The 72,089-nt window shown below is 31.2% G+C and overlaps 3 protein-coding genes and 1 pseudogene across 8 annotated transcripts; 3 read left to right on the forward strand and 1 right to left on the reverse strand.

The window, feature by feature from the left end:
- The first annotated feature begins 5,101 nt into the window (after positions 1-5,101).
- On the forward strand, positions 5,102-9,708 carry LOC115725107 (putative chloride channel-like protein CLC-g). Its single transcript, XM_030654535.2, has 7 exons — positions 5,102-5,560; positions 5,681-5,881; positions 5,982-6,159; positions 7,091-7,353; positions 7,490-7,759; positions 7,858-8,986; positions 9,073-9,708. The coding sequence occupies exons 1-7, from the start codon at positions 5,382-5,384 to the stop codon at positions 9,205-9,207; spliced, it is 2,355 nt and encodes a 784-aa protein (XP_030510395.1). The 5' UTR covers positions 5,102-5,381; the 3' UTR covers positions 9,208-9,708.
- Positions 9,709-11,696: 1,988 nt separating this feature from the next.
- On the reverse strand, positions 11,697-16,626 carry LOC115725190 (calmodulin-binding receptor-like cytoplasmic kinase 3). Its single transcript, XM_030654625.2, has 8 exons — positions 16,353-16,626; positions 15,309-16,199; positions 14,967-15,215; positions 14,509-14,762; positions 13,566-13,731; positions 13,384-13,473; positions 12,559-12,857; positions 11,697-12,043 (listed from the first exon to the last, which is right to left on the reverse strand). The coding sequence occupies exons 2-8, from the start codon at positions 15,577-15,579 to the stop codon at positions 11,834-11,836; spliced, it is 1,539 nt and encodes a 512-aa protein (XP_030510485.1). The 5' UTR covers positions 15,580-16,199; positions 16,353-16,626; the 3' UTR covers positions 11,697-11,833.
- Positions 16,627-20,039: 3,413 nt separating this feature from the next.
- Positions 20,040-21,092, forward strand: LOC115724668 (jasmonate-induced oxygenase 2-like; annotated as a pseudogene).
- A 43,835-nt stretch (positions 21,093-64,927) lies between these two features.
- On the forward strand, positions 64,928-70,573 carry LOC115725555 (mRNA export factor GLE1). Of its 6 annotated transcripts, none has more exons than XM_030655116.2 (15): positions 64,928-65,186; positions 65,452-65,619; positions 65,709-65,867; positions 66,061-66,181; positions 66,431-66,579; positions 66,706-66,883; positions 67,065-67,257; positions 67,449-67,603; positions 67,845-67,915; positions 68,092-68,173; positions 68,883-68,957; positions 69,331-69,414; positions 69,559-69,690; positions 69,826-69,948; positions 70,031-70,573. In XM_030655116.2, coding segments are annotated over exons 1-15 (2,055 nt in total). In that variant the 5' UTR covers positions 64,928-65,184; the 3' UTR covers positions 70,394-70,573. The 6 variants fall into 6 exon arrangements, with proteins under 6 accessions (XP_030510976.1, XP_060973073.1, XP_030510975.1 ...); XM_061117090.1 differs by having other exon boundaries at positions 67,479-67,603; XM_030655115.2 differs by having other exon boundaries at positions 64,929-65,186; positions 67,059-67,257.
- Positions 70,574-72,089: the final 1,516 nt, after the last annotated feature.

A 72,089-nucleotide genomic window follows, 5' to 3' on the forward strand; every position in this document is an offset into this window, starting at 1 on the left:
ACTATTAGTTTGAAGTTTAATTTTTACAGTGATAAAGATAGTGGGAAAACAATATTTATTTTGGAGCATTGTTATTTTGTAATAGTAGTGCTTAGTACCTTCTAGACGTGCTGCCTTGTGATTGGTTAGCTATACTCCCTAAAAGTTATTACATTAAACTATATGTGACTAGATACTTAGTTAGACTAATAGCGATATTGATACAAGGAGGGTGCTAGGTGTAACGTGCGTGCCAAGAGGGCACGTTACAAGCTAGGTGATGCCCACAAGTTGGCCAACTGGTGGTCAAGTTGTGGCGCATTTTGTTGTGCATGCTGGTGGCATGTTGATGCTTAATTTGTACGGCAATGACATTTTTCGTAAATATCTTCAGTATTGTCTGGATTGGGACAGGACTTGGTGTTCACCATTTATTTGGGTCTACGAATACAATGATGCAATCGAATTTGAGAAACTTGGTAATTTGGTACATGGTGATGACCATATATCTACAGAGCAAAAATCATATATGTTCTTGGTAGAAGGCTAAAAGCTTAGAATGCTCTTTAAGAGGGGAGTACCTGGTGTCACCTCTCCACCACCCCTGGCACCTTGGTGCTAAGTGAGCTACTACTAGTCATTGGGACTAGTAGGGCGGGAATATGAGGACCACGAGGGTACTCATATATCTCTATGAGTTGGAATACTCATGGACATTATCAGGCTAACCCGGCAGTGCGTCTAAGAATGCTGCCAAAGGTTAGCAAGTATGTTTCCATTGGCTTGTCGATATGCCGCTTGCACGGGACGTGGCCCAAACCTCCAAGAGATGTTGTGGTGCGCCTTGGCCACGAGTCTCAACACGAGATGACACGGGTAGTCATAAGTGGGTTGGTTTGCATACGCGCAAGGGACAGATGCACCATGCTAGAAAGAGACAGAGGTCTAACGTATGCTGCTACTATTTTGGTGGCTTGTCTCGAGGGCTTGCCAACATGCGTGGAGGCATGGTGCGTTGAGGATTGGACCATGGATGTATGGGGGTCCTTGGCCGATGACGGAAACGGTTCAGACAATATCGAGTGGGGCATGACTAGAAGCGTTTGCATGTTAGCTTAGTCTGGGCATATTGCCACACTTGCTACCTTGGTTACGAGTGACTAGGTGAGCGTCAGTGTTGGGATTTGTCTTATCATAGTGGGAACCTATGGACAGTGTGAGTATCTTGGCTAGAGAGCCTTGATGCATGGATGCACTCATGGGTGCTTGCGAGCATGACTCGGCGGGAGTTGTTCGAGAGACGGAAGTGTGCACGAGGCACACAGTCGCATGAAAAATGAGCCCATTGTTACTCACATGGTTTGAAGGCCTACCTTGGCTTAGAGAAGTGAAGGTACCACACGGGTATTCTGCTGCCTGAAAAGGTGAGCCCGTGAAAGTTGGTATCAAAGCCAAGTTCATCTCAGTGGGAGGTGAACTTGGTTGGCCTATCCTAGAAGGGATGTAGGCATGTGGAAGGATTCTAGAAAGACAACTACCATGTGCAATTGTATAGAGGCGCAACAAAACGTTTGAAACTCGTTGGCATAGTACAAGGTTTGATTGGATAGTCCATGTTGTATGCCTATTACACTAGGCTGAGTTTGCCTGAGTGACATCGTAAGCCGCAAACTTGTTGGCATGGGTGTGGAAGTATTGCAGGGGCCGTCAGATTCTTGTTAGTCACGACGGTGGTCGAGAGTTGATGACCGAGATGGTTCAAATTTGGATAGACATGGAATGCTTCAGTTGCTACGTGTGTGTGTGTATGTGTGTGTCAAGAGGGATGCACATGGAGACCAAGGGGGCAGATGCCGCAATCGTCAGAGGATGATCGTACTTGGAGGCGTTTGCATGTGACTTTTATTTGATCCATATGGGAAGCGTCGAGACAATTGAGTGGGATTTGTTGGCTTGTAAAAGTGCCAGTGGGTGTAAGTCACACAAAGACATTAATAGAGATGTGGAGTTGTGGAATGAATGCATCGAAGAAGCGAACAGGGCTAAGAAGACCGAGTGCAAGCGCTAAGATGACGCTAGAGTTTGAGGGGAGGCCAGAGGGTTGTGCTTGTGAGACTTAGTAGTCATGTGAGCCTGTAGAGGTCAAAAAAGGTGCTTGAGTTTGCATGAAGGCTAGAGGTTTGCATCATTGGAACTTAGTACATTGTGGGAGCCTGGAAGGGCGTGATGCTAGTGCGAATCAGTTGGATGGTTGAGTGGACAGTGCATGCATATAGAAATCGACAGGGGTGCTATATGAGATAGTTGACTCGAGAGTCACATCCTGCCGGATGCACTTTTAGATGACACGGGGTGCATGAAGAGTTGGGCGATCAGGCATTCGCATGTGGGCATGTTGTCGAGGACGCCAACAGATGAAGTGGGGGAGAGACCCTCATGGTTCACTCAGCAGACTAGGTATTTATTACAAGCATTTAGATGAGTATCATGGGGATGGATTTTGTTCAAGATGTAAAGTCAAGAAGACTCGGGACACAGGTTGTGCCAGTTATCTAGGGTGAAAGTCAGTAAGGCTCAGGTACTAAGATAACACCATGACAATGTTGGCCTAAGGTGAAAGTCAGTAGGACTAAGGTACTAAGGCAACATTGAAATGCCATGGGGCGAAGAGTCCTTATGACCGAGGCATTAGTTCAACACCTTCATCAAAGTGACATTTGGAATCGAGGGACTGTATGCGAGTATGCGGTTAGCTTGCGAGCTATACCTTGAGACGTATTCCTCTAAGAGAGAAGTTTTTCCCAATTTGAAGTGGGGGAGCCCACTAATTCATGTGTTTGAAGAATCAGGGTACTTGTTTAGTTTTTGTGTGTGAATTCAAAGGGATACACTACAACAGATGGGTTGTTCAGTGCGAAGACTTGCATGATTGCTGTAAGCTGTAGATAGACAATATGAAGGCGCGTAGGCAGAGATCAAGATTGAGCTAGTTTGCGGCATGTATGGGCGTGCTTTGTGTTTATGGGAACACTACTGTTATATGGGACACTGTAAGCCGAATGGTTCAGAGAGCATATGCCGTTGGGAGATAGCAAATTGGGATGACTTCAAGTTTTAAGAGTTTGTGTTATCAAGTTTGTCAAAATTTAGCGAGTCATCAGAGGATGCAGGGATGGTTTTGGGAGATGGACTTGTGACACAGTGTTAAAGAGCCGACACGAGCAGGAGCCAGAGGACGAATTCGTGGTTTTGGGTGATTGGTAGATCATTGACCACATGAAAGAAGCTTAGAGGAGCACGTATGCAGTGGGTCAGAGGGGCCTTTTGCATGAAGTCGTGGGTGTGCGGTAGGGCTGGAGGGCCAATATGTTGAGTACTTCACGAAGAGATTTTGTGAAGGAATGCACTTGATGCTGCATTGGGTGCAGTTGGCTTTCGAGCCTCGTCTAGGTGGAACACATCAAATTTTACCCTACGATAGGAGTGTCTTGCTCGATTGCCATTAGGAGGATGGTGTGCCATGGAGTTGGCGTGTGAAGTTTTCGAAGGGACTTGTCCAGAGGGACTTGGCTTCAGTGGAAGCGTGTTCTGTAGGTGTCGTTGGGTACCAAGTGTGGGCGAGGGAGATCGTCACCAAGAGGGTGGTTCTACGTAGATATAGGGACAAGTGCAGACCTAGGATTCAGATGAAGCTTTGAGTAAGCTTAGGAGTTGAGATTAGGAAGATTTGCCTACGATCCGTCGATGAGGGCATTGACATGTTGAAGTGGGGGAGAATGTAACGTGCGTGCCAAGAGGGCACATTACAAGCTAGGTGATGACTACAAGTTGGCCAAGTGGTGGTCAAGTTGTGGCGCATGTTGTTGTGCATGTTGGTGGCATGCTGATGCTTAGTTTGTACGATAGTGGCATTTTCGCAAATATCTTCAATATTGTCCGGATTGGGACAGAACTTTGTATTCGCTATTTATTTGAGTCTACAAATACAATGGTGCAATCAGATTTAAGAAACTCGGTGATTTGGTATATGGTGATGACCATATGTCTACAGAGAAAAAATCATATATGTTTCTGATTGAAGGCTAAAAGCTTAGAATGCTTTTTAAGGGGGGGAGAACCTGGTGTCAGCTCTCCACCACCCACTGGCACCTTGGTGCTAAGTGAGCTACTACTAGTCAGTGGGACTAGTAGGGCGGGCATATGAGGACCACGAGGGGACTCATATGTCTCCATGAGTTGGAATACTCATGGACGTTATCGGGCCGACCCGGTAGTGCGTCTAAGAATGCTGCCAGAAGTTAGCGGGTACGTTTTCCATTAGCTTGTCGGTATGCCACTTGCACGGGACGTGGCCTAAACCTCCAAGAGACGTTGTGGTGCGCCTTGGCCACGAGTCTCAACACGAGATGACACGGGTAGTCATTCGTGGGCTGGTTTGCATACGCGCATGGGATAAATGCACTATGCTAGAAAGTGACAGAGGTCTAACGTATGCTACTAGTTTGGTGGCTTGTCTCGAGGGTCTGCCAACATGCGTGGAGGCATGGTGCCTTGAGGATTGGACCATGGATGTATGGGGGTCCTTGGTCGATGAGGGAGATCGTTCAGACAGTATCGAATGGGGCATGAGTAGAAGCGTTGGCACGTCAGCTTAGTGTGGGGATATTGCCACACTTGCCACACTTGCTACCTTGGTCACGAGTGACTAGGTGAGCGTCGGTGTTAGGATTTGTCTTATCATAGTGGGAACTTATGGTCAGTGTGAGTATCTTAGCTAGAGAGCCTCGATGTATGAATGCACTCATGGATGCTTGCGAGCATGACTCGGCGGGAGTTGTTCGAGAGACGGAAGTGTGCATGAGGCACACAGTCGCGCAAAAAATGAGCATATTGTTACTCAGATTTTGAAGGCTGACCTTGGCTTAGAAAAGCCAAGGTGCCGCACAGGTGTTCCGCTACCTGAAAAGGTGGGCCCGTGACACTAGGCACTACTGGTGACTTTTAGTATTTTTAGAAAGTTTCGCTAACCAATAATAAGACGACACGTCTAGAGGTGATAGATACCACTAGTGTCGAGTGCTTACTAAAAGTGAATGGGTAAATACTACTAATTATAGAAGTGAGGTTACAATTACAAATCCACTCATTGTTGTAAAGGTATGCCAGCAGGTGTTGTGTGGTTCGCACCTTAATATGGCAGTTAGCATTTCTCCAAAAGAGGAAGAAAAGGAAAAACATAAAGTAAGAAATGAGTGAAGAAACAGTCAACTGTTCTCTTGCTAAGATTCTCGAATCCGGAGATTGCCAACCATTTCTATATCCATTTCTCTTCCATGTATAAAGTACCATAACTAACTCAAGCTTTGCCATTGACTGAATTCAATTCAACCGGTAAAGCCGCCATGGCCAATGCACTGGAGCATGCTCCGGCGGAGAATCAACAGGAGTACGATCGTGACCGTGAATCTCTTTCCATTCCCTTACTCTCCTCCGGCCTTAGCCAGAGATCGATCCCCAATTCGAGTTCTCAGGTCGCCATAGTTGGTTCTCATGTCTGCCCTATCGAGAGCCTCGATTACGAGTATAAATTCCTCCTTACTCTTCTGCGCTTTTTTTTTTTTTCTTTCTAAAATTTGTGCTGGATTGAGATGATGAGAGGGATTGCTTATTTATGTTGTTTTGCTTTGGTTTTGTGAATCAGGATTTTCGAGAACGAGTTCTTCAAGCAAGATTGGAGGAGTCGTGGAAAAAGTCAAATATGTCAGTACATATTCATGAAGTGGCTCACTTGCTTCCTCATCGGATTAACTGTTAGCCTGATCGGATTTTGCAATAACCTCGCCGTTGAGAATCTCGCTGGCGTTAAGTTTGTCATTACCTCTAACATGATGTTACAGCATAGGTAAAAAGTAAAGCTAGTCTTGCTTTGTTTCCCTGGAAACTTAGGTGAGAAAAATAGAAAGAATCTCCATTACTGAACTTTGTTCTCTTGACTTTTGTAGGTATAGGATGGGGTTTTTTGTGTTTTTCGCTTCCAATTTGGTGCTTACTCTGTTTGCGTCTACACTGACGGCCTTAGTAGCACCGGCGGCTGCAGGTTCCGGTATACCGGAGGTGAAAGCTTATCTGAATGGGGTTGACGCCCCCGGAATATTCTCGTTACAGACTTTGGCTGTAAAGGTTAGTGTAACGGAGATCGCTTTCCTATACTTTTGGATTAACTTTAGTAGCTCATAGATAAAAGTTAAAACCGATAAGCTTCCTTTGTTGTGGTTAAATGGGTTGAAATGAGTTGAAATTGTGCTAAGATTTACTAAGTTTTGTGTATAAATTTTTAGAGAGAGAGAGAGAAGGGGAGAAGTCGCCGGCGGTTGAATCCATATGTTTTTTTTTTTTTTTTGCTTCGAAGGTTGATTCCATATGTTGAAATGTTGAATTTCCAACCTGATTTTCTTTGACCGGTTTGGACTAGCGGTTGAGTGTCTGTGTCACTGACTTCTCTCTCTAAAATGGCTGGTGGGTACCCACCTTGTCATAGTTGAAACCTTCCGTTCTCGTGAAACCCTGCTTTTGTTACCTGCGCCTGATCCAGAAACACGCTTTCAATAATTTTGTAAGGAAGCTGGTACCATTGGGCAGAAACCATTGCTCGAAAGTACAAGCTATGTCTCTTCAGAAATCTTAGTGTGAAGTTTTTAGGACAACTTAGTTGTTTTCTTCAGTAATTTCTTAATGAAAAGTTATATTTGTACTCATTGTTTGAAACGCGTAATTTCTTAATGAAAAGTTATAGTTGTACTTCTTGTTCAAAACGTAATTTCTTAATGAAAACTTATAGCTGTAATTAATAGTTATAACTTTAATGAAAAGTTATATTTGTGTTCACTGTTAAAAAAAACAATTATAGCTGTATATATTAATATTGATAAAATTTTATTTGCTAATTTGGAATTTTTATGCTGTCATTTTGGCAACTTTTTTTTTTCTAATATTTACTTAAAATGCATGAGCTAATGTGACTTAGAGCAGGTGTTTGCATAGATTCAAAATTCTTGTGTAGTCCTGAGTCTATTACTTTTAACTCTTCGGGTTCTGTTTTCTTGATGTCTAGATTGTTGGCAGCATAACAGCAGTGTCATCTTCTCTTCTTGTTGGGAAGGCAGGGCCAATGGTTCATACTGGTGCATGTATTGCTTCAATACTAGGTCAGGGCGGGTCCAAAAAATATAATTTGACATGGAAATGGCTTCGATTTTTCAAGAATGATAGGGACAGACGGGATCTTGTAACATGTGGTGCGGCTGCTGGTATTGCTGCCTCTTTCCGAGCACCTGTTGGTGGTGTGCTGTTTGCTTTTGAAGAGATGGCATCTTGGTATAACAGCCTGAATAGCTGAGCTCGTTTGTCTTTTAACCTTACTGTACCTCTATGCCTCTACTTCAAAACTTTGTATGGCCATTATTACTTTTCTTGCACGTAACTATTACTATAATATTGCATTTTTATGTAGGTGGAGAAGTGCTCTTCTGTGGAGAGCTTTCTTCGCGACAGCTGTAGTTGCAATTGTGCTCCGGGCTCTCATTGATGTTTGCTTCAGCGGGAAATGTGGGCTGTTTGGTACTGGGGGACTGATAATGTTTGATGTTTACTCAGCAAACATTTCATATCACCTTGTCGATGTGCCTCCTGTTCTTGCCCTTGGTATTGTTGGTGGCATATTGGGAAGCTTTTATAACTTTCTATTGGACAAAGTTCTTAGATTGTACAACATAATCAACGAGTAAGCCTTTTTTTTGTTCTTTTAGCTAGGAGATGTTATGATTTCACAACTTTCTGTATTGAAGTCTAAGCTCAATCTTTCATGTTTCCCCTTTCCAGGAAAGGCACTGTTTTCAGAATTCTTCTTGCTTGTGCAATTTCCGTGTTCACATCTTTCCTTCTTTTTGGCTTACCATTCTTTGCATCCTGCCAACCTTGCCCATCTGATGCAACTGAGGCCTGTCCTACAATAGGCCGGTCTGGTAACTACAAGAAGTTTCAATGTCCTCCTGGTCACTATAATGATCTGGCTAGTCTCATATTTAATACAAATGATGATGCCATCAAGAACCTTTTCAGCAAAGGCACTGATTTTGAGTTTCAATATTCATCAGTTCTCATATTTTTTGTCACCTGCTTTTTCCTTAGCATCTTTAGCTATGGGATTTGTGCTCCCTCTGGTCTTTTTGTACCTGAAATTGTGACAGGTGCATCTTTTGGACGTTTCGCTGGTATGCTACTTGGTCCACACTCGAATCTGAACCAAGGCCTTTATGCTGTGTTAGGTGCCGCTTCATTCCTCGGTGGATCAATGAGGATGACTGTTTCCCTGTGTGTGATCATTCTGGAATTGACGAATAATTTATTACTGTTACCATTAATAATGCTGGTTCTTCTTGTTTCCAAGACTGTGGCTGATGTTTTCAATGGAAACATATACGATCTTATCATGAAATCAAAGGGATTACCTTATCTGGAGACTCATGTTGAACCATATATGAGGCAGCTAACAGTAAGCGACGTCGTAACTGGTCCGCTCCAGGTTTTTCGTGGGATTGAGAAGGTTGGTAATATAGTACACATTCTCAAAAGCACAAAGCACAATGGATTTCCTGTAATCGACGAGCCTCCGGTGTCCCAAGCCCCTGTCTTGTTTGGCATAATCCTTCGTGCTCATCTTATTACATTGTTGAAGAAGAAATCTTTCATGACCACCCCAGTGCTAACTGGCAGTAATGCATTCAAGGAGTTCTCGTCAGGGGATTTTGCAAAGAGAGGCTCAGGCAATGACGAAAACTTAGACGATATAGAATTTACCGAGGAAGAGTTGGAAATGTTCATAGATTTGCATCCATTTACCAATGCTTCGCCTTTTACGGTGGTGGAGACGATGTCTCTAGCAAAGGCTCTCATACTATTCCGAGAAGTAGGCTTGAGGCACTTGCTGGTGATACCAAAGATCTCTTGCGTAAGTGACTATTTCAATTTCACTCTCTAACTTAACAGCTCTATGGGTTATGTGTTTAACATGGTGTTTGCTGTTTTTATTTGCAGAGATCTCCTGTTGTGGGAATACTAACAAGACATGATTTCATGCCCGAACATATATTGGGATTGTATCCTTCACTTGTAAGGGGCAGGTGGAGAAGATTAAGGATCCGTTTTCCCCGTCTAGCAAAAATCTTTTAGGCTCTTCTAAAGCCTGTACATATAGGTATCATATTGAAGAAGAGTAGGATCGCAACAAAGCAAAGCCAAGCCATTCTTGCATTGCATTATTCCCTAGCTATTTTTATATAATTTGGTCGATTTTGACACGTGGTTTTGGCGAATGAAGAGTTAAGTTACTCTTTAGGTGCCCATCTAGATAGTTTCTGCAAGCCTTGAGCATATTCCACTCAATCACCGAGGAACTTTCGGTGTTAACTCTTGTTTTCGCATGAAGGTTATGCCGTTATGAATGTTTGGGTTATGAACACATTTTTATCTTCAACAATAAAAGTTTGAACCATTTGTTCGGTTCTTGTGGTTTTTATTTTTTATTTTTCCATTAAAAGTCCTGTAAAAATGACTATCTGTCGGGGTCATTGACTCTGTAGTTTTATTTTAGATATAATGAATTTTGAATACCAACAATATGTAAATCTGGTTTCTTTAGCCCTCTTGGAAATATGGTTATCAATTCCCAAATTATGAAATTTTTGATATTGGAACTCAATAAATATCTCCAATTCCCAAATTATGAAATTTTTGATATTGGAACTCAATATGGATTGTTAAAACCACATACAGAAATCTTGTCTGTTTTTACTTTTATGCACGGTTTGTTTTTTTGGTTTCTTCTGGAGTTACAGAGTTGTATTCTGTAACTACAGAAAAACTATTTTCAGTACCAGTTTCATTATTCTGCATTTAATTAATCACTTAATTAAATAATTAAACTGGAAATATTAAAATACGAAATTTCATTCTCTAATTTGTTCAGACTACGAAGGTTGTGCTTGAGTATTGATTGTTGGCATTCTCTGCAATATAGTAGGTGGAGTTGGACCACACTAGATCCTTATTTACTCAATTCTTCCTTCTTGATTAAAGTACTTCTAGAATAATTGCTATGCAATTGCAACATTAACTGATTCCGACGCAAAATTATAACTTTCATTTATTTTATATGTCCTTATTACTTTGTTTATAATTTCCTTTCATTTGAATACTGCCGGTTGATTTTTCATCTCTCTTTTAGAGTTATGAGACATTATTATAGGTTGCATTTGATGAGTTATTAGTTGAGGGTCTGACCCACTCGGTTGGGCAGGCTCATAATGAATTGAAGTTCTATTCATTTTAGCTTACATGTCAGCCCTTTCAGCCATAAATTTTTGCATAGTGCGATGAACATCCTCTTGATGCTACCAATTTTCTTCTCGATCATGCTGACATTTTTCTTTGGCTGCACGTTGCTCCTGCTGGAATCTTTCCACTGTGAGACGTTACATCTCTTTGTTGTGCTTGTCCCTTGCAGTAATTCTCTGACTCATCTCTCTTATTTCTAACGCCAGTGCAGCAGTCAAATCCATGACTGGATTCAATGTATCCCCTTCACTCGAATTTGTTGCTTTCTCTGATACCTTTTTCGATCCCATCTTAGTTCGTATTCTTAGCTTCAACTTTTCGTTCAAGAGATTCCCACAAACGGTGCCAGCTGTTGATGCCAAAAATTAGCTCAACAATAAATTGTTATTAAGACTTTGAATTCTTTACACCATGTTTGATCTAGTCAAATTAAATTCCCAATTGATTTATACAATTCTCCTTTCAGTTCTCCTAATCAGGTTTAGGTCACTTGCTTCTTGAGCTCAAGTGTGAATTTAAGAGTGTATTCCGACAGAGTTTCAACTAGTCTGGTGTGATCAAGAATTTGTCTACTTTTTGAATGAGGGAATTTTCTATTCATAGGCGGGAAGAAATGCTTGCTTCCTTCTCTTTTTCCGTTCTGATTTGTCCACATGCATTAAATATCGTCTGCTACTCATCGCACTTTCTCTTTTTGCTTTTGGAGCTCTTCAAGCGCGTCATTCTCTTCCTCTCCAAGCTCTGCTTCTCATCTCTCTCTATTTAGAGCTCTACTCTTCCGCCTTTGAGCTTTCTGCTTTGCTTCCTTTCTTTAATGAAAAAGAGTATTTCTTTCTATGACCTACCATATTACAGTTTCGGTTCTCTTTCCTCATTTTAACCTCCTGAAATTACTTATTTACCCTCAAAATTATTTTTATCTCTTACATGTTTTATTATTGTTTCCATATTTTTTTTTTTTTGTTGTTTTCATATTATTTTCATAGGACACAATAAAATTGTAATAAAAAACTGTAAAATTAAAAATATATATAAAAATGTTAATAAAAAATATTTGACCTCAAAATTATTAAAATTGTGACAAAAATAGTATTTTGTGTACATTTCTTACTTTCCCGTGCTAGTAATAAGTTTGGAATTTTACCAAGGATCAAATTGTTTACATAACTTCTTAGATGTTTCATGAAATTACAATGTGTAATCTGATAACAATTTAATTCGGTAAAAGATAGATTTAGATTTTTCTATTATAATTACTCATTTTTTGTTTATAAAATGAAACATAGTATCATAATATACAAGAATGAAGGATGAAACTAGAAAAAGATCAAAACCAAAATGTAAAACTTTGTTCAAAGCCAAACTCTTTCTTTACATGGTAAAGGTTTACGAAACATTTTAATTTCAGGGGAGAGGAGAAAGGGGTAAGGTGATAAAAGTGGAATCAATCCATAAATATTAACTAAACTCTTCTTACAGATCTTACATAGTCAGCTCTTATTGCCCATAATTGCTCCCCAACTAATTTCATGTCAGGCCGATCAGTTCGAATAGGCGCCGCACACTGAATGGCCAAACCAAAAATTTTATTGAGGATATCTACATGTACAAGCTCCTCCATTAAAGGATCAACCAATTCCGCTTCACGCCTTTCGTTGTATCTATGGAAGGCCTGGACATGTAGAAAAGAATAACAGATGAAATTAGACAGATCCCTTCAAAGTAAACTACAAAAAGGAATAAGACAATAAATAAATTAAATAGAAAGGGTTTAGTTCCCAAGTGGTTGTATAATTTGAAATGAACTGTCATAGTAGAAAATAGAAGATTTGGTTCAACTTATTGTGTACTTTTGGTTAAACAAGTTTAGTGGAAGCTGACTTTTGCACTATATGAAAATTAGTCAAGAAGATTGGGAGCAAAGCTGAATCTATAACTTTGGCTGACAGCTTTCATGAAACGTACTTAGATTTTGAGCCAGCTCTAACCAGCTTATCCTAGTCAAAGTTGCATCCAGAGTGGGAATAATTAGATGGATAACTAATATGAATGCCTAACACAAAAAATTTAAACTTCTTAGTAGTTGTAGTAGTATTTAGTTAATCTTAAACTTGTTTATAAGCTCTATTGGTTCTAGAACTGCCACCTGATCAAAATCTTGCAAACTTTGACAGAAGATAGACTTACCCATCTGAGTGTTATTCGCTCTTCTACAGGTTTCTTCAATTCCACTGGTCGACGACCTGTCATAATCTCTATAAGTAAAATTCCAAATGAGTATACATCACTCTTGGCAGTGAGTTGATAGGTCTTCATGTACTCGGGGTCTAGGTAACCAACTGTTCCTTTCACTTTGGTTGAAATGTGTGTTTCGTCTGACTCCATTGGACCAAGCTTTGCAAATCCAAAATCAGCAACCTTGGCTCTCATACTTTCTGTCAAAAGAATGTTGGATGATTTCACATCTCGGTGGATGATTTGCTTCTCTGTTTAGGGGGAGAGCATAAGATTAGCCAATAATAATTTCCACGGGCAAACCAACTTGTAACTGTAAGATGTAAAACATTAACATGATATACATAGTAAAATGAGTACTACTGCAATTGGAACAAAAGAATTCCCTATGAATGGGTTGTAAAACATAAGCTAATGCCGACATTGTTAGTTTCTCTGAAGCACAAAATCTACATTTATGGTCCAAACAATATTTCGATCAGCTGATATCATTCCAACAATGCCTTCAGGCTTAAGCTAGTATGGAGTTTTAGGGAAAGAATATTCATAAATGAAGTTTCACATTCATAAACAGAGGAAGTCAAGTGCATCCAGATAGTATCCTAGGAAGGATAACATAAAAATCAACAAGTAACAAGGTCAATAGCAAAAATTTTAGATTTCTAAAACTGTCTATCCCTTCTCCGCTCTCCAGGGAAAATAGAATAAGGGAAAGGGTTATGTTTCTTGTACTGTTAAGAAACAAGAAACAAGTCTAGGAAGTGGAGAACATTTTACCTGCATATAGATGAAGATAAGTTAAGCCATGAGCAACATCAATGGCAATTTCAAGTCGTTGATTGAAATCAAGTATTCTCCCTCGTTGACCTGCCAGTAGTAACAGCAAATAATTAGCGCAACTTGTATTATCTACACTAATTTATTAAAATTTTCTTATGCTTATATAAAAGTAAACTTACCATCCAAATGTTCTCTGAGAGTACCATTTGGCACATACTCTGTTATAATAAGGCGCTCATTTCCTTGGTCAACATAACCAAGTAACTTTACTAAATTTCGGTGATCAATTTTTGCCAGAAGCTGAACTTCACTGCTGAACTCAGTGCTGAGATTTTCATATTGTTCCTGCAACAATTTTACATGAAATAGTCAATTACACAAGAATCCATGGCTTTTATTGTTTCAATTTAAACCCCAATTAGCAGAATTTATCAACGAGAAATCAATGTGAAGCAAATCTGAAGTTATCCCGTTTAATAGAATCATCTCAAATTTTTAAAGTTGATTAAAAAAGCAATTTATTTCGAGTATTTGGACAATAATCATCACTTTCAGTCAATTAATAAAATCTCTGGTATCTTTGACATGAACTCCTATTAAATGCCCTTTGGATTGCAGAACAGGTTATGAATTTTTTTATAGAGATAAGAAATACTGCCCACAATTTATTAAATAACAAAATTGTCACAAAGCAAATAAGTCCTCTGATGCCATAATCTTATTTAAATTTTAGTTGGTGGCAATCCATAAGGATCACAATTCTTATGTTCTTTGATATGTTGCTTATTTTCATATAATATTTCACAATCACCAACCAAAAACCTGTTATAATTCTTCCCTCACATAAATTCTAATAGGTTTGAATTCTAACTTGCAAGTTTTAGCATTCTTTGAAATATCGTCACTCTAATTTTATTAGGAGGAAATTTGTATACCCCCTTTCCCCCTCTAAGTATATTTTTGGTTTTTCATCTTTGTTCGAGTTAGGTACACACCTCATTGCTCATTAGCATGATAAAACTTATTTGAATTCCTTTGCAAAGTCTACTCTAATAAGCGCACCTATAAAACATGAGGAGACTATTTTATTAAGTATGTTGGTGATCATATGACTATCCTTACCTTCTTTCCTCGCTTAATAGCAACTATATGACCATTATCTAGGTGGGCTTTGTAGACCGTTCCAAACCCTCCTTCGCCTATTTGAAGAGATGGTGAGAAATTACGGGTTGCTCTGGCCACCTGACTCATGTTGAGATGTAATGATCCAAGCCTACTGACTTGTGGAGAAAATCTAGGACTAGGAGGAACACGATATGGACTGGCCGGGATTTTTTCACCAGAAGAACTTACTTCAAAAGAGGAAACGGAATCCACTGCAGGAACATAATCAATTTTTAAACAATTTAAGAAAGTGATCATACTATGAAACCGAGGCAGCAAAAGTTCAACAGAAGTGTTGATCTCATTACGAAGTGTACATTAAAAAATACAGCTACTTATATAGGACAAAAGTAACACAAAGTTATTAACTTTTCAAACAACATAATGGCGAGATACAATATATAAGACAGACTCACTTGTATAATGATGATCGTTGGTAAGTGCATTCGAGGAATTTTCTTTTCTTTTCTTGTAAAAGCAAGGACATAGAAGAACACAACAGGCTAAAACAGATCCTGCTGCTACTAACCCAATTTTGCTTTTAGTTGACCCATGCTTGGAATCATTTTTTTGTTCTCCATCTAAGTTTTTCTGTTCATGGATAGTGGATTCGTGTTTTGAATCCTTTTGCAAGAGTTTCCTAGCTTTCTTAGAAATAAAATCATCTGCAGAAGCATATCAAAATGGGAAAATATTATTGAAAAATAAGTCCTTTCATAACTCATGATAATGAAATAATGCATCATACTAGACCATACCTGTTGAAACATCCAACTGACAGTGATCATTTCTAAGGTATCGCTCTAAGTTGCAGCCATTTCCATTGTAGGATAAGAGAGCCTCACAGAATAAATCTTTTTCCACTAAATTCCCATTTATATAAAATAATTCATCCCCATAAGAATTTGAGTAGGCAACAAGATCATTACAAACTTTAGACTCTACTACGAAACCAGAGGTAAAGATAGCTGATGACTGAACTAGCAACAAGAGGCTTAAAATAGCAAAATCCATTCTTAATCTCCACATTCGCTCACTCTGCAGATTGATAAACCAAATGATAATAACTACAGCATCAGCTCAGAACTCTCCCAGTCAACGCCAAGTACAACCCAGTCAGCCAAGTAGGATAAAGATTTTGAAGCCCATTAATCTTCGTGTTTAGGACTCTAAATACCAATTTTGTATAATCACCTTGAAGTTTTGATCAAAATCTACATACCCCACTTACGAAAAACGAAAACTTCGACAGATAATGAGACCTTTACTATGTTTCCTTCACAAATTTAACAACGAAATAACCCTTTTCTCAGATAAATAAGCTGATTTTTACTGCTAGTAGTTCAGGACATCAAACTTCACCTGTCTCAAAATTGAATCGAGTCCAATGTCTCCTACTCACTTCAAAGCTCCAATAAAGTTTTCAAGATCAACTGTATAAAAATTGAACAGTACCCAGGCGGATTTCTGTAGAAAATTTCAATTGTCTCCAAAATCCTCTTACATATGCAACTACAATTTCAAGCCGTGTGTAGAAAATCCAAGCACAATCTTCCAAACCCAATTTAGAAAACTAGCAAAATAATAATAACCCAGATGGAATAGTTGCTCAGTGATTCAAGTGTCAAAATTTTCCTTCAAAAATTTCACTACAAAATCCAAAAAGAAAACAAACCCACATCTCAAAAGAAGAGCTAAAAGATCATAACCCAATACTCAAAACATGTAGATGAAAATCTAGATATAATTGAATGAGCTCAACCTCAACCCAGAAAGACAAAAATGCAGCAACATAACCAAACCTGAGTAGAGGCGGCTGAGGTTGTTGACACGAAAACCAGTTCTGACTTTTTTCTTTTTATCTTTATCTTTAGCTTGTGAGAAAAGAACACACAACAAAAGCAAAGCAAAGCAAAGCAAAGATAGAAAGGAATAAATCGAAGACCGACCAACCCGAGGAGGAAGAAGAAGAAGAAGGGAAACTATGATGGTGGTGGTGGCCTTTGTTGTATCATGTGTGATGTAACCCATGGCCGTCTCACCGCATTATATATAATATTATTATTGGCCTCAAAGTTGGAACTTTGACCGTTGGCACTTATTCATGTCATTGCTAGGATACCTCCCCTACAAGGGCTTTTTGGTAATTCAATCATTTTTCAGCACCTTTTTAATCAACTTTTTTGGCTGTTCTGTCTGCCTTGTTTATAATTATACTACTAAATATGGTATTATTGAAACTTTGTTTACTACAAATAATTAGCTTACATGATAATTGAACTAAAATATAATGAGTAGTAATTATTAGGTAATATATAAAATGGTGTAAATTTTCTCAATAGAAAGAAACCTTAAAATGTAAATGTAAAATAAACTAAAAAATAATAAAACTAATTAAGTTAGAAACAGAAACATGAAATATGAGTTTGGATAATAAGTTTACAAAAATATAGCATACTAAATACTATAAAAAATCTTAAATGTGAAAAAATACCATAAAAGAGTAGCAAATCTATAAATATCATATTTTTATAACTTTTTTACAAAATTTCATATTTGATGTAATTTTCACTAATTAAAATTGTAACTCATTCAACCAAAAAAAAAAAAACAAAGAAAGAAAGAAAAACAAAAATGAAACAAAAAAACAAACAAATTTTTAAGGATATTTACATCATACTTGTCATAAAAACCATAAACCGAAGAAGTAAAAAAGAAATTATTATGTAATTACATTATTTTTAAACTAGAAAATAATACTCCCCATTTTTTATAACAATTGAAAATTTCACATATTTAAAGAATTTGCAAAAAAAAAAAAAAAAGTAATAATATAAGATGGAATCAAAGTAGTGAAAAATACTTATACATATTTTTATCATACTATAAAACATAATTGACTCAAATTATACATAGTAATTTAAAATCTCAAATACAACCTCACTCATATTGGGACAATTTTTTTTAAAAAAAAAAGTCTCATTACTAATTTAAGTCTATTAGAGATTAGAGATGATGCTTTATTGCCATTTTTTTTTTTTTTACAAATTTATTAAGATTTTATTCGACATGTTATTACAATTTATGAAAGGTACAGAAAGAAAAAAGATAAAATAAAAGAAATAGTGTATATATATATATAAAATGTTACCTTAATAAGTTTCTCTATACATTTTAGGTCTATTCTTTTACGTTTTCATTTATTATAAAATTTTGAATTTCCTAATGAAATTTGTGTGTTTTATCCATTAAACTTAATTATAATTGAATAAACATTAGCAATTTATGTATATATAAAGAAAATAAAATATTCTTTAACCTTAAGCTATACTCATTTATTATAAATTAACATTTTCAACTTTGTGTTATCTATAATCTATAACCTCAATAAAAATGAGAATAATTTTGGGCTTTCCACTAAGTAAATTACACAATTAACCTTTTTTTTTTTACAATGAACTTTCATTAAATATAATCAGAATTTAGTACATCATAGAGAAATGGAGGAAAAACATTCATCCAAACTAATTCACCATCCACCCTGAGTACACGAACTGCTAACTCATGTGCAGCCATATTGGCCGAGCGACGAACATGAATTAGAGATGCCTCAGGAAAATTGAATAGTAAACTAGCAAAATCATCTAAAATAGAGCCAAATGCATTACAGAAGGAAGATCTTCTAGCAAAAGCTGAAATCAAAACTAAGCAATCAAATTCAAACGAACTAATAGGTAACCCAATAGTAAGAGTCCAATCCAAAGCCACCATTAAAGCTACAGCTTCTGCTTCCATGGCTGCAAAAGTCCCTATCTCAAAGTCCATTGCATCCACTTGAATGACTTCAAAACTCCCTACAAAAACAATAAATCCAATAATGAGTCTTCATAAAAATAAATATTCACCATGAGAGTATTAATTAAAAAAAAAAAAATTAAAAGAAGAAAACTTATCTATTCAAGTGTCTCAAAATGTGATGAAGAACTCCTTCATAAACAATAACCAAACATAAACAAAACAAATAACATAATACACTTGACCAACAAAAAAAAAAAGACTTTTTCAAATAAATAAATAAATAAATAATAATAATAATAAAGTCATTAAATATGTTCAATAATAATAATAATAATAATAATAATAATAATAATAATAATAATAAATTACATGAAAAAAAATTCATTATTTTGATAACCACAAAATAAATAAATAAATAAATTTGCTAATAACAACCAAATATATGCAATTATTTAAGTGAATCTTAATCTTTCCCTTCTATTAACATTTTTTATTAATCCTTTCATTTTTTTTTTATAATCTTCTATACTAATTTTTCTTTGTAACTTAAATTATATTTTTAAAATACTTCTTTTTTAAAATTAAAAATTTACTTCAATCCTAGAAATAATTTATTTATTATTTTATTTAATAAAAAGACAATAAAAAAAAACGGGTAAATACTATTTTCGACCTCGTGTTTTGCAAAAATTAGTTATTGGACCCTCTATTTTGTTAAATGACAAAATAGACCCTATATTTTCCAAAATGGTAAAAATAGAACCCTAAGCTCAATTTTTAACAATTTTATTTTTTTTACATAACTAACTTTAAGACAATTTTTAATACGAATAGATACAGAAAATATAACCAGTTTTGTCGTAACATCAGTAGATTAGATTATTATTAAGATTTATTTTGATAAAAAAAATCAATTCAATGTCTTATTTGTACAATTTTAGAAAATACAGGGTCTATTTTATTATTTAATAAAACAGAGAGTAATTAATAACTTTTATAAAACATAGGGTTCAAAATGGTATTTACTCTAAAAAAATACACATTTGCTTATACAAGTGTCTTTTATTTATTATAAAAAAACCAGACTTATAAATTTTTAAAATTATTAAAATTTATGTATAAATCTACATTTAATTATATATATAAATAGAGCAATCTTTTTTGTCCTTATTAGAAAGAACCTTTTGTTTTCTTTATATAGAGAAATTTTAATTCAATTTTTTTCATATGATGTTGTAATTATATCATTCATTTTACTAATTTTCAAAAAAATTAAAATAATTTATGATGTGAAAAGTATAGTACAAAATCGTTAGTTACACTCGTATAAAAAAATTTAAAAACTAACATGTATGCAACTAATTGGTCAAACATTATTTTTAACACTGTAAAATTTGATATATTTTCAAACAGCAGTGGGATGGAATGTATGCTATAATTGTAAGATGAGAAATGCTAGCACCCTCCTATGTGTCAATATCGCTATTGGTCCAATTAAGTATCGTGTCCCATATAATTTAATATAATATAGCTTTTAGGAAATATCGCTAGCCAATCGTTACGCGACATGTCAAGAAGGTGCTAATCACTACTGATGCTTAATAGCAATGCTCTTGTAAGATATACATCGTCATCAAAATAAATGAATTATTATTTCTCCACATCTTCAAAGTTAAAAGTTCCTACCAATAGAGACGAAAGTTGGTGTCCTTACTGTAATCGATATAAAAGATAAAAATTTGAGCTTAACTTTTATCATGATTAGGGAAGCATGTGAGGAATATAGTAGAGAAGTGGAAAAACTAGCTCAGAAGATGCTGGAACTTATTGCTCTGAGTCTAGGCTTGGCAGCAAATAGTCTGAATGTGTACTTCAAAGACCATCAAACTACATTCACGAGACTCAATCACTACCCTCCTTGTCCCTCTCCTACCTTGGCACTTGGTGTGGGTCGCCATAAGGATGGTGGGGCCTTAACTGTTCTAGCTCAAGATGAGGTTGGATGATTGGAAGTTAGGAAGAAATCAGATGGAGAATGGATTCGGGTCAAACCCACCCCCGGTGCTTTTATCATCAATGTTGGGGACATTGTACAAGTACCATGCAAACGAATATCTATATATATATATATATATATATTACTAAGTACAATAATATTTATCTTTGTTCGATTATATGATGCATATATCCTAACTTGTAACAAATCATGGATGCCTATTATTAACATTTTTCTTTATTTTTGAATTCTGATACATTATACCTTAAAATCATAATATTAATTTACAAATCATGTAACATTTGGATTTCTTGGTTTAGGTTTGAAGTAATGACAAATACGAGAGTGTGGAACACAGGGTGATGGTAAACTCAGAGAAGGAAAGATTTTCAATTGCATTTTTTTAAACCCTGCACACTACACTGTTGTCAAGCCCTTGGATGAGCTAATTGATGAGAACAATGCCCCTAAATTTAAGTCGTACAATTGGGGCAAGTTTATGACGCATAGAAAAGACAATGCTTTCACCAAACAAAATGTTGAAAATATCCAAACTCATCATTTCCGCATGCAGGAGTAAAATATACCTATATGCTATAATTTATATTTATGTACTGTGTATATTTGTGTAATATATACAGAGGTGTTGTATATATATTGAAAATAAATTGTCTTCTGAACACGGTTCAACATGTATATGGGTGGGACAAGTTTAATGATCAGTTCTTACAAAGGTGTTGTCGAAACACTATTAGTATTGTTATAAAAGCCAAAATGGGCAGTTTGATCACAAACCAAAAAGAGATGCCTACTATTTGTTGTGATTAAATATATCAAAAAAAAAACTAAACAGAAAAAAAAATGTGAAAGAAGAAAACTAATAATAGTCATAAATTTTGGACTAATGAATAAGATTTTTACATCCGAATAATAATACTTATAGAATTTTACTCCTTAAGTTATTTATTTTTAACAAATTTCTCTCAAAACAATTAAAATTTATCCATTTCATAAAATAAAAAATAAGTACAACTACAAATTCATCCCTTCACTTACATTTCTAATATATATATATATGGGTGACTATTCAATGGTTACATTTTTATTGTAACCATATGGTTACGTTTTTCTTTAACCTGTAATAGCAGGTTACTAATAGGTAGACTTTCCTTTTTTAGATTTAATTAATTATAATTAACTATTTTCTTAAAATAATTAATTAAATAGACATTCCTTTTTTAAAATTATTTAATTATAATTAACTATTTTCTTAAAATAATTAATTAAATATTTAACAAGACCTCTTTTAGTAATTAATATTTATATTTAAATCCTTACTTGAATTATTTTAATAATTAAGCCATTTAATTATAATATTTACAAAAAAAATTATTTTTTTTACAAAAATTAAACTTCTTTTGACACAAATTAAAATTCTCTTCTTATAATAAATTTTCAAATAATTAATTATTTTTAAATGATATTTAATTATTTTGTTACAATTATATGAACTAAGTATGAGGCCTCAAGCTAATCAATCGATAACAAGTGCAGCCATTTTTTTTCTTCTAAAAAATCCTTCAACTTATTTTATTTTTTACTTTTTAAATATTTAAATAAATAAATTAAATAATTATGTGTAATAATTTAAAATTAAAATTACAAGTATAATAAAATTTAAATTATGAAATTATATGTGTATAATTTTAAATTATAAAAAACTTTGCTATAAAATTTTTAATAATTTAAGTATAAAAAAATAAATTGCTAAAAGATCCTTATATAGTAATAAATTACAAAAAATTAATTAATAATTATAATTAATTTAATTTTAATATATAATTAATCTTAATTAAAGTTTTATAAGGAAATAAATGATTAGGTTACTTTCAGGTTACAAGTTATTTTTTATTTATTTTTATTTAATTTCTAAATTAATCACAACCATTAAATAGTAATCCAATGGCTTAAAAAAAATGTAACCATGATGGTTACAATAGAAATGTAACCATTGAAACATCTTCCATATATATATATATATATATAAATATATATTTGAAAAAAGATAGCACTTACATTTCTAATACTTTTTAAATGGTTTTTTCTGATATAAGATGATTTAAGATTAATCTACTACAATTCGAGAGCCCGTAAGAGAATTATTGTTATAAACTAGAATAGTAATTAATTCATTCAATTTGGTTTGCATTTCTAATAAGAACAAAACACTAACATAACTAAATTCTCTATATAATTTGTAAGAGTGAATAAGTCGAATTAATATATTATTAGACGAAAATTTCATTCAAAAATTATTTCAAGCTCAGCATTTCCCTTATATGAATGTAGTAAGTTATTTCAAATGACAAGCATCGTTGCTAAGCATATATAACAAAACATGACTACTCAAAGAAACACAAAGAAAAAATCTTAAGAAAAAGTGAACTTCAAAGTAATGAAAAGTAAATTATCGCTGCTGCTAATTAAAATGCGACTATTGAAACAAGCATACCTCATTGATGACTACTCAATAGGCTCGTTAACTTAATTAAGTACTAAGTTATTTGAAGCTCTGCCGTGAGGATGAACTTGGTGAGACTTTGGTAAAACGTAACGTATATTTGGTAATGGACTGTTAGACTTTGTTATTTTTAATGGGCTGACTCATATATTGAGCCCATTTCCATAATACTACTTTTTTATTAATGTTATATTTTCTTTGGGTATTATATATAGAAAGCATATTATCTTGTATTTTGAGATTTATTTATTAAAAGATTTCTCATATCATCTATATGAAACTTATTTATTAAAAGATTTCTCCAATCAGTTGATATCATCTATATTTGGTATATACAAATTGTTTCCCAAACTAATTAAATTCCTAAAACTCTTCCTAATCAACAAACATATTATCCTAAAATTACAAAAAGTATATATTGAGAAAATCATATATTCTGCAACAATATTGTAACAAAACTTAAATCCGTATATCACTAATTATGGCAAAAATTAAATAAATAAAAGAAAAAAGAAATTTTAATTAATTAATATCATCTCTTCAAACTCTATATAAGACTCTTTAGTAGCTAACATATTTTCATAAAACTAAAACAAAAAGAGACAGAAATTAATTAATAAGAAGAATGGCCAAATTTCAAATTGTTTCTGTTCTTCTTCTTGTGGGGATTCTCATTTCTTCCTTTGGTTGGTCTCAATATATACATATTTTTTATATTGTTCCTTTTACATTATTGAAATTATATTTATCATTATTATTAGTACTCATACTATATATTTGTTTTTGTAGGCTTCAATGGTACTCTAGGACAAGATTATCCTATGCTCCTTGCATGTTGCAAGAGCACAAAGCGCCCAGATTTATGTCCTCATTCAGACTCAAATCCCACTAAATGCGACGCTGAGTGTAAAAAGGGGCCTTGTAGAGGAGGTATATGTAAAAATGAAGGTGGTCCTGTTTGTCACTGTTTTTGTTAATTCGATCTATTATATTCATAATATCAATTGAAATTTATTATTAATAATTATTATTAATAATAAATTTATTAATCACTTGTTTTAAAAATAAATAAATGAATAAAGGATATTACTTCCTATCTTATGAGGAGTTCAATAGCACACTATTTTTATTTGAAGTGAATTATTATTATTTATTATTATTATTTCATTTTTATATATTAAATTTTTTTTTTATTTTTTACGGAAATTCATATACCAATTAATGGAGCAATTTACACAAAAATCACATAAAAATCTATATTGCAATTCACATAAAAATCACTGTAGTAACCTAAATTGTAAATTTTTTAAAAAAATATTAAAAAATAATATATATATGGTAATTATTATTATGACACATAATAATGAAACAAATTATTTAATTAATCATAATTAATTAAATTGAGACCTATTTTTTTAAGAAAAGATAAAAAAAATAGGTGCATATTTTAAATGCACTTAATCATTATTATTAATTTGTTTTTGTTATATATAACATTACATATTATCCATCTCTTTTTCATTTTTATTTTTACAATTAGTCACATCAAGACTATTTTTATAAAAAAAAAAAAACAAATAGTGTTTTGGTGTATATTAATAAATCACTTGTTGCAATTAAGGAATTATAAAATTTATGATTAAATTGCTTAATTCATATATATATTTTTTAAAGTACTCCTACACAATATTTAAATTTATGTACTATGATTTATATTATACGTAAATCGTTCAAGTAATATTAATTAACTATGCAATATAACCGCGCATTGTGCGGTCTCATAATAATAATTAGGGAATTAATCCGCGCTTTGCGCAATATTGCCCAATATTTGTAAGAAAAAAACATATATATATATATATTGGACTCATTGAATGATGTGTATTATATAAATAAATAAATAAATATATAATAGCTTAAAATTATAAACATAATTTATTTTCAAAATATGTAGAATGGTAATGGTTTTGTTACAAATATTAAAAATAGTAGAATTACTGAAGAAATAGTATGTATTTTTATAATAAAGTAGTTTTTTATTTTATTTTATTTAAATTCCATTTAGAATTTTTCTTTTCTTTTCTTTAGCAAAAAGAAACAATTATAAAATAATTTAATCGTTAGATATGAACAATTAAATGAGAAATGTGTATCAAACAATTAGAAAACTGAAATGAGGAATTTGTATAAAAATATTATGTAGATGTGAAATTTGTACCTTAAATTTTAATTACAATATTTTTTTAAAGAAAATTTGAAAAATAAAAAATACAATTTGAATTATTTTATTACACAATATTTTAAATTAATGTCAAATTCTCAAAATTAAATAATCACCGAATCTTAACACATACTTTTACATTACAAAAATAAGGCAAACATAAATGTGTCTCATCTCTCCCGCTCTCAACTATCTAATGATTCATATAAAATACTTTTTTTATACATTACATTCATCCTTTCTGCAGTTTAAAAAATAACAAAATCATTAACAATTGATAATGTCAAATAGTTTTAACAATACTATAAAAAATTATATATGTATATAAAATAGTTGAAGTAAAATAAATAATACAAACAAAGGGAGAAAAGTGAAATAAAGTTCCAGACTTACAAGTTTGATAAATACCATACAATAATTAATCAATTCATTTAGCTAGAATAAGTCGAAAGTGGTAGTAATTACTACCTTGGACTTATTTCAAATAAGCATTTGATTTAATCTCTCAATTTCTTTTCTATGTCGGACTACAAAATCTTGAGTCTTCTAACATCAGTCCAAAGATTTCTACATAAACACCTAATTTTTCTTTTTGTTCGCTACCTAGTGGGTCTAATTGTCCAAGTTTATGTATACATATATAGTAATAACTAAATAGAATAAGCAAGTAATTGATAAGCGAGACATCACAAAATGTTCAAAAGGCTCAAGATGTATCTCCATATAAGAAGAATAGTGAAACATGTATGCTTAACATTACAAATCATAAGAACTCATGCAATGTTTAATTTTCATTGCTTAAAGGGTAATGAGTCTTTGCAAATTAAACACATCTTAGTGTAATCACACAGAGCCACATCACTCAATCAAGGCCTGATATTACTTTAGTATCAAATATGAAGTGTACATCCTCAACTCCTGTTTTATATGATTGTATGACATACATAAATTAAATATCAATCAAAGTTAGAATATATTACAAGATGTAAAACTTAATAAGGATTGTTACAATTTACATAATTATTTTTTCTTAAAAAATATTTCTGTATTCAACTTTAACATTAACAGTAAAGTTAATGGTCAAATCCTCTTAGCTTTATTGTCTACCTATGTTTATCATCTATGAAAACTCTGTATAAATTTATATATATATAAATCATGAACCTCATTTATAATTAAAATTAAACTAATATATTTTCACTCACATGTCTCAAAGCTATTAATATTTGAACTTATCATCTGTGATAATAAGCAAGAATGTAGAGTTACAAACCACCAAAAAATATTGTGACTTCATTGGACTTGTCTTGACTAACACTAATAATAAAGCCACATATCTTTTGTTGAAATGGTAATTAATCAAAACAATATTGCTAAAGTTATATAATTACAATAACATAGTTTTTAATATCAATTTATATAATTAAAAAAAAATTAAAGATATACGAAGATATGGGCAAAGTAACATTCACACACACATACATAAAAAACTAAGATATGCAAAGAGTTTTCAAAAATAATATTATGAAGAAGATAATTAACATTTAGATCTCTTTTTGCTTTGGCAGGAAAAAAAAAAGGGAGAATTACTAAAATTTGGAGATAAAATTTCAGGAAAAAAGTTACAATAGTTCCTTCTATGATATTAGAGCATTTGAAATCTTCATTACCTTTTTTTAGTGTGCAAATACAAAATACAAAATAAAATAACCAAAATCCACAAACGATACTAAATTCTTGATTAATTTATATTTTTCAAGTAAAGAAAAAAATTAACAAAAATTCAAAGAAAAAAGTATGTATAATTTATCATTAAATAGGAAAATTTCAAATGATAACTCCTGTAAAAAGCCTTTTCTGTCTTTGAGAGACCATGCTAATATTGGTAGGAGGGAGAGACCTAAGAATCCAGAAAATGTTGCAGGGAATGAGAAAAATAATCGAAATAAAACATAGAAATAACATGAAGTTAATGATTCATCAATCTATTAACATGTTTTGATTTACTACAAAAAAATAAATAAATAAATAACTGTAAATAATGAGGAAATAAAGCTTTGTTGGTGACCCTGGACCTGAAGAAGATAACAGCAAGACAGAAAAAGAGGGATGGAAAAGAGACAGGAAGATAACTTTTATTGTGACAATGTGACAAAGAGATGTAGAGAGAGACTTAATATAATAAGAGGAAAAAATGAGAGAGGGTTTTGGTTTTAAATTCTAATTAATTCTATAAAATAAAACGCTTTCTATATTAATCCTAAAAAAAAAAAAAACGCTTGCATAGATAGAGAGAGAAAAAAAAAATTAATATTGTAATTAAATAAGAAATAAAATTCAAATTAATTAATTAAGTGGGGGAGAAGGAGAGACATGGGGAGAGGTACGGTTAGGCTTAGGTTTGAATAGATGCATTAAATAAAAATAATGCAAAAATTTAAGTAAAAATCTTTAAAAAATTAAAAAAACCATAAAATCTGAAAAAATAGAAATATTAGCATCTTGAATGGATAGACTGCCACATCATTTGTCCTAACAGTAACATTATATAAATATATAGATTAACATGTTTTGATTTACTACAAAAAAATAAATAAATAAATAACTGTAAATAATGAGGAAATAAAGCTTTGTTGGTGACCCTGGACCTGAAGAAGATAACAGCAAGACAGAAAAAGAGGGATGGAAAAGAGACAGGAAGATAACTTTTATTGTGACAATGTGACAAAGAGATGTAGAGAGAGACTTAATATAATAAGAGGAAAAAATGAGAGAGGGTTTTGGTTTTAAATTCTAATTAATTCTATAAAATAAAACGCTTTCTATATTAATCCTAAAAAAAAAAAAAACGCTTGCATAGATAGAGAGAGAAAAAAAAAATTAATATTGTAATTAAATAAGAAATAAAATTCAAATTAATTAATTAAGTGGGGGAGAAGGAGAGACATGGGGAGAGGTACGGTTAGGCTTAGGTTTGAATAGATGCATTAAATAAAAATAATGCAAAAATTTAAGTAAAAATCTTTAAAAAATTAAAAAAACCATAAAATCTGAAAAAATAGAAATATTAGCATCTTGAATGGATAGACTGCCACATCATTTGTCCTAACAGTAACATTATATAAATATATAGATAGATTGATAGGATTCTATAAATAAAATCAAGAATTAAGTAGGGCTGTGTTCATTGATCACTGTTTTTAGATCCAACTAGGTCCAATCAAATTATACATTGGATGTTGGATTTCTCCAACCGATCTAATTTTATACTGTAGGCTCAACCGAACCAAACTGATCCAATAAATCATTGGATTGAATCGATTCCATCCAATAGATGAATTCTTGTATTGGATCAGATCCATCCAATATTTTTTAGACCAGATTGTGTCCATCCAATATTTTCAATTCAATATTAATTGGATTGATTGAATCCATCCAATTCAATCCTTAAAAGAGTAAAACTTGATTTTTCACCTAAACGGCTAATATATTAGTTAAAAATATTACAACCCAACATAAATCCAACCTAAATATAACATAAGTCTAACATAAATTCATCCTAAATTGTAACCTAATGACTTTAAAAAAAAAAATTAAAAATGACTTAAAGAAAACATTATGACTAATATAGCATGAGTTGGATTGGACTGTTGGAGTGAAGACCACAAAATGTTGTTATATCACAAATAATTAATCTTTCCATCAGGTCCGCAGTTGCAAATATTTAACAGACTGATCAAATCAAAAGATGTTAATTAGTGTTTGATATATATGGGTCCGGTTTTAATGGAAACCGAAATATATACCCACTGATGGAACCCTCATTTTTAACCCTTAGATCTTAATCTAATGGTTGATAATTGCTGACTAGGCTAAGTTCACTTTTTGACTTTTCAAACGGTTGGAAGGGCAACTTGATGGTGACTTGCTGACATGGACTTATATTTAAAATTTATTTAATAAATTAAAAAATAAACTAATAAAGATTCATTCTTAGATTCTTTTTCATTCTCTTTCCATTATTTATCCATTCATTCCCGTTCCATATTCATTCCTTTGTGCATTAAATGCAGTTATCGAAAATATCAATAAAATTAAACAAAAAACGAATTTTTTTTAACTTTGTGGACTATTTAATAATAGTTTTTTTGAATTAATAAATAAAATATAATAGTAGTATATTTTTTATTTAAAAAAACAGATCTTTTTAAAAAATAATTTAAATAAAAAGTTAAAAAATTCTTTTTTTGTTTTTTAAAAATACATCATACTTCTTTTTATATATATATATATATATATATATATATATATATATATTATAAAACTTGGTTGTGACTCACTTATGTATTCTCAAAAAACTTCTTACTATTTTGTATCCAAGTTTGAAGACTCAACCAAAATATTGTACAAGTATTTTATGTAAATTATTTATCACATTTGTTGAAAGTTTATTCTTTGTCTTTTTTATTATCTTAATTTTTTTTTATCTTACTTTGGTAGATGGAAACAGAAAATAAATGGAGGATTCACATAGAGAATGAGATAAATGATCTAAAATATGAATTGGCATCTTTGAGTTATCTTAAAGAAGAAGTTAAAGCATTGAAATCACTTATGTTAGAGAATGAACTTCACCCTATGGTCATAAAAAAATGTAAAACAACAAATGCATCATTAAATTGTAAAACTTCATCATCCACATTAGTTCGTAAGGTTGTGTTGTTTAAAGAATTCAAAGTTACCAATCAACTAAGGTTGAAAGATAGACAAGTGTTAGAGTACATATTTTCGGACTCAAAACAAAGGTTATAATTAATTCTTTATTTTTTTTTTCAAAAAATCGAATCCTTAATTATTTGATTTTTTATTTTGATATTCTTTTTATATATAGTGATGTTATAGTAGTGTTTGGAGGCAATTATCTACAACGTTCAGACTTTCGATACCTTAGACCAGAGACTTGGGTTGAATCATCGGTAAAAATAAATACATCTTTAAATGTTATAACTCAGACAATAGTATGGAATGAACAATAATTAGTTTTTTAGTAGGTTATTACTATGATTTCTCTATTCTGGACGGAGGAAGAAAGGAGAAGGAGTGGTGGTTGCTCCACCATTTTGTATCTTCCATGCCGATTATTGGTTAGTTCTTATTTGATTTTATATTATTCTAATACCTTCGCAAGAATTATTGCACATAATGTTGATCTCAACATATTTCTAATTTTCAAATAGAAAGAATCTTTACCGTATCGTGACTTACCATTACATGAAGTTTGGAGGGAAATGGATTACTACAACATATTCATGGGAAATCTTGATTTCTGCAAAGAAGTAAGGTTTTATTGCTCTCAGTCTTTTCTTTTTACATATTCCTATTGCATATATTTTATTTGTTGTAAGTCTAAACGTTCTTGTAGATATGTATTCTGATTTTATCGTCCAGCCACTATTGCCTTGCTCCAGTTATTATATCTCTAAAGACGGTAGAAGTGTGGGACTCACTTGCTGATGAAAAAACTCCAGTTCGACAATCTAATAAGATTAAGGAAATAGTAAGTATTGAATTCATTGTATGGAAAATGAGAGATTTATAATTTTATTGCTTAATTTATGTATTGTAAATAATTTTACAGCTGCGCAATCTAGATTTGGCAATGGCGAACCAAATTAAAAAAAGACCGTCAACTTTTAGCTTTGCTAGTATTCATTAAATAAACATATAATTAAAAGGATCTTTAATATTCTTAAACAAAAAAAGGATATTTAATATTTTTCCAAAAAAGAAGCATAGTAAAAGTTTAAATATTTTTTTCTCAGAAAATAATAAATAAATTTAGGCTAATTAGGATTTCTTTCCCCCCAAAATTTGACATGTACCAAATTATGCTCCTTGAATTTTTAAAGTCGTTAAAAATACCCCCTGAACTATTGAGATTGTTGAATTTAAGGACTTTTGTCCAATTTTAATAAAAAAATTCTAACATGGATGAAAGTTTAAGGGGCATGATTTAGTACATATCAAAGTTCGAGAGCCGTAATTTGGTAGATATCAAAGTCTGGGGAGCATGGTTTAGTACATAAACAATAACTAAAATAGTAAAATTGAATGAAATTAGATAAAAGTTCTTGAATCTAACAATCTCAATAGTTCAGGGGGAATTTTTAACGACTAAAAAAATTCAGGGGGTATGATTGTTGGGTCTTATGCCCTAAATAAAACTCATTTCAATATAATCAGATTTACTTATTAATATAGATCAGAAATAACATTTAATGTTGCATGGTTCACATGATTTGTTTCATGATTATATGTAAATAATGTATAAATTCATCTGAAACCCTTTTCACATACTTGATCCTGTTGTCAACACATTGGAAAGTAAACATGACTATGTGAATAAAGATTCCTAGATTTATCAGACATAGGGTTTTACTGATATGATAATCTACAACAGAGTTTACTTGCATTTGGAGAAATGCTATGTTCTTTCCAGAGCATTTGTTAAAGTAAAGCTCAGGTTGGATGCATGGAGTATGCATCGGAAGGGACCGATATTAAACTTTGACTTAGATTTATTAAACTTACCGTAATATCTATTCAAGTCAATATCGCCTAGTTGATCCTAGATCAAATGATCTTAATCCTGTTATGATTAGTCTCAATCTCAAGAGGCTATTCGTGTTCTTTGATTTGTTAGTTAAGCCTACTTTTAGGTCAGGGTGATACGTACATTTTGGGAACACGGTAGTGCAATTGAGTGGGAGCGCTAACATAAACATGGAATCTATACCTTCTATCTGGCGAATAGTAAGTAAAGGATGATCTCCTTCGAGCTTGACCAAACGAAAATAAATGGTGGAGATCTCATTTCACATAAGCTGAAATATCATTTATACGGGGTTAAGTGTTTTAAGGATTAAATACATTGTAGGGTGTAACGATAATCTAATCCCTTTAAAGTGTAGATCATTCATATAGAGGATCATTGATCAAATTAGGATTATAACAATGGATAACTAATGATGTGTCTATATGGTGGAACATATAGAGCATTCTATATACTGAGAGTGCAATTCTAAGTTCTATGCGTGGATTCAACGAAGATTTAATAAGTTAGTGAATTTTAGTAATAAATTCTTGATGTACTTATTGGAAGCTCGGTTATATAGACCCATGGTCCCCGCACTAGTTGAGATAATATTGCTTGTAAGACTCATGTAATTGGTTTTGATTAATCAATTATAATTCTCAAATTAGACTATGTCTATTTGTGAATTTTTCACTAAGTAAGGGCGAAATTGTAAAGAAAGAGTTTTAGGGGCATATTTGTTAATTATGATACTTTGTATGGTTCAATTAATAAATATGATAAATGACAATATTATTTAATAATTATTTATAGTTATTAAATAGTTAGAATTGACATTTAAATGGTTGAATTAGAAAATTGGCGTTTTTGAGAAAATCAGATTCAGAAAAAATAAAACTACAAAATTGCAAAAAGTGAGGCCCAAATCCACTATGCATGGCCGGCCACTTTTGTAGGGAATTTAAACTGATATTTTCATTATTTTAATGCCAAATAATTCAAACCTAACCCTAGTGGAATGCTATAAATAGATAGTGAAGGCTTCAGGAAATTTACACTTAAATTTACACACTTTCCTTCTGACTTTTCATTCAGAAAAACTGAGCCTCTCTCTCTCCCTATCTTTAGCCGCCACTTCTTCTCTCTCTTGTTCATTGAAATTTCGAAATTCTTAGTGTTAGAGTTGTGCCCACACACAACAAGTGATACCTCAATCATAGTGAGGAAGATCGTGAAGAAAGACTTTCAGCAAGAAGGAATTTCAGCACTAAATAATCAGAGAAAGAGATCCAGGTTCAGATATTGATAATGCTCTGCTACAGAAAGGAATCAAGGGCTAGATATCTGAATGGAAGGAGTCATATTATTCCGCTGCACCCAATGTAAGGTTTACTAAACTTTATATGTGTTTATTTCATCGTTTTAGAAAGTTCATATTTAGGGTGTTAATCAACATACTTGTGAGTAGATCTAAGATCCTGGTAAAATAATTTCCAACAACTGGCCTTAGAGCCATGGTAATTGATTTTCTTGCAAGAAATTTGGACTTTAAAACGATTGTTTGATGTTTTGGATGGTATCATGTTGTATTGAGTGTTATTTGATGATTGATTGATATTTGTGAATTTTCGTGAAAAATAATTGAATATCTGTTTCTGGAATTATTTTTATTGGATAGTATGGAAAAAATTAAGCAAGTTACTTTTTTACAGAACTCAATTTCGATTTAATTTGAATTAGTTATGATTTTTTGAAGTTTCGGAAAAAATTCGGGATAGAGCAACAAAGTTGCGCGCGCAGAAATCATGCAGATTTCCCCTGCGCCGAGTTTGCACGCCCAAATCACCCATGCACGCACGCGGACGGGTATGCACAGCATCCCGTACGTACAGCTTGCAATTTTTTTGTTTTTCTTTGTTTTTTCATGCTTTTTCATGGAATTAACTTCCGATTTTTTGTGTAGTTCTGTATTAATACATTTACTATTCCTAATTCAATTCTAATTATCATAATTAAATTTATTAATATTTTTTAAATTTAATTCATGATATTAGTGTAATTTGAATTTAAAAATAGTAAGTATCTATCTTTTTTGCTTAATTATCTATCTTATTTTTAAATTTGATTATATCTTATCTTATTTTTAAATTTAAGGTCAGATTTTAAATTTTTAAATTAAATCTTTTTTTATTTAATTTGACCTTATTTAAATTTAAAATAAGATAACTATAATCATGTAATTTTAAATAGATGTAAGATATTTTGCTAACTTTTAAATTTTGTTATTTTATTTATTTAAATTACATTTAAAATCTGAAAAAGATATTCATTTATCTTTTTTAATTTTTTATTTAATTTTTATTTATAAAATAACATTAAATTTTTAAAAGTAGTTAGCAAATTTTAAAATGATATTTAGGTTGGTTGAAACCTAATTTTTCAAAATTGTAGGTTTAATTTTAAATATTTTTTTTTTAAATTTCGAAATTTTTTAAATTTTTTTTAAATTTTCGAAAATAATTTTTTTTAATTAATTATTTTTCGAAATTATTTATTTAAAATTAAATAAATCCTACATCCAACTATCCAGCTAACCTTATTGCGGGAGTATATGTTTTAGCTTGTTTGTAAGTTTTCAAAACCTATTATTGCTTGATTGCAAATAGCCATGGTTAACGTTTTGCCAGAGCTAATGATCTGATGGCTCCCTTTGTCAAGTAAATAATTTGTAACAGGTATATTTAAAATCTTCTTTCATCTGTGTATGACCTAGGAACATGATAGGACCCATCCAAAGTGTGTCTGTGTGAGCCTATGTGTTTAATTTCATTATAGATGCATATAGGTTGTTGTTGCTAAATAAAATGTCATAGTTCTTGATAGATTTTATTTAGGCCCATTTAGTTTTGGGGCCTATTCAATTAATAACAGTTGTTCATTTTAAGGTTAAATTCCTCTCTTTTGGGCCTTGTGTGAGAGTTGGGACCATAGAAGTGGGTACGACATACTGAACCCATCACCCCCTCACATGAACCACCCCAATTGTGAAGGCCCATTTGCCTGATTTGAATAACTGTACTAGGTTAATTAAATTATTTTAACCTAATAAAATTGATTAGCAACATAATTAATTCAATTTATTTTGAAATTAATTTAAGAAAATTATAGTTTAAAGAATTTTTTATTCTAAGCTAAACTATATGTATTTTCTTGTATTTAATTAAATATAGAATTATAACTATCTAGATTCTTTCTGAAGCTTAATTTAAATTTTTTCATTAAATATTTCTATTTAAGTTGACATTTAGTTATCTACAACTAACCAACTTAAATCTGAATATCTTTTGGATTTGAAATTTAAAAATTAAGTTGAGGAATTTTAGGCATTGGTTATTAAGATTCTTTAGATATTTTTTAAGTTAATATCTTTTCGAATATTAATTTAAAATGGAATATTTTAGATATTTTTTAAGTTAATATCTTTTCGAATATTAATTTAAATTGGAATATTTTTAAATTAAGTGGTTACAACTTAATTTTTGATATTTAATTAAATTTAAATTTGAAAATATTTCAGTTCTAGATTTTTTCTAATACAACTTAAATTAGATATTTTTTCAAATTTTTTGTGGAAAAGATACTTAGTCAAATAAGATATTTTCTAGATAGTTAATCTAGACTACTTATTATTTCTAATATTAAAATAGAAAAATATTATACATTGTGAAATTAATTATATATAATTAATTTTGGTACAATTTATTTTAAGTATATTTTTCCTAGTATTAAACTAGAGATTAATAATTAAGCCTTCTCTACACTTAATTATTTATTTCTTGAATTTAATACATTTAATTAAATTGAAAATTAAATATCTAAGTTGATTTTCATTATGATACTTAAATATTTCTTTTTCATGACATTTAATTAAATAGAAAATTATTTTAAGCTGAAATTTATTTTTTCAACTTAAATTTAAATAATTTTGAAAATATATTTTTTTTATTTTATTAATCAAATTTCGAAATTGCATTTCTTAAATGCTGGAATTTCGAATTTTATTTGAAAAATAGATTAAAGTTGTAAATTATTTATTTTAATTTTGGACCAACTTAAATCAATGATTTTTTCATTTAATGATTAATTAAAATAAATGAAGTAAAATATATTTTATTAGAAATTTAATTAATTAGTCAAAAGAAAATCTAGATAGGTGATATTTTTGCTTGAAGTATTTTTCTAGTGTATTTAATTAAATAGAAAATTAATATTTAAGTTGATTTTCATTATGATACTTAAATATTTGAAATTTTTCTTATATATATTTAATTAAATAGGAAAATTATATTTTTTTTGTTGTAAATTAATTTTATTAATTAATTTTGGGCCAACATTAAATTAGAATAATTTTTCCAAAATTAATTTTTTATTTTAACATGCATTTTCGAAAATTGTATCCTTGAATACTTTAATTTTTCGAAATGCAATATATATTTATAGAAAATTAAATTTGAGTTGTAAATTAATTTAAATTAATTTTGTAACAACTTATATTGAATATTTTTCTAAATATTTATTGGAAATTATTACTAAGATGGAAATAATTCATGTTATTTTCATATCCATCTAAGTAAAATTTATAAATATTAAATTAAAATTTATATTTAGAATTTTTCATTCTAAATTGGAAATTTTAATTAAATAAATATATATTTAAAATAAATAGATTAAATAAAGAGAATCAAAGAAAATACAACTCTCTTTAAATAATGAGCTTTATTATTAAGATATTCGATCTCCATTGTTGGTTTTACATCACGTTTGTTTTAGTGAGTAATCCTCCCTAATGGAGGAACGTTCATTAGCAATTTCGCACTGTTTAATCTCGAAAGATAAGTAGTTTGTAAGTGTTTTATATGGTATGGATCACCCTAATGGTGGCGACCATATTTGACTTGCAAATTATGAAACAATGGTGAAAGCTCATAAGATAGAATTGCCTTGACTCTCTCCTAAACGGGACAACGCTGAATTCCAATCTTGATCGAATAAAAGTTGCTAGAATGTTTAACATTTTAGATGAGCTGACAACTCTATTCAATGGATGGTAGCTTTGACTCTCGCCTAAACGGGACACTGATATCAGTTTGTTGAAAATCTTGGAAATTATTTGGGATTGTATGTTTTAGTATTTTCACTTGTCATTCCTACTTGCTATATGTTTAATAATTTCTGAATTGTGTATGAATTTATATTGAACCATATTATTTTTTGTTATTAAGTTGTAGTTTAATTTTGAATCTTCATTGTTGGTCTAACTTGGTTTGTTTATCTAATGAGATAAATCCCTAATGGATTTTCACCATTAGACATACATAATAGTGTTAGATCTCGAAAGATAAATATTGTATATGCGACATCTAGTTGTTCATCAATTGATGACACCTTAGACTAGTATTTTTACGATATGAACTAAGAAGATTATACATAAATAAGATTACTTTGACTCTCGCTAATCGAAGCATCGTTGGATTCTTATTTATAAACGAAATTATCCTAGTTCCTCTTAGCTTATTCATTTCGAATTAGCTCAATAACATATCATTGGATGAATGGTCTATAAATCATTTCATGTCATTCTATATTTTATCTTAAGAAATTAAATGACGCATATGATTATAATCCCGAAATTCTATTCCCAATTGATATAAATCCTCAATCTTAGAAATCTCCTACTTGTATGGGCAAATCTGACTTAGAGTTTAAATTAGTAGTGGTGGTCCAAGATAGAATTACTCATTACATTTGGTATAAATTTAAGTCTTTGACTTTAATTTTAGATTCCAAACAGAAATTTTCTTATATTTCTAATTCCAGGATGCATTACAGTTACACCTTCACAAGGGTTTAGTATCCATCTTCTATTAATGGATTCAAACTGTATGGAATATGAGTTAGGTATTCTGTGACCAGGATCCACTTGCACTATTCTAAGAACTCTTTGATGTAACTAAACCTAAGTCATCAAAAAGACACAACCACATTTTTATTAATCTATGGCAATTGTATCTTGTTCATAGTGGTTTTGACAAGATCCATCTTTGCAAAGAGTTAATATGCCTATATCCACTGAAAGTAGTTCATCTCATTCGCAGATGGATGTACATTCAGGGGTGGATATGAGTTTTTCGTTGTATTCTTAAAACGATCACTCTAGATTATACCTTCTGCAAAGAAATTTGAATGTTTAAAAAAATTTCATTAATTTCTAGCAATGGTTAAACACCATTAAGGTAAGTGGTTAAAGATCTTACGAACTGATAGGGGTGGAGAAATAGTTAGTAGATATGCAGCTCAAAGATCATTAAATTGATTTTTGAATTATATCCAAACTTACCTCACCAGAAATTTCGAGTTGCATGTTGATGATTAGTTACTAGTCGTTGCCTAAATCCTTCTATGGTAATACAATTTCAGAATGATGTAATGGTTGTATACTTAATGTAAATCATTACTAGATTCATGGATGACCTAATCAAAATCTTAAGAAAAGCTAGAACTGTTAACCATGGTTTGTTAGCTATTCTAAGTGATTAGGGGTGGACCATCCCATAGTCAATAGATAAGAAAGTGTTTGTTCAAACAAATACTACATTTCTAAGATAATGACTAAATCTGAAAATAAAGTAGCAAATAAAGGAGATATTTTTTCTTGATTCCAAAAGTGTTCTATCATCTTATATGACATATGATGATCCCACTGCCTCTGTTGTCTTGTCACAACCAAAGAGGTTAATACCATTTAGTTTTCTTAGACATAATTCACGATACCTTGTCGTAGTGGGAGAGTTTCTAGGAACTCACCTTCTTATGACTTGGAAGACACTAGTGATTAAAATCCATTGTGAGTTTAAACAAGTAATGGATTGTCAAGATAAGAAACTAAGAAGAAAGCCAATAGAACTATGGTTTAATCCATTCACATGGAATAACCTAAAGTTTTCTATTACAAGGACATAAAAGGAAATTTTCGTTTATAAGTCTATTCAATGGACTTAACAAAACTTCCTGTTCCTAGTATTATAGGTTTGAGTTTATCTAAACCTATGGCTTGTGGTATACCTGATAATTACTTACTCTAATGCAAGCAACTTACTTTAGTAAGATGCTGAAGCATTTTCTTTCTAATGGCAATCTATAGAAGCTTCTTGACTTCTAGGCATAGATTTTATTTATCTAAGGAAAAGTCTCAACTATTCCAGAAAAGATAAAGCCATTTCTTAAATCAACAGTGAGAGGTCTTAGATATGCTTTTGTATGCCTTAGACCAGACACCTGCTGTTGAGTGGGAGTAATGAGTAGGTATCAGATTAATCCAGGAGAAGAACATTGGAAGACAATCAAGTAAATCTTAAGATAAAGAAGAGGAACTATATGTTAGTCTATAAGGGTGTGTTTAAAACTCTTAGACTACACCACATCAGATTTCGAAATTTGCCTTTGTGCTAGAAAATCTTTCTGATAAGATGGTGATTACTCTGGGGTTGAATAATGATTTTGGAGAAGTGTAAAAACCTATCTGAAGTCTCTAGGTCTACCAGGAAGGGACTGAATGTTAAAGTTACAGGAAAGGTACTTATTCAGTCTAAGGAAAGTTCTATACATTTTTGGCACCATTCCAAATTGCCTAAACTACTAGTGTTATTTCCCTATTAACCAAAAGTAGTTGCTAAAAGTATAGAATCCAGTATCCCAAGAGAGTAGACATATAGAGAGGAATTTTACATTATCAATGATTTTGTGATTAAAGGAAGAGTAATGGTGGAGAAAAGGTTGTTTTTAATTCAACCTTTCAAATCCTATTACGAGGAGTTTACTACTACTACACTTGATTTGTATATCGAGGTGTTGAGATTATTTGAAACGCATTTTTTGTTTTATATTAGTGCAAGTGGGAGTTTGTTGGGTTTTATGCCCTAAATAAAACTCATTTCAATATAATCAGATTTACTTATTAATATAGATCAGAAATAACATTTAATGTTGCATGGTTCACATAATTTGTTTCATGATTATATGTACATAATGTATAAATTCATCTGAAACCTTTTTCACATACTTGATCCTGTTTATTGTGCTGTCAACACATTGGAAAGTAAACATGACTATGTGAATAAAGATTCCTAGATTTATCAGACATAGGGTTTTACTGATATGATAATCTACAACAAAGTTTACTTGCATTTGGAGAAATGCTATGTTCTTTCCAGAGCATTGGTTAAAGTAAAGCTCAGGTTGGATGCATGGAGTATGCATCGGAAGGGACCGATATTAAACTTTGACTTAGATTTATTAAACTTACCGTAATATCTATTCAAGTCAATATCGCCTAGTTGATCCTAGATCAAATGTTCTTAATCCTATTATGATTAGGCTCAATCTCAAGAGGCTATTCATGTTCTTTGATTTGTTAGTTAAGCCTACTTTTAGGTCAGGGTGATACGTACATTTTGGGAACACGGTAGTGCAATTGAGTGGGAGCGCTATCATAAACATGGAATCTATAGCTTCTATCTGGCGAATAGCAAGTAAAGGATGATCTCCTTCGAGCTTGACCAAACGAAAATAAATGGTGGAGATCTCATTTCACATAAGCTGAAATATCATTTATACGGGGTTAAGTGTTTTAAGGATTAAATACATAGTAGGGTGTTACGGTAATTTAATCCCTTTACAGTGTAGATCATTCATATAGAGGATCATTGATCACATTAGGATTATAACAATGGATAACTAATGATGCATCTATATGGTGGAACACATAGAGCATTCTATATACTGAGAGTGCAATTCTAAGTTCTATGCGTGGATTCAACGAAGAATTAATAGGTTAGTGAATTTTAGTAATAAATTCTTGATCTACTTATTGGAAGCTCGGTTATATAGACCCATGGTCCCCGCACTAGTTGAGATAATATTGCTTGTAAGACTCATGTAATTGGTTTTGATTAATCAATTATAATTCTCAATTTAGACTATGTCTATTTGTGAATTTTTTCACTAAGTAAGGGCGAAATTGTAAAGAACGAGTTTTAGGGGCATATTTGTTAATTATGATACTTTGTATGGTTCAATTAATAAATATGATAAATGACAATATTATTTAATAATTATTTATAGTTATTAAATAGTTAGAATTGGCATTTAAATGGTTGAATTAGAAAATTGGTGTTTTTGAGAAAATCAGATGCAGAAAAGTTAAAACTGCAAAATTACAAAAAGTGAGGCCCAAATCCACATGTATAGGACCGGCCACTTTTGTAGGCAATTTAAACTGATATTTTCATTATTTTAATGCCAAATAATTCAAACCTAACCCTAGTGGAATGCTATAAATAGATAGTGAAGGCTTCAGGAAAATTACACTTTTCTTCTGACCTGAGCTTTACTTTACCCAATGCTCTAGAAAGAACATAGCACTTCTCCAAATGCAAGTAAACTCTGTTGTAGATTATCATATCAGTAAAACCCTATGTCTGATAAATCTAGGAAACTTTATTCACATAGTCATGTTTACTTTCCAATGTGTTGACAGCACAATAAACAGGATCAAGTATGTGAAAAGGGTTTCAGATGAATTTATACATTATGTACATATAATCATGAAATAAATCATGTGAACCATGCAACATTAAATGTTATTTCTGATCTATATTAATAAGTAAATCTGATTATATTGAAATGAGTTTTATTTAGGGTATAAAACCCAACAAACTCCCACTTGCACTAATATAAAACAAAAAGTGCGTTTCAAATAATCTCAACACCTGGATATACAAATCAAGTGTAGTAGTAGTAAACTCGTCGTAATAGGATCTGAAAGGTTGAATTAAACACAACCTTTTCTCCACCATTACTCTTCCTTTAATCACAAAATCATTGATAATGTGAAATTCCTCTCTATATGTCTACTCTCTTGGGATACTGGATTCTATACCTTTGGCAACTACTTTCGGTTAATAGGGAAATAACACTAGTAGTTTAGGCAATTTGGAATGGTGCCAAAAATGTATAGAACTTTCCTTAGACTGAATAAGTACCTTTCCTGTAACTTTAACATTCAGTCCCTTCCTGGTAGACCTAGAGACTTCAGATAGGTTTTTACACTTCTCCAAAATCACTATTCCACCCCCAGAGTAATCACCATCTTATCAGAAAGATTTTCTAGCATAAAGGCAAATTTCGAAATCTGATGTGGTGTAGTCTAAGAGTTTTAAACACGCCCTTATAGACTAACATATAGTTCATCTTCTTAGGATTTACTTGATTGTCTTCCAATGTTCTTCTCCTGGATTAATTTGATACCTACTCATTACTCCCACTCAACAGCAGGTGTCTGGTCTAAGGCATACAAAAGCATATGTAAGACCTCTCACTGTTGATTTAAGAAATTCTTTTATGGCTTTATCTTTTCTAGAATAGTTGAGACTTTTCCTTAGATAAATAAAATCTATGTCTAAGAAGTTGTGAAGCTTCTATAGATTGCCGTTAGAAAGAAAAATGCTTCAGCATCCTACTAAAGTAAGTTGCTTGCATTAGAGTAAGTAATTACCAGGTATACCACAAGCCATAGGTTTAGATAAACTCAAACCTATAATACTAGGAACAAGAAGTTTTGTTAAGTCCATTGAATGGACTTATAAACGAAAATTTCCTTTTATGTCCTTGTAATAGAGAACTTTAGGTTATTCCATGTGAATGGATTAAACCATAGTTCTATTGGCTTTCTTCTTAGTTTCTTATCTTGACAATCCATTACTTGTTTAAACTCACAATGGATTTTAATCACTAGTGTCTCCCAAGTCATGAGAAGGTGAGTTCCTAGAAACTCTCCCACTACGACAAGGTACCGTGAATTATGTCTAAGAAAACTAAATGGTATTAAACCTCTTTGGTTGTGACAAGACAACAGAGGCAGTGTGATCATCATATGTCAAATAAGATGATAGAACACTTTTGGAATCGAGAAATAAATATCTCTTTTATTTGCTACTTTATTTTTCAGACTTAGTCATTATCTTAGAAAAGTAGTATTTGTTTGAACAAACACTTTCTTATCTATTGACTATGGGATGGTCCACCCCTAATCACTTAGAATAGCTAACAAACCATGGTTAATAGTTCTAGCTTTTCTCAAGATTTTGATTAGGTCATCCATGAATCTAGTAATGATTTACATTAAGCATACAACCATTGCATCATTCTGAAATTATATTACCATAGAAGGATTTAGGCAACGACTAGTAACTAATCATCAACATGCAACTCGAAATTTCTGGGGAGGTAAGTTTGGATATAATTAAAAAATCAAATTAATGATCTTTGAACTGCATATCTAATAACTATTTCTCCACCCCTATCAGTTCGCAAGATCTTTAACCACTTACCATAATGGTTTTTAACCATTGCTAGAAATTAATGAAATTTTTCAAACATTTCAAAATTTTTTGCTGAAAGGTATTATCTAGAGTTATCGTTTTAAGAATACAACGAAAAACTCATATCCACCCCTGAATGTACATCCATCTGCGAATGAGATGAACTACTTTCAGTGGATATAGGCATATTAACTCTTTGCAGAGATTGATCTTGTTAAATCCACTATGAATAAGATACAAATGCCATAGATTAATGAAAAATGTGGTTGAGTCTTTTGATGATTTAGGTATAGTTACTTCAAAGAGTTCTTAGAATAGTGCAAGTGGATCCTGGTCACAAAATACCTAACTCATATTCCATACAGTTTGAATACATTAATAGAAGATGGATATTAAACACTTGAGAAAGTGTAACTGTATTGTATTCTGGAATTAGAAATATAAGAAAATTTCTGTTTGGAATCTAAAATTAAAGTCAAAGACTTAAATTTATACCGAATATAATGAGTAATTCTATCTTGGACCACCACTACTAATTTAACTCTAAGTCTGATTTGCCCATACAAGTAGGAGATTTCTAAGATTGAGGATTTATATCAATTGGGAATAGAATTTCGGAATTATAATCATATGCGTCATTTAATTTCTTAAGAGAAAATATAGAATGACATGAAATGATTTATAGACCATTCATCCAATGATATGTTATTGAGCTAATTCGAAATGAATAAGCTAAGAGGAATTAAGATAATTTCATTTATAAATAAGAATCCAACAATGCTTCGATTAGCCAAAGTCAAAGTAATCTTATTTATATAATCTTCTTGTTTCATATTGTAAAAATGCTAGTCTAAGGTGTCATCAATTGATGAACAGCTAGATGTTGCATATACAATATTTATCTTTCGAGATCTTACACTATTATGTATGTCTAATGGTGAAAATCCATTAGGGATTTATCTCATTAGAAAAACAAACATGTTAGACCAACAATGAAGATTCGAAATTAAACTACAATTTAATAACAGAATATAACATGGTTCAATATAAATTCATACACAATTCAGAAATTATTAAACATATAGCAAGTAGGAATGACAAGTAAAAATACTAAAACATACAATCCTAAATAATTTCCAAGGTTTCCAACAAACTGATACAGTGTCCCGGTAGGCGAGAGTCAAAGTATCATTTATTGAATAGAGTTGTCAGCTCATCTAAAATAGAAACCATTCTAGCAACCTTTTATTCGATCAAAATAAGAATCCAACGTTGTCCCGGTAGGCGAGAGTCAAGGTTATTCTCATTTTATGAGCTTCCGCCATTGTTTCATGTTTTATAAGTTTATCTCTAAGTAGTCACCGTAGGGGAGAGTCTAATAGAGACAAAAACTTACAAAATACTTATCGAAAGAGATCTTACGGTGTTAAATGCGTTCAACGAATAACCATCCATTGGGGGACGAAGTCTAGCGTCTCGAGGTTATATTGAAAACATTTAACTATTGTAAGACCAACAATGGAGATCGAATATCTTAATAATAATAAAGCTCATTATTTAAAGTGAGTTGTATTTTCTTTGATTCTCTTTATTTAATCTATTTATTTTAAATATATATTTATTTAATTAAAATTTCTAATTTAGAATAAAAAATTCTAAATGTAAATTTTAATTTAATATTTATAAATTTTACTTAGATGGATATGAAAATAATATAAATTATTTCCATCTTAGTAATAATTTCCAATAAATATTTAGAAAAATATTCAATTTCAGTTGTTACAAAATTAATTTAAATTAATTTACAACTCAAATTTAATTTTCTATAAATATATATTGCATTTCGAAAAATTAAAGTATTCAAGGATACAATTTTCGAAAATGCATGTTAAAATAAAAAATTAATCCTGGAAAAATTATTCTAATTTAATGTTGGCCCAAAATTAATTAATAAAATTCATTTACAACAAAAAATATAATTTTCTTGTTTAATTAAATATATAAGAAAAATATTAATTTTCTATTTAATTAAATACACTAGAAAAATATTTCATGCAAAAATATCACCTATCTAGATTTTCCTTTGACTAATTAATTAAATTTCTAATAGAATATATTTTACTTCATTTATTTTAATTTAATCAATAAATGAAAAAATCATTGATTTAAGTTGGTCCAAAATTAAAATAAATAATTTACAACTTTAATCTATTTTTCAACTAAAATTCGAAATTCCAGCATTTAAGAAATGCAATTTTGAAATTTGATTAATAAAATAAAGAAAAAATATATTTTGAAAATTATTTAAATTTAGTTGAAAAATTAAATTTCAACTAAAAATAATTTTTCTATTTAATTAAGTGTCATGAAAAAGAAATATTTAAGTATCATGATGAAAATCAACTTAGATATTTAATTTTCAAATTAATTAAATGTATTAAATTCAAGAAATAAATAATTAAGTGTAGAGAAGGCTTAATTATTAATCTCTAGTTTATTACTAGGAAAAAATACACTTTAAAATAAATTGTACCAAAATTAATTATATAAATAATTAATTTCACAATGTATAATATTTTCCTATTTAAAATTAGAAATAATAAGTAGTCTAGAAATCACTATCTAGAAAATATCTTATTTGACTAAGTATCTTTTCCACAAAATTTGAAAAAATATCTAATTTAAGTTGTATTAGAAAAAATCTAGAACTTAAATATTTTCAAATTTAAATTTAATTAAATATCAAAAATTAAGTTGTAACCACTTAATTTGTAAATATTCCGTTTTAAGTTAATATTCGAAAAGATATTAACTTAAAAAATATCTAAAATATTCCATTTTAAGTTAATATTCGAAAAGATATTAACTTAAAAAATATCTAAAGAATCTTAATAACCAATGCCTAATATTCCTCAACTTAATTTTGAAATTTGAAATTCAAAAGATATTCAGATTTAAGTTGATTAGTTATAGATAACTAAATATCAACTTAAATAGGAATATTTAATGAAAAATTTAAATTAAGCTTCAGAAAGAATCTAGATGGTTATAATTCTATATTTAATTAAATACAAGAAAATACATATAGTTTAGCTTACAATAAAAATTCTTTAAACTATATTTTTCTTAAATTAATTTCAAAATAAATGAAATTAATTATGTTGCTAATCAATTTTATTAGGTTAAACTAGTTTAATTAACCTAGTACAGTTATTCAAATCAGGCAAATGGGCCTTCACAATTGGGGTGGTTCATGTGAGGGGGTGCTGGGTTCAGTATGTTGTACCCACTTCTATGGCTCCCAACTCTCACACAAGGCCCAAAAGAGAGGAATTTAACCTTAAAATGAACAACTGTTATTAATTGAATAGGCCCAAAAATCAAATGGGCCTAAATAAAATCTATCAAGAACTATGATATTTTATTTAGCAACAATAACCTATATGCATCTATAATGAAATTAAACACATAGGCTCACACAGACACACTTTGGATGGGTCCTATCATGTTGCTAGGTCATACACAGATGAAAGAATATTGTAAATATACCTGTTACAAATTATTTACTTGACCAAGGGAGCCATCAGATCATTAGATCTGGTAAAAAGTTAACCATGGCTATTTGCAATCAAGCAATAATAGGTTTTGAAAACTTACAAACAAGCTAAAAACACATACTCCTGCAACAAGGTTATCTGGATAGCTGGATGTAGGATTTATTTAATTTTAAATAAATAATTTTGAAAAATTAAATAATTAAATAAAAAAAATTTCAAAAATTTAAAAAATTTCAAAAATTCCGAAATTTCAAAAAAAAAAAAAAATTAAAATTAAACCTACAATTTTGAAAAATTAGGTTTCAACCAACCTAAATATCATTTCAAAATTTGCTAACTATTTTTAAAAAAATTAATGTTATTTTATAAATAAAAATTAATTAAAAAATTAAAAAAAAAAGATAAATGAATATCTTTTTTAGATTTTAAATGTAATGTAAATGAATAAAATAACAAAATTTAAAAGTTAGCAAAATATCTTACATCTATTTAAAATTATATGATTATAGTTATATTATTTTAAATATAAATAAGGTCAAATTATTTTAAAAAAAAAGATTTAATTTAAAAATTTAAAATCTGACCTTAAATTTAAAAATAAGATAAGATATAATCAAATTTAAAAATAAGATAGATAATTAAGCAAAAAAGATATATATTTACTATTTTCAAATTCAAATTACACTAATATCATAAATTAAATTTAAAAAATATTAATGAATTTAATTATGATAATTAGAATTGAATTAGGAATAGTAAATGTATAAATACAGAACTACACAAAAAATCGGAAGTTAATTCCATGAAAAAGCATGAAAAAACGAAGAAAAACGAAAAAATTGCGAGCTGTACGGATGGTATGCCAAGCATACTGTCCATGGCGCGCATGGGCTGGCTTGGGCGTGAAACCTAGGCGCAGGGGGCTGCTAGCAGCCTCTCTGCGCGGTCAGGTGGGATTCAGCTCAACCCCGATTTTTTCGAAATTTCAAAAAATCATAACTAATTCAAATTAAATCGAAATTGAGTTCTGTAAAAAAGTAACTTGCTTAATTTTTTCCATACTATCCAATAAAAATAATTCCATAAACAGATATTCAATTATTGTTCATGAAAATTCACAAACATCAATCAATCATCAAATAACACTCAATACAACATGATACCATCCAAAATATCAAACAATCGTTTTAAAGTCCAAATTTCTTGCAAGCAAATCAATTACCATGGCTATGAGGCCAGTTGTTGGAAATTATTTTATCAGGATCTTAGATCTACTCACAAGTATGTTAATTAACACCCTAAATATGAACTTTCTAAAACGATGAAATAAACACATATAAAGTTTAGGAAACCTTACATTGGGTGCAGCGGAATATAATGACTCATTCCGTTCAGATATCTAGCCCTTGATTCCTTTCTGTAGCAGAGCATGATCAATATCTGAACCTGGATCTCTTTCTCTGAATCTTTGATGTTGAAACTCCTTCTTGCTGAACGTCTTTCTTCACGATCTTCCTCACTATGGTTGAGGTATCACTTGCTGTGTGTGGGCACTACTCATACACTAAGACTTTCGAAATTTGAGAGGGAAGAAAGAGAGAGGGAGTGGTCGGCTAGATAGGGAGAGAGAAGTCTCAGGTTTTTCTGAATCAGAAGTGTCAGAAGAAAAGTGTAATTTTCCTGAAGCCTTCACTATCTATTTATAGCATTCCACTAGGGTTAGGTTTGAATTATTTGGCATTAAAATAATGAAAATATCAGTTTAAATTGCCTACAAAAGTGGCGGGTCCTATACATGTGGATTTGGGCCTCACCTTTTGCAATTTTGCAGTTTTATCTTTTCTGCATCTGATTTTCTCAAAAACGCCAATTTTCTAATTCAACCATTTAAATGCCAATTCTAACTATTTAATAACTATAAATAATTATTAAATAATATTGTCATTTATCATATTTATTAATTGAACCATACAAAGTATCATAATTAACAAATATGCCCCTAAAACTCTTTCTTTACAATTTCGCCCTTACTTAGTGAAAAAATTCACAAATAGACATAGTCTAAATTGAGAATTATAATTGATTAATCAAAACCAATTACATGAGTCTTACAAGCAATATTATCTCAACTAATGCGGGGACCATGGGTCTATATAACCGAGCTTCCAATAAGTAGATCAATAATTTATTACTAAAATTCACTAACTTATTAATTCTTCGTTGAATCCACGCATAAAACTTAGAATTGCACTCTCAGTATATAGAATGCTCTATATGTTCCACCATATAGATGCATCATTAGTTATCCATTGTTATAATCCTAATGTGATCAATGATCCTCTATATGAATGATCTACACTGTAAAGGGATTAGATTACCGTAACACCGTACTATGTATTTTATCCTTAAAACACTTGACCCCGTATAAATGATATTTCAGCTTATGTGAAATGAGTACTCCACCATTTATGTTCGTTTGGTCAAGCTCGAAGGAGATCATCCTTTGCTTACTATTTGCCAGATAGAAGCTATAGATTCCATGTTTATGATAGCGCTCCCACTCAATTGCACTACCGTGTTCCCAAAATGTACGTATCACCCTGACCTAAAAGTAGGCTTAACTAACAAATCAAAGAACACGAATAGCCTCTTGAGATTGAGCCTAATCATAACAGGATTAAGATCATTTGATCTAGGATCAACTAGGCGATATTGACTTGAATAGATATTACGGTAAGTTTAATAAATCTAAGTCAAAGTTCAATATCGGTCCCTTTCGAGCATACTCCATCCATCCAACCTGAGCTTTACTTTAACCAATGCTCTGGAAAGAACATAACACTTCTCCAAATGCAAGTAAACTCTGTTGTAGATTATCATATCAGTAAAACCCTATGTCTGATAAATCTAGGAAACTTTATTCACATAGTCATGTTTACTTTTCAATGTGTTGACGGCACAATAAACAGGATCAAGTATGTGAAAAGGGTTTCAGATGAATTTATACATTATGTACATATAATCATGAAATAAATCATGTGAACCATGCAACATTAAATGTTATTTCTGATCTATATTAATAAGTAAATCTGATTATATTGAAATGAGTTTTATTTAGGGCATAAAACCAACAAGTAATTCATCTCTTTTTCACTATGAAGTTAGTAAACATATTAACACTTGGCATTGTAAACTTGGTCATCCCAATGAACAAGTCTTGAGCAAATTATTACCTCACATTCCCCACAATGGCACTTTAAAAGATCTTAATTTTTGTAATGCATGTCAACAAGGAAAAAGTCACTCTCTTCCCTTTCCTTTATCCAGTACCTGTGCCTCCCAACCTCTTGCCTTGATCCATACTCACTTGTGAGGGCCCTCTCATGTTCTTTCAAAAAGATGGTAATAAATATTATGTCTATTTCTTGGATGACTATAGCAGGTACACTTGGATATTTCCTTTAACTCTCAAAGGACAAGCCTTTGAAGTTTTCATTAAATGGAAAGCCTTAGTTGAAAAGCAATTCAATCTTCCAATCAAGCTGTTCAGGCAGACTGGGGTGGTGAGTATAGGCCATTTAAAAGATTCTTACTTTATCAAGGAATTCATTTTCAAAGTCCTTGCCCTCATACTCATGAGCAAAATGGCCGTGCTGAAAGAAAACATCGGCATATTAATGAAACGGGCCTTACCCTATTGGCTAATGCTGGTCTTGACTTGTCCTATTGGTGGCATGTATTTAGTTCGACTGTCTTCACCATTAATAGACTTCCAACAAGAGTTCTGAATGTTGCTACTCCTTATGAAACATTATTTCACATCAAGCCCGATTGCAACATCCTCAAGCCATTTGGATGTGCTTGCTTTTCACATCTAAGGCCCTACAATAAGCATAAACTTGATTTCAGAACTCAACAATGTATTTTCCTAGGCTATTCCTCTCATCATAAAGGATACCTATGTGAAAATAATGAAGGAAGGATATATATTGCACGAAATGGGGTGTTTCATGAGGACTTTTATCCTCAAAAAGCTGCTTCTGCATCCACTTCAGCAGCACCATCCCAGGTATTAACCCCTGCTCATACACCTTTTTCTTGCACTTCATCCTTTTTTACTCAACCTAGTACATTTTCTAACTCTGATTTTACCACTAGTAACAGTGTTGCTACTGAGGACATGCCTGCTGGTCCTATGCATGCTGCTTCCAGATCAGAAAATAACAGGTTGCAGCCTGTTGATGCTGCTGCTATACCTGTTATTGGTGCTATCGATGCCACACAAGCTGTGCTACAATCACATAGTCCTATTTTACATAACACTCCAAATGTTGAACCACATATTGTTGTTGCTCATTTACCTGAAATACCACAACCAGCTGTCCCAAATGACCACATCATGCCTGCTGTCCCTATGTCTGCACCACAACAGAATCCTGTCCTCATACCCTATCCACCACAAAACCAAGAGTTAATACCTCCAAACACATCTCCAACACTCTCTTCCATCCCTAATCAACCTACCATCACCAGAGTTCATCCCATGACCACCAGATCCCAAAATGGAATTCACAAACCAAAAGCATATATGGCCACCAAACACCCTCTTTCCGAGTCCTTACTACCCAAAGAGCCTAAATCCTTGAAAGATGCTCTTAACAGCCCTCAATGGTTTACCTCCATGAATATTGAGTTTACAACACTTAAGAAACAAGGAACTTGGACTCTTGTTCCTTATGAACCCCATATGAATATTATTAGCAACAAATGGGTTCATCGAGTTAAACTCAACAGGGATGGCTCCTTGGATAGATAAAAATCTCGTTTGGTTACCAAGGGATATCTACAAACTCCTGACATCGATTATGAGGATACTTTCAGTCCTGTGGTTAAACCTGCCACTGTTCGTATTGTGCTAAGCATTGCTGTGACTCACAATTGGCCAGTCAAACAACTAGATGTGAGTAATGCTTTTCTTAATGGCAACCTCCAAGAGACCATTTATATGCAGCAACCTCTAGGGTTCATTGACAAAGACAAACCTCACCATGTGTGTCTATTACACAAAGCAATTTGCGGGCTTAAGCAAGCTCCAAGGGCATGGAATGACAAGCTGAAACAAACTCTTTGTCATTGGGGTTTTCATGTGTCCAAATCAGATACATCCTTATTCATACATGGCTCTAATGACACTCTTATTTATCTCCTTGTCTATGTGGACGACATTCTAGTAATCGATCCTAACTCCCCTCTCATCCACTCTATCATCACCAATCTAAATACTGCCTTCTCCCTCAAAGATTTAGGATCCGTTCACTATTTCCTTGGTGTGGAGATTTACAGAGATGACACCTCCATGTACTTAAGTCAAAGAAAATATATTGCTGATTTGCTAACAAAGCTACACATGGAAGGAGCTAAATCCTGTCCAAATCCAGCTAGCTCCACTACTAAACTTTGTCTGAATGATGGTGATCCGTTTGCTGATATTACACTCTATAGAAGTACTCTTGGTGCTCTACAATATCTTAGCCTCACTCGGCCTGATGTTGCCTTCATAATCAATAAACTGAGTCAGTTTATACATGTCCCTACCAATACTCATTGGGAAGCATGCAAACGGTTACTTCGTTATCTCAAAGGCACTATATCACATGGGTTAAGCTTCAAGTTTCTGACAATTTAACTCTCCATGGATATAGTGATACTGATTGGGCCAGCTGTGTGGATGATAAGAGATCGACAGGTGGGTATGCCATGTTCTTAGGCAAAAACTTGGTGTCGTAGTCTGCCAAGAAACAGCAGGTTGTGGCTCGGTCTAGCACCGAGAGCGAGTTTAGGGCCTTAGCTAATACAGCAGCTGAAATAAATGGATTACTTATCTTCTATCTGAACTTCAAGTTCCTCTATCCCAAGCTCTAGTTTTGTGGGTTGATAACCAAGGTGCAATAGCCTTGGCTGCTAATCTGGTGTTCCATGCTCGATGCAAGCACATTGAGATTGACTTGCACTTTGTTCGTGATCTTATAATTACAAAGCAGCTGGCAATCCGATTTGTTCCCTCGCTGGATCAAACTGCCGACATTCTTACAAAGTCTTTAACTACAGATCGCTACAACTATCTCAAAGACAAACTTCATATGGCAATATCACCATTTCGTTTGAGGGGGGATGTAAACCAGAACACGTGCGTTAATGTTCAAAGTAGTTAGTTGTTCTGATTATTCTGTTAGGATAGTTGTTTATTGTATTGATCTGTTAAAAGAGTCTGTTACTCTTTCTTGCTTTGTATCTTTATGCTATATAAATAAGATCATAAGCTAACCATTTTGGTTAAGCTCTTTTTGGCAAATACTCTATTTTCTACGCTCTGCATTTATTTTCTTTCTTCTCTGCCTTTGAGCTTCTTCAAAAACTAATGAGAGTACGAAGAATTATAGTTATATAATTATGAAAAATAATAATAATTAAATTAAGAAAAAAAAATAAAACTAAACAATCTATATATATAACAAAGATTATGAAATATCAATTAGATAAAAAAATAAAATTTTTTAATTATTTACATGTAATTAAAAATATTTTTTTATTTCATTCTTACCAATTATAACCAAAACTTTCTAAAACAATTTTTAAATGGATAACGTTGTTATGTTCTATACAAATAAGCTTTTTAATTGAAAAAAAAATAAACAATAATAACGGAAAAAAATATATTTATAAAGTTAATCAATCTAATTCAATAACAACCGACCGATCCAATTATAACCGACCGCCAAAGATTAGATGTCCAATTGTGATCGGATCAGATTGGATGTTATTTTTAAATATCGAATTGAATCGGATCGGATGTTGGATGGGGTGTTCAAAAATCCAATACATCCAATTCCAATTGAACTTCTTAATATTTTTATTTAGTTTGGATGAGTAATTTGATTTTATATTGTTATACATAAAAAATATATGTATATATAAAAATTAACATTAAAATTTTACTTTTCTCAATCCAATAAATACTGGATCTAAATTATTGGATGGATCCGATCCGATCTAAAAAATACTATGTCTAAAATATTTGATAAACCCAAATTACTCAATAGATATACATGAAATACATCCAATAGATATAACCGATCGAATCCAACATCCAATAGTTGCTAGATCGATTAAATGACTAAAATAATTTGGATCAGATTGGATCGGATGGTAAAATCTAACATCCAATATATAATTGGATCAGATCTAAATAGACCTAAAAACATTAGATGTGGTCCAATAAATACCCCTACGTATACATTTATAATATATAATCAATGTGAAGAAATGGTCTCAGACAAAACTTCTGTATATTTTTTATCTACATTATTCTTTTTTTCTTCTAAATTAATTACTTAAACTCATTAATAAGGGTAACGTCTATATAACTTACATTTGAAAGAAAAAAAATTGCATATAAAAAAAAACTTGTTTTAATTAATATTTTTCCAATCACATATTGAATGTTGATTGAATGTTCTTTTTTCATTTTCTTTCTCTCTGTTAATTCTATATTTGGCATATTTAATTGACAAAAATATTTTATTATTTCCTGTGAATTTCAGCTTGTATGTTTAATTTAGTTTTCTGATTGTGTGTATCTAAACTTGGAATGAAAGTTGTCTAGCTTTCCTATTAATGGAAATTGAGGTAAAAATGGTAAGTTTTGATTACACATTTATTCTTATCTAACCAGCTGATCTTGTGTGAGTTTCTCATTTTCTTAGATCAGATTTCTTAAGGAGAAAATCGGAGCTAAACTTTCTTTTTCTATAAAAGGAAAGTTGTACTTACTGCCCACGATTTTGTAGGTACAGAAATGGAAATTCCTGGGCTGATTGAAGAATTATTTTAGGGAAGTTTCTAGTGGGCTAAGGTCTTGTTCAGACCTTGTGTAAGTTGTCAATAAGGTGTTTATTGATTATAAATACACCTTATAGCAGCTAGATTTTGTATCTCTTTCATACATTTAAAATTGTATACATATCTTAAGGAAAGAGTGTCTTTGTTTTGTAGAGAAGAGTTGTTCGACTCTTACTCTGTTTATTTGTAGTTTGTATTGTCTTGAGTCTGTAATCAAGTCTACAACGAAGAAGAACAACAGTGCAACTGTAACGCCCTGTCCAACAGGGACGCCACGTGTGTGTAATTTATTAAAATACTGATAAGTATATAATATGTAATTATACTAAAAGTGTGGGTAATTAAATTTTGATAATTAAAATTCAACTTTTAAACTGTTTAACAAAAGATAAGTAAATATGGACTACGGGGTCCCCCTGTTTTCAAAATATTTACAAACTGGTTTCAAAGTATTTTCAACATAGGCTTTATATTTCCCAAAATACAATCAAAATAGAGCATCCTGTTTACTGGGCTGTGCCACTGCGGCTGGTATGTACATTGCTGCTGCGACCACAAACTCATGGTTGCTCGACTTTAGCCTTTCCTTTACCTGCACCATAAAGCACCCGTGAGTCACAAAGACTCAGCAAGAAAGTGATCAAAACAATAATTGAAAGAAAATGATTATCAACTTAATCTCATGCCATTATGTTTACTCACTATTCGATATAATAAGCATTCCTTTAAACATCACACATTCCTGGTACTTAATAAAGTACCACTTTTTACCACTCGTCACATACGAGCTGAATATGTCACTATCGTTGCCCGATAAAGCAAACGATAAGTAAGAAACCTAACCGCAGTTTCAAGAGTAATTACTCATAACGGTAATAACCGTTTCCAACCCTAGGTCATAACCTAGGCTTAATAAACATTTAATCAACATCATGATAATAATTAAGGCCACTTCCATTCATCCATTAATCTTTAACCACATACGGTGCTTACCACTTTTCTTACCTTAATTCAGAAGTCAAGAGTATGGCCGACCTGAGTGGAAGAACAAGCTAGGCGATCCCGGTCATATGTCACGACAATTAAAATTCAAATGAATACCTTAACTTGATATTTCCCGGATTAAAACCCTAATTTAAAACCGATTAGACTTAGCCTTCACCAACTTTAAAATAACCCAAATAACTCAAAAACATTCAAAGGCAGGTACTAGGTTCAACCCCGAGTCAAAATAGGGTTCGGAGAAAACCCGAGAAATTTTCCCCGTCAGAATCGGCCGACCGGCTTCGGTACATCGTAACCAACCGGTTGACCTTCTGTCGTCGTACCGTAAAATTTTTGGGTTTTCTTCCCCAGCTCGAATCAAAACCATTTCAGACCTAAATTGCATTTCCAGAACAGTTCAATATGCCAAGTACAACATATTCAACACATCATTTAATCACAATTCACCATTTAACTCAAAATCACCATATCACATGAAAATTAAGCTCAAATTGCTTAATCACATACATTCAATCTAAACAGCCATTAAAATCACATGATGCAAACTTCAACACACCCCAAAAGAGACCTAAAAACACCATCACAACCCAGAGTAAACCTACAGCCACGAAATCCTAAAACCCTCATCCAAAACCAACCTAAATTAGTGAAGTCTTCAATCCCCAAGGAAAAGAACTTACCTTCAAAGCTTCTAGGATGATCTTGGGTATCCAATTTGCTCAAAAACTGAGAGAAATCAAAATGAATCCCCTGGTTTTGGCTAGCTCTAGGTCACGAAAGGGAGAGAGAGAAGAAGAAGGAGAAGAAGTGAGGCTTCCTTGCCTTGGAAGGTTTCTTTCTAAAACAAATGAGGTTTTCCACTTTTTTTTATTCATTTCTTTCCTTAAATAAATAATAGGCAGCAGAAAAAAATAAAAGAAGAAAAGTCAAAAAAATTCCATTGAATTTGCTAATCTACCCCTCTCACATATTTTTTTTTTTAAAAAAAACCCTAGGGGCATTTTGGTAATTTTACTAATTCCCCAATCCGACATTCTAATAAAATTCTAACTTAGTCCGGGATATTCTTAAAATAATTCTTTCATTTAATGTCGTGACATTGCTAACCACATAGCTAAATTTCCACAATTGCCAGGCCCAAAAATAACGTATTTCATTAAATAATTTCTCAACAATTTACCTAAGTAAGATCATAATCCTACTTCATTTCCCAAGTAATTACATATTTAATAAAATATGTCCATTTAAATATTATTTATTTTCTGGGATATTACAGCAACCTTCGGGAGAAAGTTTTTCAAAGCTTTCGAGAGATTGATTTTCAAGTCTTGCATCGAGAGGATTCAAGCACACAACTTTCGGGAGAAAGTTTTTCAAAGCTTTTGGGAGATTGCTTTTCAAGTCTTGCATCAGGAGGATTCAAGCATTCAACCTTCGGGAGAAGGTTTTACAAGCTTTTGGGAGATTGCTTTTTAAGTCTTGAATCGGGAAGATTCAAGCACTCTTCAAGGTGATCGAAGGGATTTCGAGCTCTTGGAGTTTTATCAAGATTCAGTTAGTAGGTGGAATGCATCAAGCTTGTGGCATACAATAAGAGGGAGTCTATTTATGTATAAGTCAATTACTTTGTATTTTTGATACTGATCTAATGAATCTTATCTCTGGGCGTGGCCCCGTGGACTAGTAACAATCTGAAATGATTGTTGAAACCACGTACAAAAACCTTGTGTGTTTTTACTTTTATGCACTGTTTGTTTTCTGGGTTCTTCTGGAGTTACATAGTTGTATTCTATAACTACGGAAAAACTGTTTTCAGTACCAGTTTTATTATTCCGCATTTAATTAATCACTTAATTAAATAATTAAAGTGGGAATATTAAAATACGGAATTTCATTTGGTATTAGAGCAAGTCACTAAATTCTTAGTGAGATCTTGAGGTTATTCCGTTTGTTTTGTGTGAGATGTCTTTGTTTGCATAAGGTAGCTCTATCTCTCGACCACCACTGTTAAATGAGTCGAATTACCCTTACTGGAAGGTCAGGATGAGAGCATTCATCAAATCACAAGATGAGAAGGCATGGAGAGCTATACTTATAGGCTGGTCACAACCTACTGAAAGTGATGAGGAAGGTAATAGTAAGGTAAAACCTGAACTCAATTGGACTATTGAAGATGAAAAATTATCTGGTTATAATAATAAGGCTTTACATGCCATTTTTAATGGTGTTGGTGAAGGCTTTATTAAATTAATTTCATCTTGTGAATCTGCAAAGGAGGCGTGGGAAATCCTTCAAATTGAATTTGAAGGTACCGCTGATGTGAAAAGATCACGTTTTACCATGTTACAAACTAGATTTGATAAATTGAGAATGTCAGAAACTGAAACTTTGTCTGATTTTTATGAAAGATTATCTAATATTTCTAATGAGTTTTTTCTATTGGGAGAAAAATTAGATGAATCTGTCTTGGTTTGGAAAATTGTTCGTGTGCTTCCTGACATGTTTGACACAAAATTGCTAGCAATGGAAGAGGCAAAAGACTTCGGCAAAATGAAGGTTGAGGAACTCATGGGTTCTTTAAGAACTTATGAGTTAAATCAATAGATCAAGAAAAAGAGTAAGCAAAGTTTCTCGAATGAGAAAAGTAAAGGTATTGCCTTTAATGGTTCTAAAAATATTGTTTCTGATGATGAAATGGCCCTATTGGCAAAACATTTCCAAAGATACATGAAATCTGTTAGAAATAAAAAAGAACTTTTCAAAGAACTCAAAAGGTAACATTTCAAGTAAAAATCCCTCTAAACCTTTTTCATCTAACATTAAAAAGGGTATTCAATGCAGAGAGTGTGAAGGATTTGGTCATAATCAATCCGAATGTGCCAATACCTTAAAGAAAAATAAAAAGGGATTAAATGTTACTTGGAGTGATGATTTTGAAAGTAGTGAAGATGAAAAAGAAAAGGTTGCTCTAACAAGTGTTTTGTCAAGAAATTTGCAGGGAAAAAGAAAAACCATTTGCATGAATAATATCTTGATCGATGACAACAAGGAAGAAGCTGGATTCGAATCAGATGAGTCAGAAATTGATGAGAACTCTATGGCTGAATCTTACAAGGTAATGTTTGGTAAGTGGTTGGAAATATGTGCTGAAAATCGTTCCCTAGTTAAAGATAATAAAGTCTTGTGTAACAACATTAATGAGTTGGAAGATAAAATTAAATATTGTGAAACTGAATTGTCTTTAAAAGAGTCTAAAATTATTTCTTTAACTAAGGAACTTGAAAACATTAAAAAGAATGTTAAAATGCTAAATCCAGGTTCCACTATTTTTGAAAAAATTCAAAAAAATGGCCAAACTAATCATGCTGGTCTGGGTTATGTTTCTAATCAATCTAATTTCAATACCACTTTTGTTAGATCTAATAGTTTTGTTTCTAGAAGAACTGTTTCTACCTCGCAGGATTCTATCTCTACAGCAAAACTCTTTGCTGTTACAAAAAAGAAGCAGCACGGTAAGTTTGACAATTCCAAAGGGGATGGAAGACGTTTCATCCCTATTTGTCATTTTTGTGGGATAAAAGGTCACATTCGAGCTAAGTGCATAACTATGCAAAACATGTTTAAATCTAATTATCTTGGAAATAAATATGTTTTACAAAAACAAAAATGGGTTCTCCAAAACAAATGCTTGGTAGGTTCTTCTTGTTTTAAAACTATTGCTACTAACATGTAGTAGTTTGATAGTGGTTGTTCTAGACACATGACAGGTGAAAATGAATATCTTGTGAACATTAGACCAATGCAGTGTGGAGAAGTTACATTTGGTAACGGTCTTGTTGGAAAAGTCATAGGGATGGGAACTCTCAAGTTTGAAGGGCTTCCTAAACTAAAGAATGTCATGTTAGTTGATGGACTAAAAGCTAATCTTCTTGGCATTAGTCAGATCTGTGATCAGGGTTATATTGTGAGCTTTGATAGTAATCATTGCTATGTATATAATATTCTTGATGAAGTTGTCTTACAAGGGCTCAGATCTAGTGATAATTGTTATACTCTCACTACGTATGCTACTTGTCATTCGGTCATTAATAATGTTACTGATCTATGGCATGAAAAACTTGGTCATATTCATTTTAAAAATCTGAGGAGATTGTCTGATGCAGGAATTGTTCAAGGATTACCTAAATTAGGTAAGGAGTCTTTGGGAAAATGTGGACCGTGTCAGCTTGGTAAGAAACTGAAAATTTCTCACAAGAGTGTCCCTGATGTGAATACTTCTAGAGTTCTCGAACTCCTACATATGGACTTAATGGGTCCAATTCAGGTTGAAAGCTTGAATGGTAAGAGGTATATTTTTGTGTGTGTTGATGATTTTTCTCGATTCTCATGGTGGATTTTTTGAGAGAAAAATCTGATACTTTTGAAGCTTTCCAATTCTTGTGTTTGAAGTTAAGAGTTGAAAAAGATTGTAACATTGGTAAAAATTGTTAGGATTAGGAAGGATCATGGAAAAGAATTTGAAAATACTACATATGATGAGTTTTGTAAATCTAATGGTATTTCTCATGAATTTTCTGCTCCTAAAACTCCTGAACAAAATGGAGTAGTTGAAAGAAAGAATCGTACTCTAACAGAAATGGCTAGAGTAATGTTGAATAGCAAGAAGCTTACGAGGCGTCTTTGGGCCGAAGCAATCAACACTGCTTGTTATACCATCAACAGAGTATTCTTACGTCCAGGTACTCACAAAACACCATATGAAATCTGGAAAGGTAAGAAACCAAATGTAAGTCACTTTCATGTGTTTGGATGTGTTTGTTATATTTTAAGAGATCGTGATTACATTGGAAAATTTGATGCTAAAAGTGATGAATGTGTTTTCTTAGGATATTCCATCAATAGTAGGGCATATCGTGTGTATAACATGAGAACCCAAACTGTTATGGAATATGCTAATGTTGTTGTTGATGATCTAAAAGATTTGTCTGAGTTTTCAACAGAAGAACAGATTGAAGACTTGCTTGAACAGCATGCTACCGAGGAAAAGGAACCTAACGAAGCTACAGAAGCAGCTGTCGAGGCTACAGTGCAGGACTCTGTTGCTACAGAAACCTCAACGACAAAAGAATCTGAGAATTCTTCAAATTCAATCACTGATCCAATTCAGAGGGAACCATCCTCCAGGGTTAAAAAGAATCATCCTTTAGATCTCATCCTTGGAAACTTGGATGAGAGCATGGTTACAAGAAGAAAATATGCTAATATAATTCAATTCTTATGTTTTATTTCTTCTTTAGAACCAAAATCTGTAAAAGAAATAAATGTTCATCATAATACTACAAATGTTCATAGGTCAGTTGATTATATTGAAGAGATTTAATTTTTACCAATTCAATCACAATATCGTTTCGGCGAATACTTACCCTAAACTTGTATAATTGAACAAAACTTAGTATAACTAACATGTTTGATGTTTGTGCAGCTTAATTAAAGTTGCGTTTAGTAATACTTTTTTAATTAATTTTTAAAATTAGAAAATGAAAAATATTTTCCAAAATCATATTCTATAAAACTATTTTTACTTTTCAATTTTTTAATAAAGAATCTAAATTTAAAAAAAAAAAAAAATCATTTTCAATTTTTTTTTTTAAACAGTTATTTTAATTAATATTTTGAACTCCAAACCTAATTTAGACCTTAGAAATTAACCCGGACCCGCCCCCGGTCCCGACCTCAGACAAAATGTTACCAAACACACCTAATTTAATAATCTAATTAACATCCTTAAAAATAAAAATTTTTACTTAACATTTTTTTCTTCCCTTATTATATAATTTTAAATAAATTATTTAAATAACAGTATACATAGTGTAAAGTTAATATAAAATTAAAACTAACTAATAATACCTTTTAACTAAAAATTTAAAGTCTTTTGAACATAATATAAATTTTTATTAAATAAATATTACAACTATTTTTTCATAGTAAAAATTATGTATGATCTAATAGATTCTATATGTATTGCTCAATTTTATTATTTAAAATTAATGTATACATAGTGTTACGTATTTAAAATTTATTATTTAAATTTAAAAATAAATATATATGATTATTTTTAAAAAAATTAAAAAAATTGTTAAAAAAAATTGGCAGCACAACCCTTTGGATGTGCTTTGCCACTAGTATATAATAAGTTTCTTATTCACCTCCAACTTAATAGACCTTACAATCCTTTTTTTCAAATATTTCGTGAGGGCTATATAGTAATTTTATAATGCCAAATTCATTTTATTTTATTAAATGAAATATATATGTTTTATTTTTTATCAAGTCTCACACCACACCTATTTTATTTGCTTAGTATTCTATTATTTCCCATTTGACAGGCATTGAAATGCATGCAAATTCTTTTAAAGTTAAAATTAATGTTATTTATAATATTATATTTAGTATGACCAAAATTCATATACGACTAGGTGGTTTCAAAAAAAAAAAAAACAGAGAGAAATTCGCTCAAAAAAAAAATTCATATACGACTAAAATTGAATGAGTTAATTTGTTAATTACACAATTTTTAAATAAATATGAATTTTTTATATATATATATATATATTTTTAAGAATTATAAGTAAATATTGGTTTTGGCAATATTAATTTGAACTTCTAACACTTTAAAGTAGGTTAGATATCTAATTATAATTAGATTAAATGTGAAAAGTTAGATTTAATTGGATTAGATAAGTTATTAAATGTACATCTCAAAATTCAATTAAAAACTTATCTAATCCAATTATATTAGATTGAATTTTGAGGTTTCATTAAATTAGATCAGATGATAATTTTTTAAAATTTAATTATTAATTAGATTGAATCAGATTAAAAGAAAAATGATTGGATTAGATGCCCAACCCTATTTTAAATTATTACTCACATTTTATTTTCTATTTATTAATTACATGATCCATATTTTCTAAAATATCTATAAAAATTAGGAGAATTACTCCATATATCATTTATTTTTTTAATTAAATTTACAGTTTGGGTTGCTCCAGTGGTTGCTGTAGTGGTTTTTATATAGGTTGCTATAAAGATTTTGGTTACGATTTAGATTGCTCTGTTAGTTGTTATGTGTGTTTCTATGTCGATTTCCATAAAAATACAAAAAAAATATATATTGAAGTGTAAAAATAGTATATGGAGAATTATTCCATATACTATTTTTTAGCTTTTTTTCTTTCAAATTTACGGTTTGGGTTGCTTCGGTAGTTTCTATGTGGGCTTCTATATGAATTTTGGTTACGATTTAAATTGCTTCATTGGTTGCTATATGAGTCTATATGTGAATTTCCGTAAAAATGTAAAAAAAAAAATAATAATTATTTTGAAGTGTAAAAATAAAAAAACTTTCTAAAAATTAATAGCTATGATATTTTCCTTAATGGACATATATACTACTCAAAAATATATTTTAATCACTAAGATGTACACTTATTGTATGTTACTCAATATTGATCCCTACTATCTATAATTTTAACTTTGTTCCATTTGCAAGATTTTGTTGATTGTAATATTGTGAAATAAAAATTATAAATTGTTAAGCACATATTATTATTTTCTATAGTTTATGAAAAATAAAATGCTAATTTAATTATTATTAAATTTATTAATTTCATGTAAATTTTAAGTGAATTATTCTATTTCTTCCTACTGAATTTTTCATAAAATTATTATGTTATTTCAAAATTCTAACATATTTATATTAAAATAACATTTTAATTAACGCACGTGCAAAACATGTGCAGCTCTAACTAATTCTATTATAGTAGAACCTCTATTCAAGAATAGATTTAGGACCAAACAAATTATATTCTAATTAAGAGGTTATAACTAAATAGAGTTATACCAGAAAAAAAAAATTAAAAGACTAAAAAATATCAATGTAACAATAATAACAATAAATAATTATTAATACTATATTATAATAGAATTATTTTACAATAAATATAATGGTAATACATATGTTACAATTTGGAATAAAATTATTAATTTTATGTAAATAAATTTACAAAACATATGTATATATTTTATTAAGATGTAATTATTCTTATATAGAGGTATACTTTGTTAATACGGGACTTAGAAAATGTATAACTAATTACAATTTAGAGTTATTCTTATTTATAACTGGCCTAAATTGAGACTTAATTTTTTTTATAACAAATTAGAGGTTATTCTTGAATAGAATATTCTTAAATAGAGGTTCTATTGTATATATATGATACGACACAAATAATTTATTTTTCTTTAAACAAATTAGTAAAATTTAAAAATACTAATTATTATTTTTATTTTATTTTATTTATTTATTTTTTGTGGGGAGCTATACCAATTATTATACAACACAAAGAGACTTCTTTTAATCTTCTTTTTTATTCAGCAAAAAAGTAAAGAAACATTTCTTTTATCTTTTATTAACACGTTAGAACATACAAATTCTTTCTATCAAGATACATATGTATTAGATGCAAAAACAACTAGTGAAATTTTATTTACACCCAAAAATATTTAAAGACACCCCATTTTAATAATTTTTATTTTTTTATAAAATTTATATCTTTAATTGTACTAAGTTTTTTTAACTTTTTTTTTTAATTCATATTCTTAAAAAATATACCTATCATACAAAAATAAATTATATTTTAAATATTATGACAAAAAATTTAAAATAAAAAATTATATGAAATTTTTTTTAGAAAAAAATAAAAAAATATACATAGATGAGTTAGAAAAACTTATGAAAATAAAATAAAAAAAAGTATTGAAATTAACATAAAATAATGGGAGGAAAAAATTTGAAAAAAATATTAAGAGTAATTTTTAAAATTTATTTAAGTTTATATTTTTTTTTAATATTGTGGTGTATTTATTATTTTATGGGGTAAATAAAACTTCCCATACAACTAACTAATAAAATTAATTTACATTTCTACCCTAATAGATGACTTAATTTCAAATAAATAAAAATAAAAATAAAATAAAATATTTATTTTTCTGATAACAAATTGTGTACCATCAAAATCAAGTTATTAAACAGGCTCTAACAAGTTATATTACCTACTGCTACAATTTAATTTTCTTTGTAGGAATGTGAAACCTCAAACCTCAAGTGAGATTTTCATAAAGCTCCTAATCGAAAAGAGGAATTTTTTTTTATTTTTACACTTCAAAATATATATATATTTTGTATTTATACGAAATTTTACGTAGAAATTTCTATTACAACTAGCGTTGCAATTTAAATTTAAAAAAAAAAAATTGAAAAAAATAATAATAGAGTAATTAAAAAAAAAAGGGGGAGAAACTTAAACCGTGGTGTGTTTTTTTGCTGAATTAAACCGTGGTGTGTTTGCTTGTAGATTATTGAACAACCTCTTTCATTCAGTGTGGGGTTTCCAATTCCAACGGTCAAGAACCAAAAACCCTAACTCAGTTGATGTTCGTGATTGCGTTTTGAGCCACAAACGGAAGAGAGGGAGTAGATAGTGGATTGTGGAAACCCTATTATTTTGGGGAACCGAAGGTTTTCTAATTGAAGTTTTACACAATGTAAGTTTCAAGCTTGATTCTTTTTTGTTATTTCACATTCTGCTTAAATTTTCTTTTGCATATTAGTTTCGTATAGTGAGAAAGTGCTGTTTTTTTTCATCTTCTTTTAAGTGAGTTTGGATTTTGATTATCATCTATGAACAAAGTTATGAATTTTGGCATTTTTAATTGACTGAAAGTTTACGATTTTTAAATCGTATAAGCAAATGGGGTGTTAATATGATGGGTTATTTCTGATTTGTGGGATGAATTTGGTTTTGTTTAGGGGAGCTGTTAAGTTGGAACTTCGTTGCCCCAAAAATGTTGAGGGAATTGCAGCCGACCCTGAACCAGATTGGAGCTTTGATGCTCTTTTAACAGAACTTAATGCATTGGAAACAAAACTTAGTAGCTCTTCCAAAATTCCAATGCCATTCACGAAAGTGCAATCACAGTAAGTATGTCTGTTTGTGATTTAGATAATTGCTTGGTGCAAATGTGTTTTTTTTACTAACCTTTCAGCTATAAATTGTGTATGTATAGTCAACTTTCAAATGGGAAGAGTGTAGAGAGAAGTTCTAGGCCATTTGTAATGCGTGTCCTCGATGATGAGGTGGATGACTTTGACAGTGCATATGAGGAAGCCCAAGATCAAAGCTCTCTTTCTGCTAATCGGTTTAATTTTAACGACCTTTATGTTAGGTATACATTTTTAACTGGCCTTGATTGATTTTCTTTTTATACTTTTCCATGTTTGTATCAATCGAAGTCTTCAGTCTTGCATCCATATCCTGTCATCTAAAAGCTTTATTTAACTGTTATGCCATATCACATTGTTTGTTGGAGATTTCACTAGTTCCTATTAATACTTCGTATTTTCTTGTTTATCTCTTAGTGATGATGATGACTCTGAGAATGAGTCAGCTCTTGAAATTCAGCCATACTTGATGGAAGAAACAGGTTTGGTGGAAGGATGTTTGATGGACCTAACCAGTGAACATCAGCTTGGGATCAAGGTCTGGACCTATCTAGCTGATGATGTTTTGTCTTTTATTGAATTTGTGCATTATTTTTCTTGCAATTTGCAAATTGTTTAATTACTAAACTAGTATCAAGAATAACCAAGGCACATATCTCTTGAAGAGTTTTTCTCATACCTTTTGGCTACATGCTCAAGCTCCAGGGTTTCCCTGCAAATATTTCTCCTTCTTATGTTCATAGAATTCCCTTCTTAGGTATGACAATATTAATTGGTTCAATTACAGGAGGAGATTAGGAACAAAATCTTTGCAATAGAGTCAGATCTGATGAGTGAAAATGACAAGGTTGCTTCTGCATTTCTTCGAGTTGATAAGTATACAGAAGCAAGGCTTGAAAATGAGAGAAAGCTTGACACCCAATATCAACGAAAAATGTAAGACCGCAATTACTTTGCTATAATACTGTTTTTTTGAATGGTTTCTTCTCGCTTTTGCATTTTTTATTTGTTCCAAGTCTGATTTGGAATTTCTGTTTTCTAATTACTTGCCATCATCTGTAGTGCCGAGGCACTTGATAATCACTTGACTGCTATCCAAAGGGACCATGAACTGAGGTCCCAGATTGAAGAAAGGAAAATAAGAAGTGATGCGGCTTATGAAGGGGCCAAAAGAAAAGAGAAAGCTCTTCTGGAAGAAAAACTCCGCCAAGAAAAAGCCAAAGCCAAAGCAGAAGCTGAGGTTTGTTGCCTTTTCTCAAATTATTCATTTCTTTTGGTAGATGCATAAAGATGGTTGTTACATTTCTCTATTCTTTCTTGTATAGTCATATGCACATATTCTTCTAGATATAATCTTAGTGCGCTTTGGTATTATTATCTTGGTTTTATGCTGTTAGGACTAAAAGTATTTTCAGATGCAGGCGAAGCTCAGAGCTGAAGAAGCAAATAGGGCTGCAATGGAAGCTCAACAAAGAGCAACAAAAGAGGCTGCTGAAAGGGAGGCCAATGAAGCGTCAAGCCAGGCTGCTGTTCAGAAAGATGCTTCAGGACTGCAAATGAAAGCCAAAACCAAGGAATCTGAACTTGGAAAACCGATAACATCAGCATCAGCAGGTAATTTGGCTATCAGGCAATATATAGCAACCTTGTAATGATCTATAGATATAATCATTTGTTCATTCATCTAAAAATCTACCTTAGCCCTAGGTTTCATAATGACCAGCTACGTTTGGGTATTGGAAACAGTTCTTTTGTATTCCCCTCTTCCTTTATTTCCAAGTTGAAGCATGCTTTCAATACTCCAGAAATTTTCTGTTATCTGATGCATAAAAAAGGGCTATTGGTGGCAGATGACACTACTAAAGCTGCAGAAGCTGCACTAAAGTTGGAGAGGGAAAGATTAAAAAAATTGGAAGACTTGGATAAAGAAAGCAAGACATTGGGATTGAACACGAATAAGGTTTGCTCCCTACTTTGTTATTCAAATTTCTTGTAAAATTCTTAATCTGGTTCAAATGAGATTTTACTGGATTTTGTAAACATGGATGTTACTGTATGTTAAATTTCTTATTTATCATTCCACAGTTATTGCAATGTATGATTGTCATTTCTTAAGCATTTCTCATGCTCTTTTTTTTTTTCTCAAAATTCTTTTGATGAGTTAAATATTTATTTTCTAACATATTGCTATTTCTTTTCAGGATTACGTTTGCCATGAAAGGAGTATCTCTAAATTGATAAGCCAGATTACAGGGACTAATGATGTTGTCAAGTGAGATTGGATTTTGCCCATCAATTTATATCTTTTTATTTAACAATTAGTTATCTAATTGGCTTATTATCATGTTACTTACCTAGTGGTTTTGTTTTCTTTCTAGCATAAACGAGTAATTGTTTTACATAATATGTTGGAAAGATTTTGGACTTAATGTAACATTCCTTTTGCAGACAAAAAGCATCAGAACTTGTCAAAATTCTCAAAAATCCTGCTTACCCTCAATCTATCATTGCTGGAGCATTTGCTAGAAAGGTACTTTTTATTTATTTTGGATCAGCTTCTGATCTCTTTGCTTTATTTGGTGATTGAGAGAGTGAAAACAAAATTTGAGAATATGTCTCTTTTTTCACATACATATATATGATATTTGGTTCTTCATATCAAACGCTAGAGATATACTTTCTGAGAGCAGCGTGTTGAATTTTATTCGGTTGTATATATAGGAATCGTGTCGGGATTCGGGAGATCCTATGTTATTCTGTAGTCATTTCATTTAGTGGTTTATGTTTAAAATTGCATTGTGATAGGCAACTAGAATGCGGGGTAAAGTGGTTAAATAATAGAATTAGTTCATAGTATATGTGTAATTGTAGTATTGAGTACTGGATATGATGAAATAGAGTAGTATATTTGGAATAGGTTAAGGAGGAGAGGATCATGAGAATTATATTGTAATTGAGCTTTTGCTATTGGGAGCTCATTATTCTAGTGTGTTCTATCTCTTTAATCAGTAACAATAATTATCAGAGTTGCCTATTTTCCATTTACTTCCATCTCTGTTTTTTTTTGGTCTATTGATTTGAGGATCACATCCATTAGGCAAGCAAGCTGCTAAGCGTTCTATTTGATGCTTTAAATATGGCCACTGTGGCTATTTAATTTCAATTTACTTGCTTTGCTCGGAGTGGATATTTGGATAAATGCCAGATTCAAATACTGAAACAAAGTTTTGGTATTGCAGGTTGTTTCACATTATGCAAGACCTGGTAGCTCTGCTTTTGCATGTGGTTATGTCCTTGTTCTTGTCACTGCAGAGGTAAATAAAAGAGTTCGTGATTTTGTTAGTGTTCTTCATTTGTATTCTCTTGTGTTTTCGTCTCAGGTGCCCTTTTGTTTTGGTTTTGCTACAAGTCAGGCTACAACTGACCAGAAATTTTAAATAACAAAATATAAAAACAAAATTGTTCTTTAATGGATGGCAAAAAATGCTTGAAGGAACTAATTGACCCAATAACAAATAGAAAATTATAGCAAGAAAAAGAAGAAGGAAAATGTTTGGATGGAATTCCTCTTTATTTACATTTCAATTAATTTTGGTACCATACTAGTGTTTGTTTTTCTTCTTTTCCATATCTTGTAATATCATAAGAAAATACACGACCTGATATGCGAATTGTGAAATGTTTCAGGTTCCACATCTTATGGATCTTATTCTTGCCGAGCTACACAAAGCTTGCATCTATACAGTTCCAAAGCACATAGTATACACACAGGTGATCGATCAATTGCCATCATTTTGTTAATTATGGATTTGGGTAATTTGGATCTTTATTGTTTCAAAGGTAGGACAGTATGCTAGGTCAAAAAAATTTGCCATAATTTGCTACCTAATCATTAAAGATTATTTAATACTGCAGTCAGCATTCGAATCAAAAGAAGCATATCTGAAGACTCTTGGATTTCGAGAAGACGAAGGAAAGATTGAGAATGTTAAGGACTATTTAATACGAGTAGAATCATACATGAAACTATACGGCGCTCTGGTTCAGGTAAGGCAGTGTTTATTTTCGCCCAATTATTGATAATTTGAATTGTCACGCAGCTCAAATCAAATCAGTTCTCTGCCATACTTTTTTCTGTTTCACTATTTGGAAAAAAGCTAACAAATGTTATTTGGTTGTTAGACTGAAATAAACGGCTTTCAAAACACGCATGGGTTGAAAGAAGGTTGGGCTTGGATTGCAAGATTCTTAAACACTCTCCCTGCTAATAGAGATACTGCTGTTGCACTAAATGCATTCCTGCGTGTAAGTCATCGAAAACCAAATACATTTTCTTTTACTCTGAAACAAAACAGGAACACCCTCTAAAATTTGTTAACTTGAACAGATGGCAGGATATGCTCTCTTCAAAAGATACAAATCCCAGTTCAGAAAGATTTTGAGCATTATCTCTGACAACTTTTTGAATGCTCTAAGATCTCAGGAAAATCCGGCCTTGAACTTGCTCATTACAGAAATTCAGTCCTACATAGAAGACAACAAGTTTCTTGAAGAGCCAGAAGGAAGAAGCTTGGAGACGTCATCGCTATCGAGTGTCAGTGTGCCTGAGTCAGATAACCGAAACTCATATCAACACACTGATCCCCGAAACTCATACTCTTATCAACGCAATGATCCCCGAACCTCATACTCATATCAACGCAATGATCCCCGAAACTCATACTCATATCAACGCAATGATCATTATTAATGATTGATTATTCCTCTGTGTATATATACGTATGCAAATTACATACTATTTAGGCAGTGTTTACCGGTAATATTGTATTATCTTGTACCCAATTAATTTTATTATTATAAAACACTGCCAATAACTTGATTTATTCCATCTTTTATAATACAGCCTACATCAATTTTTAGACTGACATAATATATGAAATCCTTTATTATAATTAGTCTAAATTCTTGTAATAGAGAGTGATAATCAAGACTTATTTACAAAATGTGTTTCCTTTAAAAAGGAAGGCCATGATTAAAAGATGACTCAGCCTCAATCAGGTATGAAACTAGGCCACCAAATAAAATTTGTCACAACAAGACATGAGCAACCCATTTACATTACAACACAGTAAACTAATCATAAGTAGAAGTACTTTGAAGTAAACTTATCATAAGTAGAAGTACTTTGAAAACTGCTTGAGCTGTTAAGATGTATGCTGCTTCTAGAAGGTACATCAGCAGTGAATGGTGGAGGAAGAGGTTCTCTATTAGGACCATTTCTCCCTTGTCGACTAACAACCAAAAACTGTTTTGAGTACTAAGAGTCTGTTTGGTTGTTTTTTTAATTTTCAGTTTTTAAAATTGTATTTTTAAAAGTGAAAATAGAAAACAGTTTTTTGTCATTTTAAAAATTTAATGGTATTTGGCACAATTTTTTTAAAATTATTTTTTAGTTTTTTTTTTACTAAAAAAAATTAATATTTTAACACCATACCATAACATGAACTCATTCGGGTTCGGGTTTGGGTATGATTTTGGGTCTAGGATCTGAGCATGTGAGTAAAAATATAAAGAAATTTTTACATGAAAAATCTATTTTGCACAATTTATTACCTAAATACCTCTACACGCCTATGTCTACATTTTTACTTACAAAGTTGGTTTTATTACACAAATACCACTTAGTCATCATTCCATCTATCATCAATCAAATCCTACTCTCTTCCCTCTCTTTTTTCATTTTCTATCAATCAATCCATCATTTCACTCTCTTTTTTTCTTCTTTTCTTTTTATTTTTAATTTTATTTCAGTTTTTAATTTTTTATTTGTAATTTTATTTCAGTTTTTAATTTTTAATTTTTAATTTTATTTTCAGTTTTTAATTTTTAATTTTTTTTTCCATAACAATTCTTCTTTTCTTTTTATTTTTAATTTTTAATTGTAAAGCTAGTTTCTTATATATTGTTGCTTAGGTCTAGGATTGACTTCTATCAATCAATCCATCATTTCACTCTCTTTTTTTCTTCTTTCCTTTTTATTTTTAATTTTATTTCAGTTTTTAATTAAATCTTTTTAACTTATTAGTTTAACTTTACAACTTCTGAAATACTTTCATGACAAAAGAGAAGACTTTGACTAGGCCATTCAACTGATATAAGCATGTACAAATAAATTCGTACAATTTTAATGTCATTTTCATTCTCGCTGGACTAGCTCAAAGCCACGTCGAAATAATTAGATAACAAAATAATATAATAAGAAACAATTACCGATGATATTCTATACTTGAAAAGAAAACGATCTAATTCATGCTTATAGTAGTATTGACGTGAGTAGAGTTATAAAATTAATATTAGAAAAGTATTAGGACAAACATGATTAAGATTTATGAGTAAAGGTGGCAAAGCTAATAGATTAGATTAACTCCGGTCACTCCCATTTTTAT

The sequence above is a fragment of the Cannabis sativa genome, chromosome 6, assembly GCF_029168945.1.
Source record: "Cannabis sativa cultivar Pink pepper isolate KNU-18-1 chromosome 6, ASM2916894v1, whole genome shotgun sequence".
NCBI lineage: Eukaryota > Viridiplantae > Streptophyta > Magnoliopsida > Rosales > Cannabaceae > Cannabis > Cannabis sativa.

What these genes read in the sequence shown, in the direction of transcription:
- LOC115725107 (XM_030654535.2), top strand. Translation starts at nt 5,382, where the DNA reads ATGGCCAATGCACTGGAGCATGCTCCGGCGGAGAATCAACAGGAGTAC. An exon ending in ATCGAGAGCCTCGATTACGA is followed by an intron (nt 5,561 to 5,680) that starts GTATAAATTCCT and finishes TTTGTGAATCAG; the next exon opens with GATTTTCGAGAACGAGTTCT. An exon ending in AACATGATGTTACAGCATAG is followed by an intron (nt 5,882 to 5,981) that starts GTAAAAAGTAAA and finishes TGACTTTTGTAG; the next exon opens with GTATAGGATGGGGTTTTTTG.
- LOC115725190 (XM_030654625.2), bottom strand. Translation starts at nt 15,579, where the DNA reads ATGTGGAGATTAAGAATGGATTTTGCTATTTTAAGCCTCTTGTTGCTA. An exon ending in CAACGATCATCATTATACAA is followed by an intron (nt 14,763 to 14,966) that starts GTGAGTCTGTCT and finishes ATGTTCCTGCAG; the next exon opens with TGGATTCCGTTTCCTCTTTT. An exon ending in TCTCAGAGAACATTTGGATG is followed by an intron (nt 13,474 to 13,565) that starts GTAAGTTTACTT and finishes TACTACTGGCAG; the next exon opens with GTCAACGAGGGAGAATACTT.
- LOC115725555 (XM_030655115.2), top strand. An exon ending in TTCACGAAAGTGCAATCACA is followed by an intron (nt 65,620 to 65,708) that starts GTAAGTATGTCT and finishes GTGTATGTATAG; the next exon opens with TCAACTTTCAAATGGGAAGA. An exon ending in TTGTTCTTGTCACTGCAGAG is followed by an intron (nt 68,958 to 69,330) that starts GTAAATAAAAGA and finishes GAAATGTTTCAG; the next exon opens with GTTCCACATCTTATGGATCT.